A 72,089-nucleotide genomic window follows, 5' to 3' on the forward strand; every position below is an offset into this window, starting at 1 on the left:
GCATACTAGTACACAATTTACACTTACGCATCTTAATACACCCTTGGAAGGAGTATGCATACACAATCTACACTTACGCATCTGAATACACCCCTGGAATGAGTATGTATACGCAATTTACACATACGCATCTGAATACACCCCTGGAAGGAGTATGCATACACAATTTACACTTACGCATCTGAATACACCCCTATGAATATACCCCTACGCATATTTGGTATTAACAAACAGTTCAATTCATTTGTTGAGCTCACTACCTAAGGCGCGTTATTTGTTCTATTGTGGATTTTTTTGTGATTCTACTTATAGTTCATGCGCGTTCTTATGTTCCTATCTTCTACCTGTACTTTATTACCCTTTCCTCTATGCTATCAATAAAGAGCCATTGCTCGAAACGTCTAGCTATTTTTAATAGTTATTTAGGACTACGATTACCAAATATTATCTTCTATATATCATATTTATCAGTCCGAGCAGCGTTTATTTCTTTATAAACTACTATTTTGAATACACCCCTAGAAGGAGTATGCATGCACAATTTACACATACGCATCTGAATACACCCCTGAAAGGGGTAAGCATACACAATTTACACATACGCATCTGAATACACCCCTGGAAGGAGTATGCATACACAATTTACACTTACGCATCTGAATACACCCTTTGAAGGAGTATGCATACTAGTACACAATTTACACTTACGCATCTGAATACACCCCTGTAAGGAGTATGCATACACAATTTACACTTACGCATCTGAATACACCCCTGGAAGGAGTATGCATACACAATTTACACTTACGCATCTGAATACACCCCTGGAAGGAATATGCATACACAATTTACACATACGCATCTGCATACACCCCTGGAAGGAGTATGCATACACAATTTATACATACGCATCTGAATACACCCTTGGAAGGAATATGCATACACAATTTACATTTACGTATCTGAATATACCCCTGGAAGGAGTTTGCATACACAATTTACACTTACGAATGTGAATACACCCTTGGAAGGAGTATGCATACACAATTTACACTTACGCATCTGAATACACCCCTGGAAGGAGTATGCATACACAATTTACACTTACGCATGTGAAATACACCCCTGGAAGGAGTATGCATACACAATTTACACATACACATCTGAATACACCCCTGGAAGGAGTATGCATACACAATTTACACTTACGCATCTGAATACACCCCTGGGAGGAGTATGCATACATAATTTACATTTACGCATCTGAGAATACACCCCAAGAAGGAGTATGCATATACAATTTACACTTACGCATTTGAATACACCCCTGGAAGGAGTATGCATACACAATTTACACTTACGCATCTGAATACACCCTTGGAAGGAGTATGCATACACAATTTACACTTACGCATCTGAATACACCCCTGGAAGGAGTATGCATACATAATTTACACTTACGCATCTGAATACTCCGCTGGAAGAAGTATGCATACACAATTTACACTTACGCATCTGAATACACCCCTGGATGGAGTATGCATACACAATTTACACTTACGCATCTGAATATACCCCTGGAAGGAGTATGCATGACGCAATTTACACTTACGCATCTTAATACTCCCTTGGAAGGAGTATGCATACACAATCTACACTTACACATCTGAATACACCCCTGGAAGGAGTATGCATACACAATTTACACATACGCATCTGAATACACCCCTGGAAGGAGTATGCATACACAATTTACACATACGCATCTGAATACACCGCTGGAAGGAGTATGCATACACAATTTACACTTACGCATCTGAATACACCCTTGGAAGGAGTATGCATACACAATGTACACTTACGCATCTGAATACACCCCTGGAAGGAGTATGCATACACAATTTACACTTACGCATGTGAATACACCCCTGGAAGGAGTATGCATACACAATTTACACATACGCATCTGAATACACCCCTTGGAGGAGTATGCATACACAATTTACACTTACGCATCTGAATACACCCCTGGGAGGAGTATGCATACATAATTTACATTTACGCATCTGAATACACCCCAGGAAGGAGTATGCATATACAATTTACACTTACGCATTTGAATACACCCCTGGAAGGAGTATGCATACACAATTTACACTTACGCATCTGAATACACCCTTGGAAGGAGTATGCATACACAATTTACACTTACGCATCTGAATACACCCCTGGAAGGAGTATGCATACACAATTTACACATACGCATCTGAATACACCCCTGGAAGGAGTATGCATACACAATTTACACATACGCATCTGAATACACCCCTGGAAGGAGTATGCATACACAATGTACACTTACGCATCTGAATACACCCCTGGAAGGAGTATGCATACACAATTTACACTTACGCATCTGAATACACCCCTGGAAGGAGTATGCATACACAATTTACACTTACGCATCTGAATACACCACTGGAAGGAGTATGCATACACAATTTACACTTACGCATCTGAATACACCACTGGAAGAAGTATGCATACACAATTTACACTTACGCATCTGAATACACCCCTATGAATATACCCCTACGCATATTTGGTATTAACAAACAGTTCAACTCATATGTTGAGCTCACTACCTAAGTCGCGTTATTTGTTCTATTGTGGATTTTTTTGTGATTCTACTTATAGTTCATGCGCGTTCTTACGTTCCTATGTTCTACCTGTACGTTATTACACTTTCTTCTATGCTATCGATAAAGAGCCATTGCTCGAAACGTCTAGCTATTTTTAATAGTTATTTAGGACTACGATTACCAAATATTATCTTCTATATATCATATTTATCAGTCCGAGCAGCGTTTATTTCTTTATAAACTACTATTTTGAATACACCGCTAGAAGGAGTATGCATACACAATTTACACATACGCATCTGAATACACCCCTGAAAGGGGTATGCATACACAATTTACACATACGCATCTGAATACACCCCTGGAAGGAGTATGCATACTAGTACACAATTTACACTTACGCATCTGAATACACCCCTGTAAGGAGTATGCATACACAATTTACACTTACCAATCTGAATACACCCCTGGAAGGAGTATGCATACACAATTTACACATACGCATCTGAATACACCCCTGGAAGAAGTATGCATACACAATTTACACATACGCATCTGAATACACCCCTGGAAGGAGTATGCATACACAATTTACACATACGCATCTGAATACACCCTTGGAAGGAGTATGCATACTAGTACACAATTTACACTTACGCATCTGAATACACCCCTGTAAGGAGTATGCATACACAATTTACACTTACGCATCTGAATACACCCCTGGAAGGAGTATGCATACACAATTTACACTTACCATCTGCATACACCCCTGGAAGGAGTATGCATACACAATTTACACTTACGCATCTGAATACACCCCTGGAAGGAGTATGCATACACAATTTACACATACGCATCTGAATACACCCCTGGAAGGAGTATGCATACACAATTTACACATACGCATCTGAATACACCCCTTGGAGGAGTATGCATACACAATGTACACTTACGCATCTGAATACACCCCTGGAAGGAGTATGCATACACAATTTACACTTACGCATCTGAATACACCCCTGGAAGGAGTATGCATACACAATTTACACATACGCATCTGAATACACCCCTGGAAGGAGTATGCATACACAATTTACACTTACGCATCTGAATACACCCCTGGAAGGAGTATGCATACACAATTTACACTTACGCATCTGAATACACCCCTGGAAGGAGTATGCATACACAATTTACACTTACGCATCTGAATACACCACTGGAAGGAGTATGCATACACAATTTACACTTACGCATCTGAATACACCACTGGAAGAAGTATGCATACACAATTTACACTTACGCATCTGAATACACCCCTATGAATATACCCCTACGCATATTTGGTATTAACAAACAGTTCAACTCATATGTTGAGCTCACTACCTAAGTCGCGTTATTTGTTCTATTGTGGATTTTTTTGTGATTCTACTTATAGTTCATGCGCGTTCTTACGTTCCTATGTTCTACCTGTACGTTATTACACTTTCTTCTATGCTATCGATAAAGAGCCATTGCTCGAAACGTCTAGCTATTTTTAATAGTTATTTAGGACTACGATTACCAAATATTATCTTCTATATATCATATTTATCAGTCCGAGCAGCGTTTATTTCTTTATAAACTACTATTTTGAATACACCGCTAGAAGGAGTATGCATACACAATTTACACATACGCATCTGAATACACCCCTGAAAGGGGTATGCATACACAATTTACACATACGCATCTGAATACACCCCTGGAAGGAGTATGCATACTAGTACACAATTTACACTTACGCATCTGAATACACCCCTGTAAGGAGTATGCATACACAATTTACACTTACCAATCTGAATACACCCCTGGAAGGAGTATGCATACACAATTTACACATACGCATCTGAATACACCCCTGGAAGAAGTATGCATACACAATTTACACATACGCATCTGAATACACCCCTGGAAGGAGTATGCATACACAATTTACACATACGCATCTGAATACACCCTTGGAAGGAGTATGCATACTAGTACACAATTTACACTTACGCATCTGAATACACCCCTGTAAGGAGTATGCATACACAATTTACACTTACGCATCTGAATACACCCCTGGAAGGAGTATGCATACACAATTTACACTTACCATCTGCATACACCCCTGGAAGGAGTATGCATACACAATTTACACTTACGCATCTGAATACACCCCTGGAAGGAGTATGCATACACAATTTACACATACGCATCTGAATACACCCCTGGAAGGAGTATGCATACACAATTTACACATACGCATCTGAATACACCCCTTGGAGGAGTATGCATACACAATTTACACTTACGCATCTGAATACACCCCTGGGAGGAGTATGCATACATAATTTACATTTACGCATCTGAATACACCCCAGGAAGGAGTATGCATATACAATTTACACTTACGCATTTGAATACACCCCTGGAAGGAGTATGCATACACAATTTACACTTACGCATCTGAATACACCCTTGGAAGGAGTATGCATACACAATTTACACTTACGCATCTGAATACACCCCTGGAAGGAGTATGCATACACAATTTACACATACGCATCTGAATACACCCCTGGAAGGAGTATGCATACACAATTTACACATACGTATCTGAATACACCCCTGGAAGGAGTATGCATACACAATGTACACTTACGCATCTGAATACACCCCTGGAAGGAGTATGCATACACAATTTACACTTACGCATCTGAATACACCCCTGGAAGGAGTATGCATACACAATTTACACTTACGCATCTGAATACACCCCTATGAATATACCCCTACGCATATTTGGTATTAACAAACAGTTCAACTCATTTGTTGAGCTCACTACCTAAGTCGCGTTATTTGTTCTATTGTGGATTTTTTTTGTGATTCTACTTATAGTTCATGCGCGTTCTTACGTTCCTATGTTCTACCTGTACGTTATTACACTTTCTTCTATGCTATCGATAAAGAGCCATTGCTCGAAACGTCTAGCTATTTTTAATAGTTATTTAGGACTACGATTACCAAATATTATCTTCTATATATCATATTTATCAGTCCGAGCAGCGTTTATTTCTTTATAAACTACTATTTTGAATACACCGCTAGAAGGAGTATGCATACACAATTTACACATACGCATCTGAATACACCCCTGAAAGGGGTATGCATACACAATTTACACATACGCATCTGAATACACCCCTGGAAGGAGTATGCATACTAGTACACAATTTACACTTACGCATCTGAATACACCCCTGTAAGGAGTATGCATACACAATTTACACTTACCAATCTGAATACACCCCTGGAAGGAGTATGCATACACAATTTACACATACGCATCTGAATACACCCCTGGAAGAAGTATGCATACACAATTTACACATACGCATCTGAATACACCCCTGGAAGGAGTATGCATACACAATTTACACATACGCATCTGAATACACCCTTGGAAGGAGTATGCATACTAGTACACAATTTACACTTACGCATCTGAATACACCCCTGTAAGGAGTATGCATACACAATTTACACTTACGCATCTGAATACACCCCTGGAAGGAGTATGCATACACAATTTACACTTACGCATCTGAATACACCCCTGGGAGGAGTATGCATACATAATTTACATTTACGCATCTGAATACACCCCAGGAAGGAGTATGCATATACAATTTACACTTACGCATTTGAATACACCCCTGGAAGGAGTATGCATACACAATTTACACTTACGCATCTGAATACACCCTTGGAAGGAGTATGCATACACAATTTACACTTACGCATCTGAATACACCCCTGGAAGGAGTATGCATACACAATTTACACATACGCATCTGAATACACCCCTGGAAGGAGTATGCATACACAATTTACACATACGTATCTGAATACACCCCTGGAAGGAGTATGCATACACAATGTACACTTACGCATCTGAATACACCCCTGGAAGGAGTATGCATACACAATTTACACTTACGCATCTGAATACACCCCTGGAAGGAGTATGCATACACAATTTACACATACGCATCTGAATACACCCCTGGAAGGAGTATGCATACACAATTTACACATACGTATCTGAATACACCCCTGGAAGGAGTATGCATACACAATGTACACTTACGCATCTGAATACACCCCTGGAAGGAGTATGCATACACAATTTACACTTACGCATCTGAATACACCCCTGGAAGGAGTATGCATACACAATTTACACTTACGCATCTGAATACACCCCTATGAATATACCCCTACGCATATTTGGTATTAACAAACAGTTCAACTCATTTGTTGAGCTCACTACCTAAGTCGCGTTATTTGTTCTATTGTGGATTTTTTTTGTGATTCTACTTATAGTTCATGCGCGTTCTTACGTTCCTATGTTCTACCTGTACGTTATTACACTTTCTTCTATGCTATCGATAAAGAGCCATTGCTCGAAACGTCTAGCTATTTTTAATAGTTATTTAGGACTACGATTACCAAATATTATCTTCTATATATCATATTTATCAGTCCGAGCAGCGTTTATTTCTTTATAAACTACTATTTTGAATACACCGCTAGAAGGAGTATGCATACACAATTTACACATACGCATCTGAATACACCCCTGAAAGGGGTATGCATACACAATTTACACATACGCATCTGAATACACCCCTGGAAGGAGTATGCATACTAGTACACAATTTACACTTACGCATCTGAATACACCCCTGTAAGGAGTATGCATACACAATTTACACTTACCAATCTGAATACACCCCTGGAAGGAGTATGCATACACAATTTACACATACGCATCTGAATACACCCCTGGAAGAAGTATGCATACACAATTTACACATACGCATCTGAATACACCCCTGGAAGGAGTATGCATACACAATTTACACATACGCATCTGAATACACCCTTGGAAGGAGTATGCATACTAGTACACAATTTACACTTACGCATCTGAATACACCCCTGTAAGGAGTATGCATACACAATTTACACTTACGCATCTGAATACACCCCTGGAAGGAGTATGCATACACAATTTACACTTACCATCTGCATACACCCCTGGAAGGAGTATGCATACACAATTTACACTTACGCATCTGAATACACCCCTGGAAGGAGTATGCATACACAATTTACACATACGCATCTGAATACACCCCTGGAAGGAGTATGCATACACAATTTATACATTCGCATCTTAATACACCCTTGGAAGGAATATGCATACACAATTTACACATACGCATCTGAATACACCCCTGGAAGGAGTATGCATACATAATTTACACTTACGCATCTGAATACATTCCTGGAAGGAGTATGCATACACAATTTACACATACGCATCTGAATATACCCCTGTAAGGAGTATGCATACACAATTTACACTTACCAATCTGAATACACCCCTGGAAGGAGTATGCATACACAATTTACACATACGCATCTGAATACACCCCTGGAAGGAGTATGCATACACAATGTACACTTACGCATCTGAATACACCCCTGGAAGGAGTATGCATACACAATTTACACTTACGCATCTGAATACACCCCTGGAAGGAGTATGCATACACAATTTACACTTACGCATCTGAATACACCCCTGGAAGGAGTATGCATACACAATTTACACTTACGCATCTGAATTCACCCCTGGAAGGAGTATGCATACACAATTTACACATACGCATCTGAATACACCCCTGGAAGGAGTATGCATACACAATTTACACATATGCATCTGAATACATTCCCTGTAAGGAGTATGCATACACAATTTATACATACGCATCTTAATACACCCTTGGAAGGAATATGCATACACAATTTACACATACGCATCTGAATACACCCCTGGAAGGAGTATGCATACATAATTTACACTTACGCATCTGAATACATTCCTGGAAGGAGTATGCATACACAATTTACACATACGCATCTGAATACACCCCTGGAAGGCGTATGCATACACAATTTACACTTACGCATCTGAATACACCCTTGGAAGGAGTATGCATACACAATTTACACTTACGCATCTGAATACACCCCTGGAAGGAGTATGCATACACAATTTACACATACGCATCTGAATACACCCCTGGAAGGAGTATGCATACACAATTTACACTTACGCATCTGAATACACCCCTGGGAGGAGTATGCATACATAATTTACATTTACGCATCTGAATACACCCCAGGAAGGAGTATGCATACACAATTTACACTTACGCATTTGAATACACCCCTGGAAGGAGTATGCATACACAATTTACACTTACGCATCTGAATACACCCCTGGAAGGAGTATGCATACATAATTTACACTTACGCATCTGAATACACCCTTGGAAGGAGTATGCATACACAATTTACACTTACGCATCTGAATACACCCCTGGAAGGAGTATGCATACACAATTTACACATACGCATCTGAATGCACCCCTGGAAGGAGTATGCATACACAATTTACACATACGCATCTGAATACACCCCTGGAAGGAGTATGCATACACAATGTACACTTACGCATCTGAATACACCCCTGGAAGGAGTATGCATACACAATTTACACTTACGAATCTGAATTCACCCCTGGAAGGAGTATGCATACACAATTTACACATACGCATCTGAATACACCCCTGGAAGGAGTGTGCATACACAATTTACACTTACGCATATGAATACACCCCTGGAAGGAGTATGCATACACAATTTACACTTACGCATCTGAATACACCCCTGGAAGGAGTATGCATACACAATTTACACTTACGCATCTGAATTCACCCCTGGAAGGAGTATGCATACACAATGTACACTTACGCATCTGAATACACCCCTGGAAGGAGTATGCATACACAATTTACACTTACGCATCTGAATACACCCCTGGAAGGAGTATGCATACACAATTTACACTTACGCATCTGAATACACCCCTGGAAGGAGTATGCATACACAATTTACACTTACGCATCTGAATTCACCCCTGGAAGGAGTATGCATACACAATTTACACTTACGCATCTGAATACACCCCTGGAAGGAGTATGCATACACAATTTACACTTACGCATCTGAATACACCCCTGGAAGGAGTATGCATACACAATTTACACTTACGCATCTGAATTCACCCCTGGAAGGAGTATGCATACACAATTTACACATACGCATCTGAATACACCCCTGGAAGGAGTATGCATACACAATTTACACTTACGCATCTGAATACACCCCTGGAAGGAGTATGCATACACAATTTACACTTACGCATCTGAATTCACCCCTGGAAGTAGTATGCATACACAATTTACACATACGCATCTGAATACACCCCTGGAAGGAGTATGCATACACAATTTACACTTACGCATCTGAATACACCCCTGGAAGGAGTATGCATACACAATTTACACTTACGCATCTGAATACACCCCTGAAAGGAGTATGCATACACAATTTACACTTACGCATCTGAATACACCCCTGGAAGGAGTATGTATACACAATTTACACTTACGCATCTGAATACACCCTTGGAAGGAGTATGCATACACAATTTACACTTATGCATCTGAATACACCCCTGGAAGGAGTATGCATACACAATTTACACTTACGCATCTGAATATACCCCTGGAAGGAGTTTACATACACAATTTACACTTACGCATCTGAATACACCCTTGGAAGGGGTATGCATACACAATTTACACTTACGCATCTGAATACACCCCTGGAAGGAGTATGCATACACAATTTACACATACGCATCTGAATTCACCCCTGGAAGGAGTATGCATACACAATTTACACTTACGCATCTGACTACACCCCTGGAAGGAGTATGCATACACAATTTACACTTACGCATCTGAATACACCCCTGGAAGGAGTATGCATACACAATTTACACTTACGAATCTGAATTCACCCCTGGAAGGAGTATGCATACACAATTTACACATACGCATCTGAATACACCCCTGGAAGGAGTATGCATACACAATTTACACTTACGCATCTGAATACACCCCTGGAAGGAGTATGCATACACAATTTACACTTACGCATCTGAATACACCCCTGGAAGGAGTATGCATACACAATTTACACTTACGCATCTGAATTCACCCCTGGAAGGAGTATGCATACACAATGTACAATTACGCATCTGAATACACCCCTGGAAGGAGTATGCATACACAATTTACACTTACGCATCTGAATACACCCCTGGAAGGAGTATGCATACACAATTTACACTTACGCATCTGAATACACCCCTGGAAGGAGTATGCATACACAATTTACACTTACGCATCTGAATTCACCCCTGGAAGGAGTATGCATACACAATGTACAATTACGCATCTGAATACACCCCTGGAAGGAGTATGCATACACAATTTACACTTACGCATCTGAATACACCCCTGGAAGGAGTATGCATACACAATTTACACTTACGCATCTGAATTCACCCCTGGAAGGAGTATGCATACACAATTTACACTTACGCATCTGAATACACCCCTGGAAGGAGTATGCATACACAATTTACACTTACGCATCTGAATACACCCCTGGAAGGAGTATGCATACACAATTTACACTTACGCATCTGAATTCACCCCTGGAAGGAGTATGCATACACAATTTACACATACGCATCTGAATACACCCCTGGAAGGAGTATGCATACACAATTTACACTTACGCATCTGAATACACCCCTGGAAGGAGTATGCATACACAATTTACACTTACGCATCTGAATTCACCCCTGGAAGTAGTATGCATACACAATTTACACATACGCATCTGAATACACCCCTGGAAGGAGTATGCATACACAATTTACACTTACGCATCTGAATACACCCCTGGAAGGAGTATGCATACACAATTTACACTTACGCATCTGAATACACCTCTGAAAGGAGTATGCATACACAATTTACACTTACGCATCTGAATACACCCCTGGAAGGAGTATGTATACACAATTTACACTTACGCATCTGAATACACCCTTGGAAGGAGTATGCATACACAATTTACACTTACGCATATGAATACACCCCTGGAAGGAGTATGCATACACAATTTACACTTACGCATCTGAATATACCCCTGGAAGGAGTTTACATACACAATTTACACTTACGCATCTGAATACACCCTTGGAAGGAGTATGCATACACAATTTACACTTACGCATCTGAATACACCCCTGGAAGGAGTATGCATACACAATTTACACTTACGCATCTGAATACACCCCTGGAAGGAGTATGCATACACAATTTACACTTACGCATCTGAATATACCCCTGGAAGGAGTATGCATACACAATTTACACTTACGCATCTTAATACACCATTGGAAGTAGGATGCATACACAATCTACACTTACGCATCTGAATACACCCCTGGAAGGAGTATGCATACACAATTTACACATACGCATCTGAATACACCCCTGGAAAGAGTATGCATACATAATTTACACTTACGCATCTGAATACACCCTTGGAAGGAGTATGCATACACAATTTACACATACGCATCTGAGTACACCCCTGGAAGGAGTATGCATACACAATTTACACTTACGCATCTGCATACACCCCTGGAAGGAGTATGCATACACAATTTACACTTACGCATCTGAATACACCCCTGGAAGGAGTATGCATACATAATTTAGACATACTTATACAAACACTGGCATACATTTCGATAGAACAGACGTCATTTATTGTGTAGTCGCTTTTTATTTACAATATAATTATATTACAACGAACTATTTACATGTAATGATATAGTAAATAATATATAAACAGAATAATCTTAAAACCTGAGTGTGTCTTGGTTGATAAATACAAATGGAATGTAGAATTTAGAAGATATCTTAATCGCGGTGCATCAAATAAACATGCACACGGCCATTTAACGTCACCAATACGATTCAGCATGTGCTGCGCCCTCTGCGACGACAATGATTCATTGTTATTTTAACAGACCCTGAGGGCGTCATCCGCGTGGATGTACCGTTGTAGCCTAGTTGTATGGTACTCGTACTTCTAGAATTGACTCCTGTATTGCGTAGTGATTGTTATTGTACGTTACGAAACAAACAGCGCACATCATGCGTATAGAGAAAATCATTGTTTTATCGAACGAGTACTCTGACGTGTACTACAAGAACAGTGTTTTCTGGTCATGGCAGATCCAGTGTAGTCGACTATATGCATGTTCTCGTTCATATTGCATATTTAAACCAGTCAATAGGTTATGTCCCGTTCCCAGCGAGATCTGGGGTAATGTGTGAACGGCGCGAACCGAACGTCTGTCGAAAAAATCGACCGATTTTACTTTGAATTCTAATTATTTTTGATCAATGTCTCAAAATGCCGATTTTTGAGAGAGGAATATCGAGTTAATATATCCTTACTTCATCGAAATTAACCATCATCAAATGTTATAGCACAATAATAATGTTGAAATACAACCAACATATTTTAAGACGTTTGTGGAATCCCATGCGACGTTTTTAGGCTGTCTGTTCGTCTTGTTTCTACGTTCGATTTCACACATATCGCGGGATCTCACTCACTGTGAACGGAAAATGTATTATTTAATAATTAAGAGGGCCATCTTACTTTCTTCTGCATAGTGCGTATGACGTCTCTAAATATTCTCAAAACCTACGATACTGTGAAATGTCCGTCTCAAGAGTACGATGGCGTTGTTTGCTAATCAAATCTCAGTGACTTTTCGGTTCGTTTAAAGATGGAGGGTCGTCACCTGCGCACGCGCGGGAATTGAGTCCCAAGCGACGATAACAACACACGCAAATAACGCAAAGGCTCATGGGTAGACGCTTGTTTGTAAACAATGACACGCTATGGCCATCGGACGCATGCGCAGGTGAAGACACCCCCGCTTTAAAAGATGTGTACAGCGCAATACGTATTGTTTGTTTTGCACATTGAGCTGTAGTTCATAACTTTTCATCAAGTGAAAAAAAAAAAGATCACAAAATTTAGAGCTCAAATAAAAATCGGTGACATCACCTTACGTTTTAGTTTTTTAACGTCAGGGAAACAAGATGTGCTTATTGTTGTTAATGTGTCGTTCCTCGCCATCACATCGTTGAGAGCGCAGTTCATACCACGGGAGTAAGTGTTCTGTTTGACCGTACTCATCCGTGGCGGAGGAGGAGGTTCACTTTGTTGGGGACTTTCAGCGAGATAGTCGTCTTCGGTGAAGAATATTTCCGATGGGGAATCCTTTCTATCGGATAATGTCACAGAGTCAGTGTAGTCTGAAGAACACGTCGAGCATGTTGAACAAGAACAACACGAGCAACAGGAGCACGACGAACAAGTCGACAAAGTACTTCCGGTCCACGAGCTCAGGTCGTCGTCCTCATCATCCTCTACGTCATCGTCGGAGAAAAATCCATCGCTTTCATAATCGTAACATGGAGGCGAGAGGTTAAATGTCACTTTTTTGTTTGTTTCGGTTGAAGTATGGATTTCCGTTTCCTGTACTGTATGACGCAAACTATCCACACAATCACTTCGACCCAGATCGTTTTCAACGCCGTTAGTCCGTGCGTTCTTCTCCGACACTTGGCTTGTTTCAAATGACCTGAAATATCGGTTTAAGTTCTCCTTTCTAATACCTTTCAAAATAGTTTTTTGGTGCGTGTCGACAACCGGCTCTTCTTCTGAAGATTGCCCAGAGGAACGACCGCTATCGTGGTCGCTAGTATGAACCACGTGACATGTATCAGTTATTGATTGTTCAATGACGCACCCGCTATCGTCACTACTGGACACCGCGTGGTCGTCTTTCGTCATTTGATTTTCCGGTGATGCTAGGCGGTTCCTGGTATTTCCCTGCAAAATAGTCTCCACGGCGACTCTGTCTTTTACTGACACGGTAAGGGGCGACAGAACTTTATGCGCCTTTGGTTTCAGTATTGAGGGACTTGTTACTATTTCTCCGTTTGGTCTTTTCCCGTGTGGTTTTGTTGCAGTGTTTATTGGAAAGAATCCCTTGGCAACTGGCGTATTTACAAGGCATCCGGTATGACCATAACGATTTCTGACATGCTTGACCGGAAGTGACGAATCAAATCCATCATCCAAATCTATCAGATATCCCGATTTGAATCTTGTTGCCATAGTACCAAGACGAAAGGCATTTGGTTTAAAAGCACTTGTAATTTCGGCGACTTCCAAATCTAGGTTGAAAGTTCCGTGTGGACAGGGTTTCCTGTTACGCGGTGTGTTGCTGAAGTTAATTCCGTTTTGGTCACGTGAAAATCTACAGTTATGTCTTTGGCTCGGCGACGCAGAACCTCGCTTTCGATTATTTGATGACATCACGTTCTGATCCGACGGTGAGCTCACTGTGTTGTATTGACTCCTGAAATGGAGAGAATAAACATCTTTTAAATTAAGTTTGAACAAAATTCATATTTTCGTTACTGAATATGCAAATGCCACAAGAGCAATGTATTGTGGGAGTTAAATTACAATGGATATAAAGTGAAAGCATTAACTATCACTGGCATTTCATTTCTCGATTTTTTTTAAAATTTTAATTCATTCACGGATTTTCCAATAGAACAACGAGGTTTACTGTAATCTTGCGTGGATTCAATTAAGCGGATTTTACTTTTCAGCGAATGAATTTTAAAGAATGAATTTACCGTATAGTACAAATGCGAGATTAATCGAGCCTTTGTTTTTGTCTCGGGTTTCCCGACATCATGAATCCATAGCAACACATATGTGAAGATTCTGACATACACTGTTTAATTCGGTCACAAATCTTTCATGAAACAAGCTTCATTGGTTCGACCGTCGCTACACTATTAGGACGGTCATGGATGGTCGGGTTCAGTGAAACCGTGCGAATCGGATGATGCTCATAAGAATTTTGACAACAATATGATCACAAGACCAGAGATGGTGTCTCAATGTTCAAACTGACACGATTAAACTATACATTGATCAATGCCACCATAAATTGAATATTAGAATGACTGCATGACTTAACTAGGACACTGTGTAAATTGCCCTCAGTAGACTGCAACCATACCGCTGTTCAAGTAGGTTCCTCTAAATATACCTTTCCCATAAAAAAAAGCTTTTACAAAGTAAATGAGCGACACGTGAACAGATTAACGTGTCGATATCGTTTTAATCTGTTGTCGTCCATCTATGAAGATTATGTTTTTAATGATTTTATATTCTAGAAAACGAACGACTAAACGGACGTGTCTATTTCAAAGCCGTTCCTAATCAGGGAATACAAAAATAATACGTCATCGTTGAAAATAACTAACTATGTTTCTTGGCCTAAATTGGGCCAATATTATCACTTCCGAAAAACGTTGAAGATAATTGTTTTTTCTTAGTTCAAGGTGATATCTGGTGGTTCCTTCATACTCACTCACAAACACACACACACACACACACAAACACACACACACACGCCCAAACACACACACAAAACACTTTGTTTCCTACTGTTGTTCCAATGCTGTCCTTGTTACTTACATTTGTTCAGTTAACAACGCAACTTCTTCATCCAATGCTTCTAGTATGTCACGTGGTAAACCAAGCTGACTTGACGCCATAGTTACTAGTATCTTATTTTTCACTGCAAAAAACAAACAAACAAAGTATGAAGCACATTTGAACAGAAATGAGACCGAAGTTTAAGACAAAGGTGAAAACTTCGAAAGCATTTGGGAGATTGAAACTTGAAGATACACGGCGATAACGCGGACTCTTTTAGATGGTTATAGAAAACATAGTAGTAGTAAAGGTTTTGTCAGTGCTTGGTGTACTTATTGGCACCAAGCCTTGTTTTTATCTCACTGATTTGATAATGCATTTAAATAGGCTGGGTGCATATTTGGTGGTGTTTGTTTGTTGTTTGGCATTGGACGGATAAACATGAATTTGGTATGATGTTATTTTTACTTTCATGCCTCGTACTGAAATTACAACATCGTGAAGTCGAAATCTGGTCCCCAGTTCAATGTTCATCTCATCATAAGACTTGGATCGGGCTTTTTTTTAACTGTTAAAATCGGTCATATTGTGGTCACGATTAGAAACTGTTAGTTGACGAATGATAAAATTTGCAGGTGCAAGGTAATGTTTTGTCTCATCTGCGATTTCAAGATATCGTACACAGCAACGCCAAGTTCTAGAGTAACGCGTCGACATGTTTACGACTCATTATCGCTGTTTTATCGCAGCATATGTTGACAGTTTGACGAAAAAATTCAATTTATCTGGTAAACAAACAAAAACACCACAATATAGCGGCATTCATCGACAAGACATCTGACTGATATGATATGAGTCGTATCAGGTCATGCCGATAGTACTGATTCATTTATGAACCCTGTCAGACTACAGAATATTAAATTCGCATTTGCCAATTAATACAATGGAAGAAGTGTTACTCGCCAAATAGAAAGGAATACAACATACTGTCAATTTTCAACGCAGCATGATCTACCAGAACAACACATTTTCAGACCACCAAAGAAGAAACTACCTCCGCAAAAAATCCTTCAATAGGAAATCCATGTGATTACATCATTTAACTAAATCCGCCTATATACCATCCCCACCCCAACCCCACAAGAAATACGCGAGGGTACACGTGAACCATGTCGTACATTTCATCATGATAACTCGCAGGGTGTACCATACATACCAAGGCTCAGTGTCATTGTGGTTGTTTAACGAGTTCGAAAGCACATGGATATACCTGACACGTTGTTTGTACTGTATTGTACTTTGATTCCTGCAATATGTCGCGTACAGTGTATTGGACAATGCCAACTTTCACGTTGAGCTTTACATAGTGCATCTATAATTATGCTCAAGAAAATTAGTCTGTGTATCGAACGTCTATAAAAGTGTTAATTACTCCCTGGGTTTCACTGATTTACGAAAAAAAGAGAAATCATTCAAATATTCGCAATGTAAAACCAGATGTTCTCTAAATATCAAAATAGTATAAGTAAGTGCTTTTGGGGTTACTCACTGATTTGTGAGCGCACAACTTAGGAAAGCCTCTGTGCACATAACAACTGACCATGCACGGTGTACATGGATGAACAAAACATGAATTATCCCCATTGACCTTCCGCTTCAGTAAGTAAGTGTTATGTCCTTGGTCCTAACCAAAAGGCTTCAATCTCAAACATTGACCAAATAAACCGTGAGCTATTTAATACAAACAACCGCTAGTTAGAAGCCCCCTTCACACTGTGACGTCAGACACTCGAATCAAACGCTCATTAAAAAAAAAAAAAAAAAGCAACAATGATTAATCCTCATCGTTTTAGATCCTTCCGAAAAGCGAAGTGGTGGCCGCAAAAATATTGATGAAAATATAATTAGTAGCCGTGCAATACAATCCTTATCATATCATTAAATACCATCATTGCATACTAGGAGGTGCGTTGGCGTGCGTTGAAAACACGTTGCTGCGTGATGGCGAGTTCTCGAACACGTGTATCATCATTTACATATAGAATGACGTAATGTTCTGTCGTAATATTTGAGATATTTCCGTACATAGTCGAAGCATTGCATTGCCCCAAATCTAACAGTGACGTAGATAAACATATTACTGTAAAATACTTTATTTTAGCTGGAATTAATTTTCGCTGAAAAGGCTTCTTGGGTGTTTTGTATGGAATTTATTTTCACTGATTTTTAATGTGTTGAATGTGAAATATAGGAAAAAAAGTATATTCGCTGGATTTTACTTACACGGAATCATCCGTTCAGCGAAAATATCGGAAATAAATTCCAAGCGAAAATAAAGTATTCTACAGTATTTGGAGTTCTTGGCTGGAAACAACTTGCAAACAGGTTACTGCATAGTTGCTGAATATGTACATGATCGCACAGAGATTGTTTTTTTTTCTTTTCAGCACTGGTAGTAAAATGCGCATGGGTTGATCTGAGCAACATGGTTCATGCACCATTTCTAAAACCAGTCACGCAGCGCCGCACCAATACACCTCTATTACATACCTAACACATTCCGAATTGGTACGGATTGCTCAGTATGTCATCTAAACCAACACTATATGCATATTCTTCACAAATTTCAATCCGTGTGTATCGCATTAACAAACCCACACTCTGCCCGATGCGTGGACTCGCCGTTGTTTACAATCGATATGGCCATGCGCGACAACTATACAACGCATAGACAGACAAGCGTGGTCAAGACAATCTCTACAGGCATATTTTAATATAATAACGAATAAAAACGCTTCAATATCGACCTCCTAACTTGTCACTGGCACAGAAACTCCACCCGAGTTTGTAAACACGAATGAATGACAAAGTACAACTTACCCCGTGGAAAAACCTCGTACCCGAGTACAAGAGCCGTCTCGCAGACCAATGTGGGGTGATCACCGCCGCTAACTGGTATGTCGACTTATTGGTCGTATAAAGCGATAAGGCACACTAGAGTTTGAGTTTGAAAATACCGACGTTAACTAGCAACGCGATTGCGTCGTCATGCCTTGCTTGCGTCCACCCCGTACACGCATTTACCGTATAATTGGCCTGTTCAATGGACTATCATTAAAACACGTCGAAACGTGAGATTTAAAAACGGCCAGTTGCTTGTAGAGATCAAAATATCATTACTTGAATGACGGCGAATGACGTCACGACCCAACGACTTCCCTCAAGTGGGGGTGAATGGTGATGTATAATATACGTAGTCATGGAAACCACCACCGCGTGCAGAAGAATTTGGAAGTGTGCAAAACACCGATAGATCGTTTGATATGATTAGAAGAGGCGACGTTTGGTCCGACATTTGACCTCGCGTACCCGCAATGAAATAGTGGAATCTGTGTTTTTCGACTGCGTGACTAAAAAGCAATTCTCCAATAAGCTATCAGTGGGTTAGCTCCATGGTTAGTCATATGGTTGATTACGTAATGAAATTATTGATTCAATTATAGTGTCGCACAGCGCTCCGGTTCCGTGTAAAGCCATAGTATGATTACCATAGCAACACCGGATACTGATTAACTGCAACAACTCCGACTCATCACGCGAAAAACACGAAATATGTCGTGTAAGTGTGTTATTCTATGGTTGAATTGGTATTATTATGGTCGTCATTTTCAGTCACACACCATTCACCGTTAAGTTGTTGACAAAAGGTCTCATTGATCTTATGTGTGAATTTAATATTGTATGATTCGCTGTGTTTGAACTGCTCAACGACTTCCAAGTGCTTTGCACTATCATGAAATCGTTAGCGCCCCTAGTAACTCCACTGTGCTAAGGGAAGGGCCGATCGGGATATTACGTATTAGGGTTCACCTGGCAAATTTAAAGCCAAATTTGCATAATATTCAGCTGTAAATCTAACATCGTCGCTACTTAGTGGGTTGAGCCATAGCATAGTTACATATCATCTCCCAAAATGCATTGCAAGTTCATTGTAAATCACGTGGTGCAATCATCACACGTAGTCACGCGCCAACCATGACTTCTGGCGATCGTGCCCAGTCAGTACGTGACGGGGAATCACCCTTGCACGCTGTACTAGAAAACGATTAATTTCAGTACGACAACAACAAATATTCAGTAAATCCCATGTCTGGACTAAGCTCATTTAGATGAGACCTAGGGTTAATGTCATCGAATTACTGACAGAGCAACGAGTAACCTGAGCAAATAAACAAAAACAAACGCCTTATATTTCCGGAGTTCCCCGTTATATTGGTTGTCGGGCCAACGAAGCACTTGTTGCCAGCGATAATAACAATACAATCATTACGGCAACTTCAATGACCTTATTCGAATATGCCGTATATCAAAGTATGACATCATATTGAAGTACATCCGGGCAACATACCCAAATAATGTGTAATGTTGGGTGACTGGCCATTATGATAGGGGTAGGAACTTTCATAAACCGTAGCACAATTCCTGAAAATAAAACAAAACCACTAAATCAATTGTTACCCAGATACCCATCATTCAGTTGTAGGCCTCGCACCGTGACGCCACTTCCTGTTATACAGGCATCCCATGACCGGATGCGAGATGCGTCTCTCAGCGAAATGCTGCACGGGAGTTTTGCTCTGCTTTTTTATTAGCTGCCAACGTGACGGGTAAGTTAGCGAAACTCACCAAAGATCAAAGATTACCCTTTTTTTCACCTGGGTGATTTTGGAAACAATTGACGGATTGGAGTCTGTTTCGTGACAGTAGGGAATAGTTGTCACACGTTGTCAGTAGTAAGTTGACAAGTCTCAAATAGGTTCCCACGAAGGACAATACCTTTTGAACGTCAGCTCCAACTTGGTGATGGAATGTATGTGTCACCTGTTCAATGCATGCCCTTCCGGCAGAATGAAACACTATTTATATTCTATTATAATCTCCTCGTTTGCTATGGAATCCCCATGTTCATTCAAAACTACATTTTATTTAAATAAATTTTATGAAATAGTGTTAAGTTCGGAGAAAAACGTGATGAAAACTAGCTTTCGCGCCATGAGGGGGCTGACGACTCGGAGCAGACGATAATCGCTGAGTCGTCTGCGGTCAGATTCACTCCGTGCCATTTGATCGATTCAAGTTAAATATAACGTTTTCCTCAAAGCAGACTGCGTTGTTGACGTCCTAGGCTTGGTGTACACATCGTTAGTTCTGGCCAAGACAAAATACCGTACTACGAAGATGACTGGCACTGTGGTCGGAATATCATTGGGTCATGACATCGTGACAAAACGCGAATGTCACACTTAATGCGAGGACCACATACATCTAAATCAGAACAGATTAAGGATAAAATTGTTCGATAAAATTGAAACTAAATTCTCGTCTGCACATCTAATAATTCGTCTCGTGACGAGACACCAAGGCGCGAAAAATCAGAATCTATTATCGTATCAGGTACTTGAATCCCTAGAACCACGCGTACTTGTATCGTATTGTCCCCGTAGTATTGCACAGTTTGGCCGTGGATTGGATTTACTGAGAGGAACACGAGTCCAATCAGACAAGCGCGGGAAACCCGTAGGATGCATTCCAACCCCAGAAACACGCAATAATACAAATCTTACCTGTTCAATGCATGTGATTGAGGGTAGAACGATGTTCCCAGTTGTAGTCTCGTTCAGGAATGTGTACGTGTGAGTTAGTTCGATGCATGCACCTCAACAGGCGTCAAGGAGGGATTACATATAACGAGTGTCGTCGTACTTAAACACTCAGATATGGGCCAGACACGTGATTCGATGCAAATTAGACAGTAAACACGGCGGTGGTATTTTGTTTACTTTTTTGATAATTGCGAAAGCTGTTAGATTTCTCGGTTTTTAATGAAATATCCATTTTCACCGTAACCCGAATAACCCTCAAATCGTAGAAACTTACTTCCGTCTTTTATGAATTCTTAGAACGGTGTTTTATAAATTAGGTGTGTTTTTTATGAGTCATACGATTCAAGGTACAAGGCTAAGGTGTAGCTTCTCGTTACGTGTCCGCGATAATCGGACCTAGATTTCGTTGATTCGGCAGTACAGAAATAAAACCACACGCCGTACAAATATGTGGTATTTTTACTATGGACTACTACGATTTTAAATATGAATTTAGCAAAATATGACGATGATGCAACTGCTTATATTATCACACTGATTTCCCACAAAGAATTCAACTGATAACACTGTATATCAGCGATTATTTCCAAGGTTTCTGTATTAAAGGCACAACATCGACTTGATAGGGTTGGCGTTGTTTATAAACTTTGTCGGCAGCGCGCTGTGGTAGCAAACACGTCTACTATTATTCATGAGAATAATAAAACAAACCACTATAAGGATACTGTAGGAGAAAAAAACAACAACAATAACTTGTTTGTCGACAGAGGTTGCTTGAACTCGGAATGTTTGTTGAGTTGACTTGCACTTCAACTGACTTTTTTCGTATTCACTTGTCTAAAATATAATCTGTTTTTCTTAGTTTCAAGTGGTCCTCGTGCGGTCGGTAAATATCATAATAACACAAATCTGTGTGTGCGTTTGAGTGTTGTTGACGTAGAATACATGTTCACCGGGACCCGGAGACGCGCGGAGTGCGCTTCTTAGCAACGCAACTCGTTGATGTGAAATAAACAAAGATTACAATCACGCGAATGAGACTTTACTGACGCCATTGCATTCTTCACGGTTCATCAGAGCACGTGACGAAGACCTGGTATATCGTTTGTTTTTATCACTATTCCTATTTCAGGGCTGAATTCCTGTGAGGGTGGATGTTAATGACACATACTTGATTGTCACTTTCGTTCAACTTCTCCAGAACCGCTAGGCAAATAACACCGTGCATACTTTTTAAATTGTATAACGGCGTTTAACGACACAATTCGAGGTAATTTGGTGTTGAAAATAAAGTTTGATGACATCGTCACATTTTTGAAAATGATGTTTTACTCAACAAACTCATTTCGTTTTCTTGATAAATATTCAGACTGAAACGAAAGGTCATAATTGACCAATTGAATAACATTAGAACGTTTTCAAATGAATTGATTGGCTGATTGATCTCAACTACCATTGACATTTAAATATTTACAAAGATGAAGTGAATTCTTTTGTTGCGTGGCTGAGATTATGAGTAAAACGTGATTAATAAAATAATGTTCCATGATGAATGTCTTTGAAACGCTCATACTGTTCGGCTATTGTATTCGTGGTGAAAACACTGTTCGCATTAAATTACTACAAAACCTTACTAAGAACCTGGCCCAAAGCGAAACTTACCCCAATGCCTATGAATGCGTATGTGACTTGAGAGGTTGTCGTATAATCTCCATTGCTTCCAATTTGTATAAATGCCAACTTGAATTACTTTCGAATCAAATCGCGAACTTCACTTTCTGAATCACTTATCCAATTTTCGGATACAGCGCCTAATTTGTACAAGTAAATGGGACGTCGCTTCCAAACACAGACGTCACTTTTCGCAAATAAAGTCTGACGTACGCGTTTGTTGTTCTCAGTGTCCACTTCATATCGTGAGTCATGCATTAATAGAGGGATTAGTGTTGCACTGTTTGGTCTCCAATTCAGTTGCTTTCGCGATCTATTCGGTTTGCATCTTGCATTTCAAATATTCAGTTCTCATTCTGTTACTGTAGATTTGTAGGCACATCACAATCACGTCGTTACAATCGTGTGCGAATTACAAATGCCCGAATCAAAATACAAACTCGTGAACCGGCATTTACAAGAAGCGCGCCCTCACCGTGCAGCTCCGTCCATAGTAAGGATGTTGGGGTTTAACCACGTATATACAAACGTAACATATGGCATGTTTATCAATTAAGCTCAAAATTTAAGGAATAAATAACGATGCATCGCTCATTCTTGTGTGATAAACGGGCACGGATGCGCGAGATATGGGTCTCATATAAACACAGATGGCGACTTTGACTGTTGCGCAGAACCATAGTACAAAACTTGAATGAGACGTTACCAAGCTTTAATTAGGTATTTTTGAGGTGATTGGAAGGTATCGAAGAAGGCACCTGCGGCTGGAAGTCGCGCCCAGGTCAAAACTCGTACTCGTGATTTCATTAGAAGAACGAAATCAGTGTTTATCAACACAAACATTGCACATGCGCGGTGCTACGGACCACCGCCTTTAAAGATGCAACATTTATATTGTTTAATTATGTTGTTCGATACTGTAGACCAAATCGTATTATGATTTATCATACACTAACAATTGCGTTTGCACGACACATAACAATATGCGTTTGATGAAAAATTGAAAACCACTAGTAGGCATCATGTGCAGTGCTTTTTATTGTACGTACCGAGACAACCAGTGCGCATGCGTATTTGGGAGTTTAATCGAACGAATACTCAGAACAAAAATAGCTTTTTCAGGTCATGATAAATCATTGGCCAATTCATTTATCAATAAATAGTTTCAAATATCAATACTCAAAATTAAATGTTCTCGTCCATATTGCAGCATTTAACGAACATTCCCACAGCAATGGACGCAGTAATGGACATTGTGGAGTCATTTATTTCTATTATAATACCCAGAAATATTTGTATTGAAAACTTCAAAGAAAAAAAAAAAGGCGAGTCAAAGAACGTTCACTAATGAACGGCGTCAGGTGCGAAAACACGTGCTTCGTTAAATTTCCCAGGATTTCTTAACATGAAAGAAACATGAACATCGGATATGTCTGATTCAAACCATAGTCCATATATACAGGCGTAGGTTTGTTCGAATATCTGTCTCGTTTGTATGTTTCCGTAAGTTACGTGAACGTAAGAGAAAAACAGATGTGAACAGATAGTTTAACCCCCACCCCTGAAAAGGGATATCAGCACCGGCGTAACTGTGTCGCAATAGTTACGCCGGTGTAAAAACAGGTAAGAACACGTTACGCCGGCGCAAAGAGGCCTAAATAAGGCGGAGACAACCCCGGCGACCATTCGTACAGGGCCGGTGTTTTAAGCGTATTGGCATCCTAAAGTAAATGTGAGTGTCACAGTAAATTTTATTAAAGTTAATTTTAATCTAAATCAGGCTGGCTGGCAATTTGTACATAAAAGGAAAATACATAAAAGGAAGAAATATAAAGTCATCCAAAACATTGCTCATCTACGCGTCGTCATTGCGGGCATTATCCAGTGGCTACCATATTTAGTCTCTTGTAAGAATTGCCGCGTTGTGTGAACTCAAGTTTATGAGATCCTTAACTTTTTAATTACCTGGCACAACTTGTGTACGCTGACGCAACTTTTTTTAGTCAGAACACGGTGAATGGTGCTTCAAGCAATTACGTAGCTGGAAAATCTACTTAATTCCTCATCATCGTGATGTCTGCACACTCGGAGCTATGTTCAAATTTGCAGTGCCCGGATGATTGTCAAAATGGGTGTTACGCTGCACTGCGTACATTTGGTTAACGCGGTCTAGTTGTTTCATATGTATAATTAACAGTCATTTCACACGGGCATTGTGCCACAAACGCGGCACTCTTGTATAACACCCAGGCGAATCTTGATTTATTGGACGCCTTTTTTTCAAAATGCGCGTTTTTATGGTCCGCGTAGTGTGATAATACCCATTCCTTATACGATTGCCCAAGGGGTGTCCGATTCACGTGTTTGTTATTGCCCATGTTTTACCAAGTCTGGTAGAATGCCGAGATTGAATACTCATAATCATTCTTACAAACAACATAAACAAATACAATAACTAGACAAATTCAATTTGAACAGCGAGGATTTCAATTATAAAGTAAGCTTTATGTCATATTGAGTTCGGTGTATGAGTAACAGGAATTCACGCCGTCTTTAGATGATTTTTTATATGGGTGTCATAATCGGGTCAGACTACTCGAACAATTCATTGTACACTGTAAGCTCCAAAAATTTCGAGATTGTATTACCAACAAGTCAAACAGCGTGGTGTATCAAGTACCTTCGTACTTGGAGGACACTGGACAATAGCTGTAACTGAGCAGGTAGTTGACCGGTTTAAAATAATAAAACAAACCTACTTGTTTTACCAGCATCGAAGGGAGTTGGACAGTAGTACGTAACGGATCAGGTGTTTTAGAGGCCAGTTAAAATAATACAACAAAATAAAACGAGAGACAATACACATTAAAATATAAAACCTTACTTTAGATACACGATATGCAGTATCATGGTGTTCCCCGTGGTATTTTGAAGCAAAGTGGACACGGTCTCTTCACATCAATATGACACTAACACCTCCATAATGATTATAACGCGTCGATTTTCGAATTGTTGACTTGATACATAGTCGCCATGGGTAAAAATACCAGTGGATTGATCGCTATTCAAATCTCCGTCCCCCGTGTATTATGCTCGATGTAAGGTGCCTGTGAATACGACCTACTACGCGTATTTGCGTATTGTACTGTTGCTACTTTGAGCCTTCACTCATAGGCGCTCTCTAATTGGCAAGGTTGGAACGGGTCACTGACTACTTCAATTGAACTAGCAGATTGTGGTCGTCTATTGTTATCCACGCATTGCATCCCCTGTGTACAAGCACCGTGTAATAACAGGGAAAATAAAGCGCACGTCTTGATTTTTTGTAATCCACGTGAATGCCTTTTTGTGGCATCACCAATGGATGTTTTCGTGTGGCACAAACTCGAACATTGGTTAATATAAATTGCTGAAAATCAAATTTCCAATATTACGCGTTTTTCCCACCAGTTGATCTTCTCGCTTTGTTGCTTGGCGACAGAGATGGATGACACACGAGAAACACCAAGATTGAAATGCCCCCGGCCTGATTGACCGTCACGGTGTCCAGCGAAAAAAATAATCCGATTATGTGGCCACATACTATTTACTTTGACATAGGAACGATTTACTCGCGTTTTTCTGAAGGCGCTGCTTATAGTGCCCAGAATGTACAAACAAGTGAATTTAAAACGGTGATTGTACATTAAACAAAACAAGGACATACTGGGTATTTGGGGAGTTGCCTTCTAAGACATTTTTATGTATTTATGTACAACAGTTTACGTAACAGCCTAGTTGTATTGTTATGTGCAACCTTGGGCATACTGCTCAAATTGAAAATGAAGCATTTGTTTGATCTGCATCCGTTGCACGGCTTATTTTATTGTACCTGTTCGGTTTATGTTGTGTAATTTACTTGTTGTAATTATTTGTTTGTGTGTTAGGCGTAAGCATAACATTTTCATTCGTTTGTCTGGCGTTGTATCTGAAAGCAATATCGAGTTCAATCACCGTTTCCTCCGTGTTTAAACGAGCGACATGAAAGCACCGATTTAATACAATTTGTAACCGTATATGTTACATTTCCATACCATGAAAGGTTTGTAAAGAGTTTTTTTATTTGAAAATCAAACAATGAATAAATACATTTCATGGTATGTCCTTCCTTTAACAAAACATATCCTCGTTCATTCAACTTTCGATAACAATAGAAAAACTCGGAGTAATTGCGCAATTCGTTGAAAATATGTAATAATATGGTCGATAATTTCAAACACCGAGCATCGGCCGGGTAATAACCGAAACATTCTCGATGGTATGGTTTACTTGAGTGGTCACCAGGATTCGCTTTATGGCGGATCGGAATACTGATTTCCCGTTCAATAGGTGCGGGCCAAACCTGCCAAAAATCTGAAATTTTGTATATTTCAATATCGAAATGCCAAGACATATGTAAATATTCCCATAAAACATATGAGACAAGTGTAAACATGTCTTAGTCAAGCGGTGTATCTTCTGATTTTTCTTTGTATTGCAAGTTCGAGTCTGGTGTTTATCTGCAGTAATTGTACTAATAATATAAGGTTATTACGAAGATACCTCAAAGTATGCACGAAGACAGTACAGCGGCAGTATCGACCGACGCGCAGCGGAGGTCGATGCAACAGCGTACTGTCTGAGTGCATACCTTGAGGTATCTTCGTAATAACCTTATTATTATACATCTTTTCCCTTCAAGGATACTTCATGGAAATGCCGAAATCCAAATAGTTTAGAACAGAATCAGCGAACTTCTTTGTATGGAGTCCGGTCAAATCCTGGTGGCAGCCATGTTTGTTTTTATTATTAGAGGACGCTTACGCGCGTAATCATTCCATATTTGGAATTCGCATTTCCAAATATGGTAGTATGAAAATACCCCGTAAAATACCGCAAAATTACGACACGCTGTAACTTATGGCGTTACGGTGACAGATGTATAATAATATGAAGTTATTACGAGGATACCTCAAAGTACAGGAGGAATATGCGAGGGCGTACTGTCTGAGGGCATACTTTGAGGTATTCTCGTGATAACCTTATTATTATACATCTTTTCCTTCCAAGAATACATCATGGAAATGACGAAATCAAAAATGTTTAGAACAGATTTAGCGAACTTCTTTGTATGGAGTCCGGTCAACCCTTAGGGCTGCCATGTTTTTTTTTTATTATTAGAGGACGTTTACGCGCGTAATTATTCCATATTTTGGAATTCGCATTTCCTAATATGGTAGGATGAAAATACCCAATGAGATACCGCATACTTTGAGGCATCCTCGTAATAACCTCATATTACCATTATTACATGAGAAGACTGTGAATACCTCTACCAACTGGGCTTCCCTGTGCCACCAATTATTGTCGAAGACAATCACTATTATGCAATGTCCTTACATAATAAATAAATGAATCATGGATGTTCCCTAAACTGTGTCTAGAGAGCAATCACTGAGGCCATGGAACTATACAAACCACTGTTGTTGTCCATGACTATGCGTTGAGTTCGACCCTTTCTCGGCGTTCAATCCCAAGAAGCAATTTGAAATGTGGGACCAAGCAATCATTGGGGTTGCACACGCATTGTTTCGGGACATCGGCTGCAACGAGTAACAGCGAGCGATACGAGGAAAAACGAATCATACGAGTAATATGAACACTATAATACTCACACCTCGTATAGAAGGGAATTTAAAGTCCTGTCAAACATAATCCGTACACGTGTCAAACGCCAAAACTATCTCGACAATAGAGAATGAAATCGGTCCTTCGTTCTTTACTGCATCACTTAGTGCACAGGTCAGGGAACAAAACAATCACCGTGGATTATACAACGTGTAATGAACCGTTCCAGAAATAAATATCACCCGCGGGGGGTATTCTTGCAAAAGAAGAAGAAAAAAAAGCGACGATGTAAAGGGCGTATAATAAATGGAGATTTCACAATGAAGGTATACACAATAAACTTGGTGGAAAACGGTGAAGCAAATTAGTGTTAGATATACACGGAATACTAGACCGATGTGTGATGGGTTAACGAACCATTTGTATTGAAATTCGTTCGTATCGTCGTTCGCACTAATACCGTCTTCCACAGAAAGCAAATCTAACCAAGCGCGTCTAGCACTCACCTGACGGAAAACCGAGTAATCATAATTTGATGTTAGCTTCACAGATAGTACACCTATCTGGATTCAGTGGGAACTGCGTGTGTGAGCTCTGCATCGTGTCTTCGTAACAATTGTAATGATTTCTACACATGGTTAATCGTCCATGCTGCCGACTGCTAGTCACGGCACGATAAACGTGCGGGTTTACACCAAGTCTCTCCGATCCACCGTCAACTGAACGACCGCGAAAGACTCCCTAGGCGGCGAATAAGTGTCTCAACGAGGCGCCCCTTTTGATGTTTGTCTATTCAGATATCGGCGTATCGATTAAATACGTTAGTTATAGTATGGGATTATGTACAAAAATAAATATACCTATCACATGTGTAGTCATGGCTTAACAGGGTAATTTATTCTATGGGGGATTTGTTTTTATTTAATTCTTGAAAACTGCACGCAGTAACACTTAGTTGGTAACATAAAATTGGTTTATTCAGTCAGATGCATTGAGTCACTCATACGCGTAGATTGGAACTAATTTGCAGATATCCCCTAAATATATAACATCACACCGAATGTCACGTACTATTTATCACTGACATTGGAGTTTTAGTTTAAGATATAATAAAGACCATACTGTACTTTTAGTAATGACACGTATCAATTTTGTAATAAACCTTGACATCAACGAGTATCCAGTAAAGCACTCTATATCATCGTTTGAATCTTCTTCGCCAGCCAAGGTTTATTTATGGGCATCGCCTCCCTGCGGCCATGGATGGTCAACTGCAGCCAAACCGTGCGAATCGGGCGATGCGTTCAACACTATATCAGACAATCCTTCTTGTAATTCGCTGACTTGATAACACCTTGAAATAAAAGTCTAGGTCTGTGGAAGTGTTAATTCTAAAATTTCGGAAGAAATATTGACGCGGATAAAACCACACGCATATTGCTATCAACAGTTTCAATGAAAGTGTTGCCGGCAACATAAACTGTCAGTGGTTCCGTGCGAATACTAACAAATGTGAAAGGTACGCTATATGAATCTGTCTAGAAGTATAATATGATATTTCAACATAAAAACCGGAATTCAATGAGTCAGCGTTTTTTTCAGACAGTGGTTGGTTGATTGTGCCTTAAGTCATTTGAAAAAATCAGAGTGAACTGGTATCAAGAAACCATGACAACTAATCCCATCATGCACTTCTCTATGCAACACCGACCGACACGATTTTCTATGAATAAATTATTACCTCTTACATAATCTATTATAATGTGACAGTGAATTGCGTTTAAAATACCAAAATGTTTTTTAAGAATACTTGAGCGTTTTCTACTCGGCTAAGAAATAACTTGAATGACACAATGATCGTATTTACTGTTGGTAAAATGAATATACAAGAACTAGATACAAGTTATGATAAATAAATATGATAAATATTTTAGCAACATGAAACTGACACGAACGCGGAACATTACTAAATCTGGTCGGGTCACTAAAATAGTCCAACGTCGTATTCAATGGTGTGCTCACTTTCTATGCAAGAATTATAATATATGTCTGACGCATGGGTACCTATAACATCAAGCGAGTTTATAATTATTCGTCCAGTTTTAAAATATCTCCAGGTTCGACACCTTTTACCGAAACATGGCAACGACCTATCACAATCGGCGACACGGGGTTCGACAAAAGATTGCTTAAACTGTCATTTTACTAAATGTTATGTTACTACTTAAGCGCCAATACCCCAAACGTCTACATCTATTTGAAATAGTTATTAGGACTACGATTGCAAAATTCCGTCTAAAGTAAATATACGAGTACGTGTCAGGCAATGCAACCCAGCTTACTCCGCATGTTTCTATCTATTTTTGATAGCGAAGCGGAAAAACACATGTAGGGTACGGTTAATGCAATGGTTACCTGTGTGTAGGATTCATCACGACATTAGTTAACTGTTTATTGCTGAAGTAATTAACATTTATCGACAGTTTGCGGTGTTGGTCACAGTAGTACAGTACAATATCGTTAAACTTTATATACCTGTAATGGCATTCTTATGCATGACAACATACATCCAATGTAGACTGTACTGTAAAGAAATTAATTATTCACTGGGTTTTAATTTTGCTTATTTCGCTGACTGGAAAATGTGCTAAATTTAAACCCAGTGAATATGTAAAATTTAGCATGGAACACATTATCTAAATGATAAAACCGTGAATTTAAAAACCACTGAATGTGCCTGAAATGGTAAATCGGCGAAATTTAAACCCAGTGAATATGTAAAATTTAGCATAGAACACATTATCTAAATGATAAAACCGTGAATTTAAAACCCACTGAATATGCCTGAAATGGTAAATCGGCGAAATTTAAACCCAGTGAAAATTAGTCATTTTACAGTATATACCATACATACTACAGTAACAGCTTAATTGCAATGTAACTCTCTATGTTACCATATATCAATTACGTCATGGACATTTCAAGCGTGACCATATTACGTTATTTACCTCGTAAATATAAATGTAATGTTTCTTTTCTGTTTTTGTTTTTTTCACTCGTAATTAAACGAGTACCAGACGCTAGAATGCTGGGTTTTTCTCTGTGGCTGAAAAAGTCACACGATTGTAGAATGATTGCCAGTAAACGTTGTTAGGGCAGTTTATCTGTTCATAAGCCACCTGGTAGATCTTTACAAAAGGTCGACTTCATTCCCACCAAATGGGCCGGTACTAAATATTAAAACAGGCCGATAGTTTCTTTAGCGTTCATCCGCAAGGCATTGTGGCGACGGGCAATCGCTTCTTTCTGACCAGCGAAACGTAATTAATCGAGTTAGCTCATCGTTCGCCTGGGCCTGTACAACCATTGTAGTTCACATACGCCGATTAAAAGGCAGTCCATTGACTTACTCGGTGTGAGCTGTTCATCGTATCGCTATAGCCATTGTCAGCCATTATATTCAGTTCTACGCGAATTGACACAGGTGCGCGAAGCAAGGTATGCGGCGTACTTTAAAAATGGCGAGCAAACACTTGAAAATACGACTATTAATTCACCGTTATGCGTTTCAATTGTTTGCACAAATATGTTGTATTGGGGCCCACTTCACCTGGCAAAACCTCCGCAAATAGAGTCGAAGAGTTGTGTACAATTGACCCTTAACGTTGTGACTTGCACACGCCTAGGGAGTCAGTATTTTATCGTCATTTGTGTGAAAAGTATAGGATAAAGTACGAGCGGGAGTGCAATCGTTCAGATATTGAACGACATGAGGGCAATAAACCCGAGTTGAGGTCAATATCTGAACGATTGCACGACAACGAATACATTATTCGACTTACAACATGTTAATTAGGGGTGAATACAATAGTTTCGCAACATGTTAATTTTTTAGTTTGTTTATTTTTTTTACGTAGCAACGAGCCGGGAAAATAACACTGTCCGCAGCATGTACACCGCACCTGGAATTTGTACTGACCAATCATGTTCGAATGATTGTGTTGGTTTCAGTGTTTATCCATTTTTAGGGCTGTATTTCAAATTTCAACAATTAACATAATAAGGTATTACAGGTGGACGAGTTACACTGCATAATCAGCTATTAATACAGAGTGAGTAAATGATTGGATATTTTCTGAAATAATGTAATGAAAGTGAAGACTCAAGAGATCAAGAGGTCAGAGTGTTGTAATAAACTAAAACAAACTTAACTCAACATTAACGATATACTACTATAATAAAGTCTAAATGCGTTCAGTGAAGTCATACCCCATTCTGGCACTTGATAACATTGTATCCTATTTAAAAGAAGAAACGATTGTTTTGTAATCGAGTTACTTCTCATTAATCGGCTCTGCGAGGTGCTATTGTTATGGACACGTCCATTGCACCCTCAAACGACAGGCGCAGACTCAAACAACTGTCGGTAGAGGGCGCATACGAATGACCTAACTCGTCGAAATGTATTCATGACTGTGCCGTAGTTTTGTTTACATTCTCGTTCTCGTCACAGCCCTGGAAATGCAGGACATTAGCTCACTGCTTTATTCTAGTTCACGGCTTCTTGTTGAGGTCGTCGTACAGACTGGCCTTTCCTTCCAGTACCCCACCCCATATAGTTTATTTGCACGTACATTCCAGACTTTTTGCATAACATTGCAGCTAAAGAGTTTATTTTTCAATTCAATAATTGAAGCAGCATAACCTTTGACCCATATATGAAACGCATTAAGCCACTTACTGGTCAACGATTATACATTTGTCCCTTAAAAATTAAGCAGAAATATTATATCTGTTCGGGCATTGTACATATCTCCCAGCTTCTCCCGTTTTATGTCATCTGTAACATACTATTATATGAATCACGAGTTTAACTATTTGCAAGTTCAGAAAAATGCAAACAGTTACAAGACAAACAGGGAAGTAAAAATAGGCTCTATAATAATTGTATCCATGATCTGGTCCAAGTTCTGCTTCACCCCCAGTAACATTGCTGTGACAGAGACCATCAATTGAAACACTTCAAAAATGATATTGAAGATCCTCGTCTTCATTCCCGGCCGAACACGTCCCCAGATTATAACAGGTCATCGTTCAAGCATACTTGAGAAATGTACACCTCATCCCATTTTATAATTGGTCAATGACCCAAATGAAATTGATGTTTGATACAAACTTGAATGGTACAGAATTTTGACCCTTGATTTTGATCTCTCTCGCCATCGTGTTCACAGTTACAAATAAATGGATCAGATTAACGGTGGACAGGTGGCGAGAGATAATAGAACACGATTTTAGAGGCAAAGACACGTCTCGTAGCTCGCTCGCTATCAATAAGATCTAGGCAGCCATTACGATGAATAAAATAAATACGTATTGGCTCCCATTGTTTTTCAAATATCCCCTTTTTTGGTGTATGATTTTACTGTATTTTTTCAATCATTTCCCTAATTTTAATTTCTTGCAACTGTCTGATCGCGTAAGCGCAAAGACAGCTTCAATAACCAAGAAGCCCACAGCAATGGTAGGATTTTTTTTCTATGGGAGTTGTTTAGATCTCTGGGTGTTTGCAGTTCAAATATAAACAAAAATAAAATGGAGAAAATAAAATAAAAATAAACATATGACTTGAATAAAACAAAATGAACAAAGATGGAAAAAAAAATGTGTAAGGTTTATTATTGCGAGATCGTTTTCACATTCGGTATAAAATCTATTATAGACTTGAATATCATATGAATATCAACTTCGGTGTCCTCATCGGCGGCCGGGCAACTTGAATAATACAGAATGGGTCACAGAGACTGGCTTCTAAATTCACTGTGATTGTACGGTAATGCGGTGTGTACGTAAACATCAGACTGTTAAAATTATACACGAACGCCATTCAATCACATCATCGGTGTCAGCCATTGAGTAGACGTCAACAAGCACTCCAAACGAGTTCGTCGATGAGGGCGTGACAGACACAAGTACGTACAGTAAGTGAATCCACAGACCATATCGCAATTCCAGATTTGAGCCGCGTCAGTAGACGCGCGTTATTATAGGCTGAGTTGTATTACGGTTTGATTTGGTCAAGATTTTTCAACAATTCGCTATGGATTTGCGATAAGTAAAATATTAAAGGACGGTGGTCGTCTCGCCGCGCCCTTTTCGATATGGGACTCATAGCAACGTATACAACGCGTGTAAAATACATTGTTTATACATTGTATTTTTAAATGAAATTCGAACACGCGCTGCGCGACGATCACCGCGCTTTAACTATGATAAGACACGGAGGCATGTTGTCATGGCCGAAATGATGGATTCTCAAGTTACTATGAGACATGTTTACATTGGAGTACAAATGACTAGTAAGGAATTCTGGCTAAATCTTATACAGATATTCATGCATGTGGAATGAGTGTAAGGCAGCAACGAACACACTGTCACATTCACTCAAATTGTGATAGTGTTCTTCCCTGAATCATGATTTCTAGTCCATGCTACAAACTGTAAAGTATTTTCGAAAGAAAATTCTAGTCGAATAATCTATACGCCATTCCGCAATGGCCTATTACATCCAAGACTGAGAAACATTTTACAGCATTCATGATGGTAAATCCTAACCACTAGCTAGAACAATATGGTTTAATCTTTATTCATCAAGTTTTTGACATTTCCATTTCCCGCATTGTATTACGCTAATTATTGTATGTAAAATAAATAAATAAATAAATAAATAAATAAATAAATAAATAAATAAATAAATAAATAAATAAATAAATAAATAAATAAATAAAATCATATCTTGTTGTGAATGTTTGTACTGCCGCCTCCATTACCTCAATTCACTGAATGTAGCCTGCACATCCCGAAACGTGTGTTTGCACACTGGCTGATAACTCATATGACTGATGTCCATATTTATATATGTTCCCCTCGTTGTTGTCCCACAAAAAAATAATAATCTATATCTCATTTATCTCATTATCGCAAAATCACTTGAGTTGAAGGAATGACCTGCCTTGAACATGACCTTTCTATAATGAGACATACGTTACGTAACCTAATATGCACAGACCAGGTGTCCGAAGCAAGATTACCGATGTGGTTTGATCGACGTGTCCATGCCGAGTGTCCGACACGTTATACTCAATCGCAATTGTTTGATAAAATACTCTACATTATTCTGTCAGTCAGGTAAGAACGGTTATCTCATGTTATTTGTGAACGTGATGTATTGACTAGATGTTCTATCTGTCCCGTCTCGCCATGGGAAAGCTCACCCACGTTTATATGCAATCAACTCGCTGGATACACATAATAGACACACTGACGCTATGATAATCTATTTAATTCTATCAAATCTGATTTAAATTGAAAAAGGCACATGTATTCCCCAACCACGTAAATCATAACTGCATGTGACAATTACTCAGAACGTGACGTCAACATGGATATCGACATCACACTGAGCTATACATCCGGGGTATTCTAACAAAGCGATCAGTCTAATTTTAATCACTGCCCGTATATTTACTACGATTGCCACTTTATTGGGGGATGATGACGAAGGAGATGACGTAACGTCTATAAGTAAAATGAATACGCGTACGGTTGTTCTCATAAGCATGGCATCACGAGATTTGACAATAAAGTCATATCATGAACGTCGCGCGGCCCTCTGTTGAACACGCCGACTTTTGACATTACAACAGCAAAACTCAAGTTATGTTCAAGATGCAATGTTTTATCTCGGCTCTAACAGAAATAATAATAATAATAATAATAATAATAATAATAATAATAAAGGTTTACTGTTGTTCCTTATACTATATCGTCTTCTATCCTGAGTTGCTGTCATCATATCAGTTATATCAACTGTAAAATCTTAATATTGTTAAAACTGTCCTGGTTTAATCATGCATCGTTCTACAGTAATATTTAGTGGATTCATCCAAGACACAATTCTTAGGACGTCACAACTTTAAATTATACAAAGATAATGCAAATCAATTAAATTCTTTGGAACAAAAATCACAAAGTCTGTCCTTATGGGGTTTCAAAATGAAAAGTGCCAACCTAATGTAAAAACAATATAAAAATGTCAAGACAATGCCAACCTAATGCAAAGACCGTGAAAATATAAGAATGTCAACTTAAGGATAATATACAAAGAAAAACACTAAAATTAAGTAAATAAAAATAATTTTGGCACTGATCTCACCTCATATGTCCTCGACTGAGGGCGCAATGTTCACGAAATGAAAATGGTCTGGTATATATCAAGATTGTAACACTTAAAAACACTAAAACTGGACACAAAGAGATCATGACATCAATACTTTAACTTTTTCTGCTACATGACTCTTTCTGTATTTTTCTCTTTGGTATCTTCAATCAAAGTCACGTAATATCATTTTCCTGTTGAGTTGCGCCATCTAGCAAGAATTGCTTCAACAAAAAAACAAACGTACACAAATGTGTGCAACCCAACACCGAGTACATGGGTCTAATATGCAAATGTTGGCTTAGGCCCAGCTGGCTTAAAACCCGACCAGTTACACGTGAAAACAATTGTCGTTCGATTATTCATTGGAAGTTTAGCCGTTCGTCACATGGAATATAGTAAATCTCTCTTAAAATGTAATTTGTTTTAACGGACGACTACCTTTTATCGAAACTTTCACCTGACTCGTATAGTTGTACGTCACAGAAAAACTCGTGTTTGTCTTCAATTGAATTGCTTTCTAGAGTGCACTGTGCTCAATTATTCAGTGTTTCAACAGCTACGACTGAGCTAGTGAAGGAGTACTCGTTTTCGAAAAAAAATACAGTTTTCATGCTATCTTTAGTGTAATGAATACAGATTTTTGTGCGATTCAATAAAATGGTCCTCGTAAAAGGAGTCGAAATAAGAACTCGTAGTAGTTCTGGAATATTGAAATGTTCTCGTACAGATATCAGACTGGTGTGCTGTAATGTATTTCAGTGTATGGAGCTATATTTTACAACATTTTATCGACTCGTATTATCATCATGGTACAGGATGTCGGAGGGAAAAGTATGATAGATGAACGAGAACTTAAAATAGTTTCATGTATCTGATCTATACGTTCGTTTGAATTCCGCTAAATCCAGGATATTTCTGTCCATGCCAGTTAAACATTTCAAGTTATTTTTATACACAGAGTACAATAGTCGGTCGTAATAGTGAAAATTATCGTTTTCGTTTTGGCGGTATTCTTCATATTTCTCGCTGTTCTTCGAGCGGTCAAAGAAATGGCGCACCGTGACGTCATCGCAGCTAGCAACAGCGAGCCTCCCTAAGCCATCCCAGAAGAATTCGTAATGGGCGACTCTAGCAAACTCGGGATCAAATCCAACCTCCCGTACAGACAGTGTCTTTGCCATAAAGAAATTAGTCACTTCGTCGGTTACGTTGCATTGTGGGAAGCCCTCTACTTTCCCATAATTGCCCTTGCGTCGTGACACGCAGTAACTTCCATCGGCATTGCGTTTACGTTCAATAATTCGATCGTAGTTCCGGGACATTAATTTCCCGTTCTTATCCTCGTATCGCCCAGCAATTAAATCGAATTTAAAATTCGGATTTTCAAATTTGTGCACAAAAGTCTCTAATTTGGTGTTTTGTGAGAAAGTAAAATCGTCGTCTACCCACAATAGGTACTTCGTAAGAACTTGGCTGATTACAAGATTTCTGCCAGCGAACCATCCGGCCGCGAACGGCATCCGGAAATGACGTACATATTTTCCTTTCACCGGCTCGATATTTTCCGAATCGTCTGCAACTAAGATCGTGACGTTTGTATAAAATTTTCTTACGCTCGCAATGAGCTCCCTTATGGCATCGTATCGCTCAAACGTCTTCGTTACTATGGTTACTTTCTTGCTAATGTGGTCATTAGTTGATATGTTATATAAACGGGGGTATGGTCGACGAAATATTCGTACGTGAACTTTGAGCACAAAATCTAATATACGGAGTTCCACTACTTCGCGTAAATCGATATCATATTTGATACATTGATATATTAATGTTCCAAATAACTGATTTATATCTCTGATATCGCTGTCTTTGTCGATTGTTATTCCTAATTTTGGACTTCCATTCCCGTGCAATTTTATTTTGTTCTCTGCTTTTTCGGGGACGACAGCGTCAATCGCGCCATAAGACAGCGATGATGTGAGGCTCACGTTGAACTGTCGATAGCGTAGAAACAATTTCCAAAACTTTTTATCAAGCGAAATCCCGACTAGTCTCGCGCTTTGTAGTGGTTCCACTGCTATGCCGCCTCCGACGTAGGTGATTGGAGACATTGCACGACACATAACAAGCGGCTCAGTGGTGTCCAAGCTTGTCGCTTCTTCCATCTGGTGAGTCCTTCTCTTTATCGTCCGCTCGTTTGTGATTGGTCCGTAGACGTATTCTCCTTCACATTCACAGACGTCCTCGGTATATTTTCTTTCGCCTTTCTTTTCGGAGTCAGCCCGCTCTTTATTATCGCCCATCGCGCTTACTAAGAACTTGTCCAAAATCTCATCTTGCGTTAGACGACCTGAAACTTCCATGTCCTTGGTTTCCATGGATATGTCGAAACGTAGAGATGAAATTTCACTATATATACAGAAAATAACACACAAGGCAAGAATAAGAAGGAGAGCGATCACGTAGCTACGAAATCCACCCTTCATAATGTCGACGGTCAGTTCACCTGATGTGACGTCACATTCCCGATAACCTGTAATAATTGTACATAATTATTAGTTTACTTTCTTAATCTATATGCAAACATAACAGTATATTGTGTTCATTTCAATATTATTATAAAAAAATCACGGACACTGGCCACCTCTTTTTTTTTAACTGTAATATAAACACGACTCATTGAGGTTTGTAAGTATATTTAATTATTTTTTAATTATTTCAATATTTTGAGCATATTTCATGTATTAACCAATAGAAATATGTCTGAGAAATAGTTTTATAATTTTAATTCAAAATACATTTAGTCAGCCAAATTAGTATTATTTTTCTATCTATTCGCTTATCAATGTGTTTTTTTCCGTGGAAGTATTTTTCAGTCCTCACTTTTCTAAATGTAGATTTAGATACCTCAAAAACCCTTGTGAATGAATTTGACATGTTTTTATATTGGAAATTTTACATGGTTGACCAAAACATACAATCTCCCTGTTATATCACCGTAATACCCTGGGAGAAACCACGTCAGTTACATATACACTCTCAGTTGACGTCCGATTGTCGACCACACCTCAGCATCCTACGTGTACGTTAATTGCAAAGTGTAGGTCAAAGGTCTAACAGCAATTATTTGAAAATACCATGTACACTACATGTCATTCGTTGCCACTATAGATATGGAAAGCCCTTTTACAATGTCCCAGCTGTTACTGCGCACTAGTGTTAATCTGTATTGAACGACAAATATTATGAAACGCGAAATTGTGATTTCATGTCTGGCCTGTCTAAATCGAGCCAAATAAAAACTGGATTATGTATTTATAATACATAGAAATTGGTTATTTTAATGACATCACGCTTTAGGCTCGAACAGGAAAATGGGTTGATGGCGGGCGCCACTACAGGAATCCTTCAAAATATAAAATAATCGCCCTTTTCTTCAATTATTGTTGGTTCCAAGATATATATTCGCGCGTGATATGGATATGTCATCAAGTGTGATCCTCATATTTCGATATTCTAATATAAGATTGCCCTACCTTGTATTCAACGACATCTACAACCAATGTTGTTGTATCACCATAAAGAGATTTACAGCTAACACCGCCCATGTCCCGGCATCATCGCCGTGCTTAGTAATACCGATATTGATAACGTACAGTATAAATGTCTATTACATTCACATTCACCACAGTAATGAATACACGTTCTCGTCAGAATCACACGTGTGAATGGCATTATAACCCATAATGCCGAGCGCCGTATGTTGTCACTTCCTGCATAGCAAGCTGTTACATGAATGTGTGTCGTGTGTATTCATCAGCGTGCTGTGATCTTTCTTTCAATAGACCATTTTCCGTTCACTGCGAGAATCACGCGTTATGCGTGAAATCGAACGTAAAAACAGGATAAACAAAGGTCATAGCGTCGTAGCGGCGTCAAACATCGCGTGGGATTCGACATACGCGAAGTATTTTGGGGGACATTTCCATGCATAATAATGTGCTGTCCACATTTCATGATAGGCAATTTCGATTAAGTAAGGGTATTCGGAAGCAATATTCCTCTGTCATAGATCGGCCGGTCGATGTGAGTTACGAAATATAGAAATTCTAGCTCAAAATCAAATCGTTCGACTTTTGCGGCAGACGTTCGACGCGCGTCTTTCATACATCTCGCGAGATCTCGCAATTGTACGAAAAATCACCTATTGTAAGAGATTTGATGATGTTAATATACAGTTTCAGTCTCAATTTCAGATTGTGTACAATTGTGTTCTGATACCACTAAGAATGGAACACAATATACTAGTATATAATTCCACATAATAAAATACACTAATGGTTGCGACATTAACGGTATTGCGCCCTCTATCATTTCACTCGCGACCACCCGAGCATTTTATTTTTATTGAACGATCAGTTTTTTTTGTTTGCCTTACCCTAAAACCAAATTTCAGGGAAAGGTATAGTTGACAAAGTGTCTGTCGTCTGTCATACGTCATTATGCACTCAATTATGCATAAAGTTTGAATTCGATCTATAATAAACTGATACATGTTTTTTGTTAAACACTGCGGCAAAGACTATCCGTTATCGACATTGTTAAGTTGTTTTTTTGTTTTATGGTGAAAAAAATGAAAATATCTGATTTTGACAAAAGAAAGTCCAAAATATATTGAGAATAAATCATGACGATATGTATTCCAATGCAAATTAGTGATATTTTTCATAATTAACGATTACACAAAAATAACAATATAATTGTCAATATTTTTGCAATTTTGTTTTTTGAATTATGACTGAAAACAGCTGAATACAATTACAAACTATGTAAATTTTATGTACATTTTTCCGCATAAAATTCATTACTAGTAACGCACAAACACGTGTGTATATTTGTGAACTGTATGTTATCTATATGTACAAAATAATAATAATATATTAATAAAATACCATCCTCGCTTAAATATTAAAGCGGGGGAGAGGGGAGCCGTCACCTGCGCATGCGTCAGATAGCCATAGCGTGTCATTATTTACCAACAAGCGTCTACCCGTGAGCCTTTGCGTTTTATCGTGTGTTGTTATTGTAGCTTTGGATTCAAGTTCCGCGCGTGCGCATGTGATGACCTTCGAGCTTTAAGTATTGTGCTAGCATGATACGACTTGTCTTGGAACACATTCACGTGGTGCGAAGTGACTTGGAACGAATTGTGCCCGTGACGTGTAGTACAACGTGACCTGCGTTTGAGCGAGCTGTAAAGAAGTGTTTTTCGTGCGAAGTGACGATGTCCAATAACACAACCTGTACCTGGGTTCCATAAATTCACGACAAAAATATATTATTGCGAAAAAGTGTGTCAATGTGATTGCATTATTCGCGTAACTGATATTGAGTTAGAAATCCTCGTATAGCTGCAGTAATTGTAGCACTAATACACGATTTTATTTACCGCATACAGTTCCATTACGCATACGATGATGACGTTTACCGTACTCTATCGTACTCAACTATAAATGGTATGCACCGTTGTCACGTGATAACTAGTGCCATCTCGCATTCGACACTGACAGATTAATTCACATAGCTTTCTAGTGCTTGATGGCCTAAGCGTTAGCAAAAAGAATAAGGGAAGATTTCTCGTCATCGCAATTTTGTATTTTGACGAAAACGTACATTTCGAAATGCAAGTCAGTCTCAGTAAAGATAATCTAATTTTATAACCTGGCCGTAATAATGCGGGCTTAGTGTTCAACAGTTGCTAATTATACACCCACCATCCGCTAGTTATGATTGGTACCCGTATGCGTTCGCGTGTCTTCTACCCACAACCCTCTGCACGCATGCGCATTATCAGTTTATCTCGCTGAAGACGAATACAATGAAATAGATTACCTACTAAAAAAGCATTCGACATAATAGTGCGTTTTTCGGATGCATTTATGCTGTATGGTTTATTCTGTCTTTTCAGACTTACATATATCAATTCTTATAACCTTCACGTACAGAAGAAAGTCTAACAGGAGTCTTCTGTGGAGTATTTGGTGAGTATGAGATATGTTTCGTTTATGTATGCACTGTATCAACGCAGTCAGAAACTGTCACGCAATGATGAAATTATATATGCATCCTGATTAAATATTCACGAAAACACAAACTAGACCCGTATGAAAATCATGTCCACCGCTGAAAATTAATTATCGTCTAATGCTCGAAGCTGTGGTTTGTAATCCTGGCCCGTTTCCTTTTAAATTTGGGAAACATTGACTCGCATGTACAACTTTTGTGATGGACCAGTACATGCCCACACAGCATTTATTTTACGTCATTTAATTAGTTTCCTCTCTATTCAATTCCCGTGTTTTGCCTTTGTATTTTAGTTATTCATTTATTTTTTATTTTACTTTATTCAATTTTAATTATTTTTTTTTTAATATTTTTTTATATATATATTTTTTTTAATTTAAAATCTGCGTTTATTAAATTGAAGTTGTTGTAATTGTTATATTGATTAAATTACTTTATTGCTTTGGCTTTATTGTTCAGGATAACAACAAGAAGTAGAACATAATTTAAATTTGTATTCAGATATCACTTACTAACAAACTGTACTGTGACAGGGAAATACCCGGACACCCCCAACGTTTCGAATTATAGCGGAAAATTTCTTTATGTGCTGGGGGACACACAATTATTGACAACGTATAAATCACGTGATTTGTCTAATAGTGAGCACGAGTGGGAATAGACCATTTTCCGTTCACCGCGAGATCCCGCGTTATACGTGAAATCGAGTGTTAAAACAGGACAAGCAAAAGTCAAGCGTCGTAGTAGCAACAAACATCGTCTGGGATTCGACAAACACGAAAGTATTTCGGGGAATATTCCCATGCTTAATAATATACTGTACATATTTGATGATGGTCAATCTCGATGAAGTAAGGGTATCTAAACGCTATATTACCCTGTCAAAGATCGGCCTTTCGATGTGAGCTACGAAATTAGTAAATTCGAGTTCAAAATCAAATCGTTCGATTTTTGCAGCAGCGTTCGGCGCGCGTCTTTCAAGTAACTCGCGAGATCTCGCAGTATCATTATATTGCGTATATCATCTTGTTTATAAATTGCGCAATTCTTGTGTTCGATGTGCATCGCTTTTGGACGAAGCGAAATGGATTTTTTTCTCCGTCAATAAATCGTTGGTTGATACGTTCCAGTGACCGCATTCAGCACCCTAATCAAACTATATATTCTATCGTATGTATTGGATGTGTGAGTTTCCTGGAGTCATAACGCTGTGTATCTCAAACTTAATTTTTCATTAAACAGGACCAAAATATACATTATATTATATACGTTACAAGACTATGTAGTGACTCATAAACCCGATGATCTAGGTATAACAGCACAAAGTTACAATTCCTCATCAATAGCTTAGTAACAAACCAATAGTATCGTTACCAACATCTAAAAAGAAATGAATTACTAGTATATTATTTACTATTACCACCACAGAGGGCGCATTCACATCCGAAGTACTGTAAAGGGGGTAATTATTCACTGGGTTTTAATTTAGCTTATTTCGCTGACTGGAAAATGCGCTAATTTAAAACCCAGTGAATATGTAAAATTTAGCATAGAACACATTATCTAAATGACAAAACCGTGAATTTAAAACCCACTGAATATGCCTGAAATGGTAAATCAGTGAAATTTAAACCCAGTGAAAATTAGTCATTTTACAGTAATTCCATTGACTGCCATCTCTCTATAATGCGTTATCGACGGACCATACCGACTTTACATGGTAACTATAGTGAAAATTGATTGAGTGATTAAGTTATCATCAGAACTTGAAATACCTAATCTTTGCGACACTTTGCAAGAGCAATATATTATTCAGCGGTATTTTAATCCTAAACTCATAGCATCTGATTTATTGACTAATTTACTCTGTTTGGCCGGCTGATTACTAATAATCCCACGATATTTTCTGTTAGGTTAACGTCAGTAGACACGAGTGGTTACCGGTGGATTTGTGTAACAATTCGAGTCCCAGGCGAGAATTATTACTACTATGGTGGTAATAAAGTGCGCTCACGTTGATCAAAGAACAAATATGAGAATATATAATTTGACAGTCCGAGAATTTGAAACGGTGGAATGTTGAAAGTGGAACTACTAGTATTGCAGTAATAACACTGAATACAAATGTATCATTGCGATCATCTTGTATGCTAATTTGTTGCCGCCATTGTGGTTTATTTCACGCAAACTCTGTGTGTGACTCGTTCGTGATGTTTAAATCCAATTCAGGTGGATTTTCAATAATTCTTAAAATACAGACATAAGCATGTTAAAGTGAATCATTCGTTTTACGACAATCACCGGACACTATATAAGCCTACAGAAGCTTTGGACAAACTTCAGGCTGCGCTTACAATGACAAAATATCAGCACGATATTACTATGTAATACGCATTTTTTATTTTGTGTGTGTAATACATGGTAGTGTTTTGGATGTTTATTCAATAATTTTGGCGACATTAAAATGTTGTTGATTACACTTTTCAGGATATATACCCCATCCCTCATTTGACGTCACGACCACTATGCCTAGTATGTCAAAGAAATTGCCACTCTATATACCCCATCCCTCATTTGACGTCACGACCACTATGCCTAGTATGTCAAAGAAATTGCCACTCTATATACCCCATCCCTCATTTGACGACACGATCACTATGCCTAGTATGTCAAAGAAATTGCCACTCTATATACCCCATCCCTCATTTGACGTCACGACCACTATGCCTAGTATGTCAAAGAAATTGCCACTCTATATACCCCAACCCTCATTTGACGTCACGACCACTATGCCTAGTATGTCAAAAAAATTGCCACTCTATATACTCCATCCCTCATGATGACACGGCCACTATGCCTAGTATGTCAAAGAAATTGCCACTCTATATACCCCATCCCTCATATGACGTCACGACCACTATGCTTAGTATGTCAAAGAAATTGCCACTCTATATACCCCATCCCTCATTTGATGACACGACCACTATGCCTAGTATGTCAAAGAAATTGCCACTCTATATCCCCATCCCTCATTTGACGTCACGACAACTATGCCTAGTATGTCAAAGAAATTGCCACTCTATATACCCCATCCCTCATATGACGTCACGACCATTATGCTTAGTATGTCAAAGAAATTGCCACTCCATATACCCCATCCCTCATTTGACGTCACGACCACTATGCTTAGTATGTCAAAGAAATTGCCACTCTATATACCCCATCCCTCATTTGACGTCACGACCACTATGCTTAGTATGTCAAAAAAATTGCCACTCTATATCCCCATCCCTCATTTGATGACACGACCACTATGCCTAGTATGTCAAAGAAATTGCCACTCTATATACCCCATCCCTCATTTGACGTCACGACCACTATGCCTAGTATGTCAAAGAAATTGCCACTCTATATACCCCATCCCTCATTTGACGTCACGACCACTATGCCTAGTATGTCAAAGAAATTGCCACTCTATATACCCCATCCCTCATTTGACGTTACGACCACTATGCCTAGTATGTCAAAGAAATTGCCACTCTATATACCCCATCCCTCATTTGACGTCACGACCACTATGCCTAGTATGTCAAAGAAATTGCCACTCTATATACCCCATCCCTCATTTGACGTCACGACCACTATGCCTAGTATGTCAAAGAAATTGCCACTCTATATACCCCATCCCTCATTTGACGTCACGACCACTATGCCTAGTATGTCAAAGAAATTGCCACTCTATATACCCCATCCCTCATTTGACGTTACGACCACTATGCCTAGTATGTCAAAGAAATTGCCACTCTATATACCCCATCCCTCATTTGACGTCACGACCACTATGCCTAGTATGTCAAAGAAATTGCCACTCTATATACCCCATCCCTCATTTGATGACACGACCACTATCCCTAGTATGTCAAACAAAATAATGCCTCTCTATATACCCCATCCCTCATTTGACGACACGACCACTATGCCTAGTATGTCAAAAAAATTGCCACTCTATATACCCCATCCCTCATTTGACGTCACGACCACTATGCCTAGTATGTCAAAGAAATTGCCACTCTATATACCCCATCCCTCATTTGACGACACGACCACTATGCTTAGTATGTCAAAGAAATTGCCACTCTATATACCCCATCCCTCATTTGACGTCACGACCACTATGCCTAGTATGTCAAAGAAATTGCCACTCTATATACCCCATCCCTCATTTGACGTCACGACCACTATGCCTAGTATGTCAAAGAAATTGCCACTCTATATACCCCATCCCTCATTTGACGTCACGACCACTATGCCTAGTATGTCAAAGAAATTGCCACTCTATATACCCCATCCCTCATTTGATGACACGACCACTATCCCTAGTATGTCAAAAAAATAATGCCACTCTATATACCCCATCCCTCATTTGACGACACGACCACTATGCCTAGTATGTCAAAAAAATTGCCACTCTATATACCCCATCCCTCATTTGACGTCACGACCACTATGCCTAGTATGTCAAAGAAATTGCCACTCTATATACCCCATCCCTCATTTGACGACACGACCACTATGCTTAGTATGTCAAAGAAATTGCCACTCTATATACCCCATCCCTCATTTGACGTCACGACCACTATGCCTAGTATGTCAAAGAAATTGCCACTCTATATACCCCATCCCTCATTTGACGACACGACCACTATGCTTAGTATGTCAAAGAAATTGCCACTCTATATACCCCATCCCTCATTTGACGTCACAACCACTATGCTTAGTATGTCAAAGAAATTGCCACTCGATATACTCCATCCCTCATTTGACGTCACGACCACTATGCCTAGTATGTCAAAACAATTGCCACTCTATATACTCCATCCCTCATTTGACGTCACGACCACTATGCCTAGTATGTCAAAAAAATTGCCACTCTATATCCCCATGCTTGCTTGCTTTTTTAACAGCAACCCCAAAATCCGCCATCTGAACTCTACATTCAAACCACCACCAACCTTTGTTTTCAACATCTCAACATTTTTGTTTATCTTTCAGTTGGAAGGATAGCACAGCTATACACGTGACTCAAATATTTACAGACGATTGTGTTTCAACATGGCTAAAGGACTTATTCACATATTCCGGCGGTATTCCAGGATTTTGCTAGCATTCACAGTTTTCAACTCTCTCATATTATTTTACTCAACCAATACAAGCACAGAAGTAAGGTCACATGACCAAGCCCGTTACGCACGACATTATCAGTTTGATTCCACCAATTACAAGACACCACGGAGGGAGACCAGATTATTGAGTTTACCAATCGCAGTACCGGATGAGATCGATTACTTCACGAAACCTGAGTATGTACGCAAGGAAAATAGCAGCAATCTTGTCGTTGCTGTGACGTCATTTCCTGAGAACTATGACCGTCGAACAATGATTCGCGAGACTTGGGCCAATGCCCTGAACGATCGTAATCCCACAGTAGTTGTAATTTTCTTTTTGTCATATGACATCATCCTTGCCCATGACGTCAAACGTGAAAGTGTGACGTACAATGATATTGCGCAATTGGATTTACTTGACAGTATTGGTAATACTACCTTAAAAATAATTTCCATGTTTCAGTGGATATCAAAGTATTGCAGGAATACACAGTATATACTTAAAGTTGACGACTCCACTCTAGTACTGCCGGACAATCTATGGTCGTACTTGGCACAACTACCATCCAATAACGTGGCAGCTGGTAGGGCATTGATCAACAGTAAACCTATCAGACAAACTGCAAGTAAATGGTTTGTTACCTACGAACAATGGAATAAAACTACATATCCACCCTACATGGAAGGACCGTCTTATGTTATGTCAATCGATGTCGCTGTTCGTGTCGCCGACGAGGCTTTAAAAGTTGAGCCATTTCCGTTTGAAGACGTTTTTATCGGCATTGTGTTAGAACGATTGAACATTACCATAATCAACGATGATGTTTTTCACTCTCGCACGCGCCAGCCGCCGATATGTGACTCCAATGTAGCGGTGTTGTCTGCTCCGCTCACGGTACTCGAAATGTACTCATGTTGGCGAATACTAAGCTCAGCGTATGGCGCTAAAACTGGCAGCATTATAGCGGTGAACAACTTTAATTACGATTTCACAACCAATCATTTTGATAAATGCGGTGTTGGTAAACCATTCATCGCACTGATTACGCCCTCAGCGGCGGCGAACATGAAAGCGAGGAAGCTTCTTAGAAACACTAGAATGCAAGACGACCATGTTCTTGGAAAATTAATAGTGCATATTTTCATTATAGGGAAGACCGCTTCATCCACTGTTAATCAAAATATTGTTGAAGAAAATTACAAATTTCGGGATATTGTGATTGTTGAATTTGAAGACAGCCATTATAACCAGACTCTGAAAACTGTGCTAATGCTGAAATGGGCGACCTACTTTTGTCCTGGTGCGGATTACATCATGAAAGTCGACGATGACGTATTAGTCAATTTGCATAACCTCGTTGAAACTCTCATCGCCGCTCCGAGATCGCGTTACGTCCTAGCTGATATTCATGAGAACACACAACCTGTACGCCAAGAGAACACTACGTGGTATGTGAGCTATGACGAATGGCCTTACGACTTTTACCCACCTTACCCAAACAGACCAGCTTACGTCATGTCACGTGATGTAGTACACGACCTTTTCTTGTCTGCACGTCAGACAAAAACGATTCGATTTGAAGACGTCTACATGGGCATATTGTTGCAGAGAATTGGCGTCGTACCAACGCACGATAACAGATTTGACAGTCTTGGTAAAAGTCGCACTATTTGCGCGATAAAAAATGTCTTGACCTCTCACTTCATTCATCAAAAACAAATGATGTATTTTTTAAGGTTCCTTCATAAGTGGGGAGAGTTTATAGTCTGCGACAACTCTACGTCTCCCGAAGTGGAAAACGCAAGCTCAATTATTATCAATAGAGGGCGTGTTATGGGTATTGAAAGTGACGCCTCTATTGATGGGCGTTTTTCTTTTATAAATATCGATCATCCTAACATTTGTAAGTTTAGAAACATGTCTGATTTGTTCATTATTGTTGGTGTTTTATCGTATCCCGACAATTTTGAGATCAGAAAAGCTATTCGTGAGACATGGGGAATGTATACGAAAAACGGTAGTCGTGTGAAAACCTTGTTCTTCATGGGCCAGGCACGTGACCTCTCTATACAAAAAGAACTAAACGGCGAGAACGAGAAATACGGGGATGTAATCCAATATAATTTTATAGAATCTTATGAACATTTAGTCATAAAAACGCTAACGATTTTACATTGGGTTTCTAAGCGTTGTCAACAAGCTGACTACGTCATCAAAGTAGATGATGACGTTTTCTTGAACTATGAAAACATCGTCGATTTTTTGAAATTGTCTCCCAGACACAACTTGTACTTGGGAGACGTGAGGATGGGTACTTATCCGATACAAAGCCTATCTCAAAAATGGTATACGCCGTCTAAGATCTGGCCTCAATTGAAGTACCCTCCGTACGCAACGGGGCCCTCGTATATCTTATCAACTGACGTGGCGCTTAAATTATTTAAACTGTTTTCCGAGCAACGCCACGTTTTCAAATGGGAGGACGTTTACATAGGCATCTTGGCGGAACAATTGGATATTGCGCCGTATTCGCATTTGCATTACGACATGTATGGGTTTTATAGATCAGCTTGTACTCTGCGGCATGCTCTTGCTTCACACCATTTTACGGCATATATGCACAGAAAATATTGGAATATACTACAGAAAAATGTAACGCATTGCCAAGGAATTAGCATAAGTAAATTGCTACCGACATTCGGAAATATGTCGTTCGCTGGGAATAATTTTACTAAAAAAGACACGAGTTCAAGAAGTGCCAATAATTTCTGGACAAGCCATTCGAATTGCGAGTATCGCGAACGAAACGAATTGCCCGTATATCTAACGATTCTGATTTTTACCGCACCGACACATTATGACTACAGAAAGTTTTCTCGTCTCGTCTGGGCTCGGGAAAAGACTGTGTTCGGGCGGCGTGTTACGTATTGGTTTGTTACGGGTGACCCAGGAAGTAGAAGCGAACGTCAAACAATTCTGCACGAGAATGAACTCCATCGAGACATGTTGATTGGAAAAGACGGCCATAGTAGCAATGTTACACACCAGCGTGTAAATGCATATCAATGGGTTTCCAGCAACTGTCAATCTTCTCAATACGTCATGCAAATTACAAGTAACGTATTTGTAAATGTCAGAAATATAGTGGCACATCTCATCAATGCCCCTCAATCTAATTATGTCACCGGACACGTCTTTTTTGACAATAAGCCGATTCGAAAACCAAACAATCAATGGTATGTATCTATGCGCGAGTGGCCAAACGACTTCTATCCGCCATATTGCAGTGACGCGTTTTACGTCATGTCAGTCGACGTTCTACAGAAACTGGTACAATTTTCTCTAACCGGAAATAAAATGTTCAGCCTTCCAGATGTGCATGTAGGAATTGCTCTACATAGAATTGGAATTGCGCCAACACACGACGAGAGATTTAACTTTCAAAAAATAAGTAGAAATTTCGAAGGAATTTGCAAGCTTCACTCAGTCTTAGCTAATCAGGGGTTCGAGGGTGCAAATATGCTCTACATTAGTCGTGGCGTTTTTAATGGCGAGTTTCAGAAGTGCAACAATTACATTGAATATCAGTATCATCCAACTCCATTTTCTCATACGTGGAATGACAGTTCATTTTGCACTGAGAAGAACGCTGTCATGAATCCAACATGCGACATAGACTTTGTAAAGTACCCTCAAAATAAATGTACGCAATACGAGAAAGGTTTGTTTTTGCTTATCATGATCATTACCACTGCAAGTGAAGAAAGTTATCGCAACTCAATACGTTCTACGTGGGGAAAAGATCACGTAGTTGCAGGTCAATACGTTGATTATGTTTTCGTTTTAGGAAAACCTACCAGTATCGAAGCGCAATACCATCTCGACGAAGAGAATAATCGCTATAAAGATATTCTAATGGGCAGTTTCGGGGATTCCTTTAGAAATCAGACACTGAAAACTTTACTCGCCATAAAATTTGTGGCCAAGTACTGCCAACACACAAAATATGTAATGATGAGTAAAACGTTTTCGTATGTCCACACTAGCAACATAGTAGAGTTCTTAAGAAATACATTCACCAAAAAGACAAATTTGGTAATCGGTCACGTAATAGAAGAATCCTCACCGTCAAGGAATCCCAATGACACGTACTACACACCATATGAGGTTTACCCCGAAGAGACCTACCCACCTTATCCGGATAATTTTGGATACATTATGTCAGTCGATGTTGCGTTTAAAGCATTTGGTGCGTCTTCACGTGTACGTCTGTTTATCTGGGACGATGTATATTTCGGCATGATACTGAAGGAATTGTCTATTGTACCTCACCAACATTCACATTTTCTCTCGCGGTTTTTACCCGGCATTCCAGATATATGCTACATGCGCGATTCGTTTACTTGGAATGTACATAGTCCGAAAGCTATGATACAAACTTACGATCAATTGCAACAAAGTGGCAACATGTCGTGTATGGACGATGAGTTGATTCACCCAGAATTATTCGATTTTAAAATAACAAATGAAAATGCTTGCAAGAAGAATGGCAAACAAATCGACCTACTGATCATAGTAGTATCTTTAGTGGAAAATTTTGAGCATCGGAGAGCGATAAGAGAGACGTGGCTTCCGAATACCTTGTATCAGAATTTCCATTTTGTCGCCATGTTTTTGTTGGGAAATACACAAAATACCAAGATACAAAAGAAAGTATCTTTTGAAAATGCCCAATTCAATGACATAATTCAAACCAGCATCCATGACAATTATAGAAACTTGACTCTGAAAACTGTTGTTATGTTGAAATGGATATGGACATACTGTACGCAGGCTACCTACCTCATGAAAGTAGACGATGACGTATTTGTTAACATTGGTAACGTCCTTTCAACACTTCGTTATGCGCCTACCACAGAATTTTCTTGGGGTCGAACCTATCGTTGGCAGATGCCTGTACGTGACCCGAGACACAAGAACTACACTCCCATTGAAAGATGGCCAGATCGTTTTTTCCCTTCCTACAACGCTGGTCCCTGTTATATCATGTCAATGGACGTTGTTGGGATGCTATACACTGTCACATTTAAAGCGAAATGGATCGTTAACGAAGATGTGTTCATTGGTATGATGTTGCAGAAGGTGGGTGTGTATCCACGTCGTGACGTCAGATTTGACATAGCAGGAGCTGCTAGAACACTTTGCGATATCCGTGACGTCATAGCTAGTCATAAAATGCACCCACGTGATCTTTATCGATGTTGGTATCAATTGAATTCAGCCCACGATATCGTCTGCACTAGTGATGGTTTACAGAAACGAGATTTCGCGCCTTTTCTGTATTCTAAGATAACTATTGATGTTTCATTCCGGGAATTGCAGTTTCCCCCTGACAAATGTACCAATTTCAATTCAAGAGTCTTGCTTCTCGTTATGATCGCAAGTCTTCCTGGAAACTTTAGAGCAAGGAATGCTATCAGAAGCACATGGGGGAAAGCGCACGGAGGGCGGGGTGTTGAGGTTGTATCTGTATTTGTTCTGGGCATGACTAGGAACTTTACTGAACAAGATCTAATTAGACAAGAAGCTAATTTACATAACGATATCGTTATCTACAATTTCCAAGATCATTTATATAACGACACTTTAAAAACCATCGCTATGTTGCATTGGGCAGCTGTATATTGTAAAGATGCTGATTACGTAATCAGAACTAATGACGGAACATATTTGTACTACCATCATATCATCATGTACATAAAGATTGCCTCTGTATCCAACCTTTATGGCGGTTACGTTATTCAATCAAGTGAGCCAGATAGGCGAGTCAAAAGTGATTACTACACCCCTGTGGAGGTCTGGCCTCGTAACGTCTTTCCTTCTTATGTGGAGGGACATACATATATTATGTCTATCGATGTAGTCCAAAGATTATGGGGAGCTGCTCAAGAGACACCTCTTTTATTGTGGGAAGATGTCCACATGGGTGTACTCTCTGAAAAAGTAGAACTCGTGCCGACTGTTGTGAACGGTTTTGGCATTGATAGACAATGTAACTATACGATCAGTTGTTTTGCAATTAACTATTTCACACCAGATCAGATGTACAAGTTTCATCAAGACCGGAAAAAACGCAATCTTTGCTGATATATAACACCTTAATTAAATAAAGTCTTCTTTCTTTTTTATTGATAATTTATATTGCATTCAATTTTCTGAACACGTAACGGCAACCATGGAGCGGTACTCATTCATTTACCTTTATTAGTGTTTTTGAATTAAAATATCAGATTAGATATATTAGATTAAACGTTTAAGTGACTGTCTGCCCTGTATCAATGTTGGCCAACCTATAGACCCCATTCATAAGTCGAGCGCCCTCAAACATTTCCAGTTTGAGAATGACTGAAAGTGGTGTCAGCAGCTATCCAGGATGTACTGGTTTAAAGGTCAGAAACGCTGGGAATTTTGACTTTATTTCTACTTCCTGGATATCTGAGACAGTGAAGTTCTACACCAACTGAGGGCGCTCGACTTATGAAATTTGTCTACTTGTTTATCAATTTGGTTTTGCAGACGAATTTCATTTGAAGACAATTTTATATCTTTTTGTGTGTCCTTATTCACATTTTGACGTCATAGCCTCAAGTTTTAAGATCTCAATAGAGCTTTATGATTGTCATCAGTGAATGTTCTCATCAACTGAGATGACACACTTGATATTGTCACGTGATGATGTTTTTATCTGGCATAACAATGAATTAATTTCAAAACAACGTATTGGTTTGAACAGCAGTATATTGGTCAACAATATCAATTTATGATTGTGATGTGTAAAACAAGTGTTCGACTAAGTTTCGAATAGGTTATAAAATTGGCCTTTGATACTACACATTTAGATAACTACTGGGTCTAGAATTAAATGAAACAAATGAAACAAGGTTATAGATAGAATAAATCTGAATCCCGCGTAGAGATTTTTTGACCAGTGCAGTCAATACTGCTCTAAACAGCTGTTCTAAACAGATTTATATAAATAAAATTTTGTAGGCGATTCAACCAAGATATTTTCATTAATTAGCTAACTTTTCCCAGAATGACTTAAGTTCCAATTCGAGAGAAATTAATGGGATGGCGGATACCAAAACTAGTTCTACCCACTGTTATTTACCCACTGATAGCAACCAGCTATAAGGGTAATCTTAAAACCGAGCCAGACTTTCCCAAATTTCCCAGACCTTTCTTTTCAATGTTTTTTGTGCCAAATTCTACAGCTGCAAAAACACTAAACATCATGGCGTGTCTACCTGCCGGTGCCGAATGTCTGATTTGTGTTACTGCATCACCTGCTTAATGTGATTGTGCTGCACATCTTATAATTGAGGGCGTTGTCCACTACCGTCTGCTACTTCAGTGTCTTTTCAAGCAGGTTTGTTTTCATCGTCAGTAAGTTCACATGTCATTAGCATTCTATGAATAACCCGCCTGAGCCTTCTTGTATTGCCACCATCTTATTAATTTCTCCATATACATTTGCCAGCATTGTCAAAGCTGCTCTGAATAAATATGGTGTAAATGGTGATGTTTTTGTACCAGACATAATGACGATTTACTATTGACGACGACGAGATTCGCATTTGTTCATGTGATCCGCAAATATGCATACTAAAGCTATGATTTCTATGGTATTGGGTCCGAATCCTGAGCTAATCATGATTGACTAGCATGACTTTGACTTGTTTGCTTGGCTTCCAAGATTCTACTATGACCTGTTTTTCACCTTGACATTGCTGCCTTCACTGAATGTGTGTGGTTTATGGGAGTAACTGAAATAGAGCTGTATGAACTCTATTCATAGCCAAGGATATTTTATGTGCCAATAAATGCCATAGTTTAGGTACTTTGGGTCTTGCTTGCTACCTGATTGCTCTGCCACCTCCAACAAATGTACAACTCAACGAAGCAACTCTCGCCTCACCAAAATGCTTTCTATTGGCCTACGTGAGACACCAATGCAACAGTCCCTAATGATCCAAGATAACCTTTGGTAATGTTCTGACCTTCTTGTCTAGGGGATCACTCATTCACTATAGTGGCCCCTCTCTCGTCATGTGACTTGAATATATTTAATTTCACCATGCAGTGGTTCTGCAGTTTTATTTCTCATCACTGGTTGCATATCATAAATGTTTTGATACTGTTTTTGAATTGTGATATCATCTTTGTGACCAAATACATGTATTTACTACTAGTCATTTGTTCTTGGCTCATGGTGTGGCCTTGTCTGGCATTTATACACAAGGAATGTCATGTTATGCATATATCACTAACTTTAATCAGGCCCATGTTTTTTAGGGGGAGGGGGGTCGTGTGATTCAGTCGAACCACGGACTGCCCAAGGATCTTGGGTCAAAGAGCACACACGCTCTGAGTTGAAACAGGCATTTTAACACTGTTACCATCATCTGATGGAAGGCTACCATGCTTAGGTGAATGTGCTCTTCATGATCGAATAGGTCGTATTTATACAGCACATTCTTTGTGTACTGTTGAATTAATTGTATACAGTCCATTATATTGTCCTGTGTTTCCGTTGTTTTAACAATTGCCTAGTTAATGCCCTAATTAATCATGTTGACTCTCTAAAGGCGATATGTGTATTTAATTGGCATTTACAACACAGTAAATTGGTTTTAATTGTTTTAATTGGTCCCAAGATTAATATATATATATATATATATATATATATATATATATATATATATATATATATATATATATATATATATATATATATATATATATATATATATATATATATATATATATATATATATAAGGCCAATCATCGGAACATAACGGAACACTGTGTCAAAATGAATGTACTGAGGCACGCTGTTTAGGAACCTGGTGGGTAGACGATTACTTTATGTAGAAGAAAAAAATCGTCCACATTTGAATTACAAATGTGAGTGAATATTCCCGCTATTAAAAGAACATATCTACAACCAATTTTAGGGATATCAATTATGAGGATTTCTATTTTCATCGTAGAAATTTATCAACAACGATAGGATCGATCGTTTTAAATACAATTGCTAAAATCCCTTTTAGTCTATTCTGAAATATAAACTACGATTCATCTAATAAATATAATAATGCCTTACGCTAATATAGAAATGGACAATAAACGTTCACACGCCACGCATAAAATATATTATTATTATTATTATTTATTTCACAACTTGTATACAACAAGATACAATATAATGAACAAATACATAATTATTAAAACACAATGTTTGAGTTGTAAGGAGAGCACAGGCACGGTTGACCATGAGTTATGTCTTGGTTTGTGACACGCCATGAGAATCTAATCTTATATCTTTAATGAATAATATAATTCGCGCAATACATATGTAGAAGTGAGATCATTTTCAGAAAAGCTTGAATGCGATGACGTATAGGTTATGTAATGACATCTCGAATAATCATATTATTAGATAGCATAACTCATTTTCAAAACAGAAAATAGGATTGTTTAAGAAAACATGTCATGATAAAAGTATTAATACATTAATTATATGAATTGTAAGCATTGCTCACATAGTCACAGTAAAATTTCTTGTCAGCAGTCATCATAATCATATCGATGACTCTGAAATGATGACAACATTTGATTGGGAGTAAGATATGTTACTGCGAATAAGTTACTATATTTGCAGTGACTTGCATCGCTAAACGCTTGTAAGTTTGTTGGCACTATATTTGCTTTTTGTAAGAGATGACCAACGTGGACATCTTCCCACAGAAAAGGAGAAGTCTCTTGAGCAGCATTCCATAGCCTCCTTACTACATCAATAGACATGATATAGGTTGGTCCTTCTACATACGTGGGAAATACCTTATGTGGCCAAACGTCGTACGGAGTGTATGAATCACTTTTTACATTTCTATCTGGTTCTTTTAATTGGAGAACATTGCCAGCTATCAGGTTAGATTTTGGAGCTGAATTTCGTAAGTATGGTAATATATTATTATAAAGCAAATATGTCGCATCATTTGTTCTGATTACGTAATTAGCTTCTGTACAATAAACAGCTACCCAACGTAACATAGCGATGGATTTAATAGTCTCGTTATATGAATGGTCCAGAAAATGAGCAATGATGATATCGTTATGTAAACTAGCTTCCAGTGTCACTAAGTTCTGTTCAGTCACATTATGAGTCTCACCAACAAAAAACAGACATACAATGCTAAATCCAAGTCCATCATAAAACTGTCCCCATGTGTTTCGTATCGCATTTCGTGCTTTTACATTTCCACCGGAACTTGCAATAACAACTAGTATTACGTCATCGACTGAGTCTTGTTTAGCACACCGATCAGGTAACGGATAACAGTTTAAAACTGATGAAATGACGGGTTTTCCCGAGTGCAGAAAATTTGAATAATCCCGTTTTTGAGACCCGTTTGTTTCGCAGACAATATCTTTAAAATAATGCAACTTGTGCCAATAGCGATAAAGGTCACTTGGTTGTGTTTTATGAATAGCAATGACGTCACGAATGCCACACAACTGATTTGTTGTGCCTTTTATATCGAATCGTTCGTCTCGTCGTGGAGTAACACCCACATTCTGTGCCATTGTACCAATAAACACGTCCTCCTTCACATTAAACTTTTCATTAAATGAAGCATTATATACTTTGTTAACAACATCCATTGACATAATATAACAGGGACCAGCGTTGTAAGGGGGGAACACATGGTGAGGCCACATATCATACGGGGTATAATTCTTATGTTTTGGATTCCGTTCGACTGATTGCCTGAAATAAGTTCGGCCGTAATAAACATCCGTCATTGGGGAATCCCTAATCATCGCTATCAAGTTTTCAAAATTAACAAAAACATCGTCATCAACTTTCATGACGTAGGTTGCTTTGGAGCAATATTTTGTTGTCCACTTCAATAACATGACAGTTTTTAATGTTAAGTTTCCATATGTATCTCGGTGTGAGGTTTGAATTAGATCGTTGTAGCGAAAATTTTCAGTCAAAAGTCGCCTCTGTATAGTATTATCATCTGTGTTTCCTACCAAAAACATAGCAATTATTTCAAAATGACGGAATGCCCCTTTATATGCATACCATGTATCTCTTATCGCATGTCTTCTCACGAAGTTACCAGGTGAGCTTATGACGACAACAATCATATCGATTCTACGACGAGAGTTGCGACAAACGTTCTCATTTGTAACCAGAAACTTTAAATTATCCGGATGGATCAAATTGTCACCAAAGCACGAATTATTTCTGATTTGCAGCGTTTGTTTATAACTGATCGTGATATTTTGAGGACTTGCTACATTCCAGGTAAAAGAGTTCGCCATGTAGCACATTTTCGGAATAATAGCTGTGGTGTGTGTGGGAAAAAATAAATGTCGTTGTGGTTTGACACCTATTTCATTAAGCAACATGCCGAAATATACATCCGCCCAAATGAATTGACGTACACGTGATGATGCGGAATAAGCTTTATAAGCAACGTCTGCCGAGAAAATGTAACCATATAAACTATTTGCATATGGTGGATATGTATCATAGGGATACATATCACGAGGGATGTAGTACGTGTTTCGGGGGTCCCTGGATGGATGCGTTCCTTCAGCGATATTTCCAATTACAAAATTATCTCTTTTAGTTACACTTTTTTTTAAAAAGTTCACAATAATTCGAGTGTGTACATATGTGAACGTATGGGCCATTGTCACATATTTCAAACGCTGACAGTGGTGAGTTATAAACTCTAACGCTAATAATGTTTTCAACGTTTGATTGTTATAAGAATCAATGAAATTTCCAACTAGCATATCACCATGTTGGTTATTCTCTTCTTTGGTGTGATACTGCTCTTCAGACGATGACGGATTTCCTAAAACAAATATATAGTCGACAGGTAGACCTGATACAATGTGATCACCACCCCACGTAGAGCGTATTGCGTTGCGGTACATTAGTTCTTCAGGAGTTGTTATCACCACAACTAGCAAAAACAGTTCTTGGTCATATCGACTAATAATATTATTTGGGCTGGAAGCTTTGTTGGTGAGATCGGAAATTAGCACTGATGCTTTTGTGTCATGGATGTTACACTCGTTTGGAGATTGCATGAGCATTTTTCGAACAATCGATATTAAGTAACTTGCAGCAGGCAAGCGATACGTGAGAGCCAAAGGAAATTTGCACACATCGTCAAATCTACTAATACTTATATCTTGTCCGAACGATTCATTGTGGCTTGGCGTCATTCCGTGTTTCTTCAATACAATTCCTAAATACACATCTGGAAACTTAAACACTTTGCCTCCAGAAATGGAAAACTGTATCACTTTCTTTACAACATCCGTTGACATGATGTGGACCATGATACTGCAATATGGCGGGTAACTACTTTCCGGCCACTCACGCGTCGATACGTACCACTGGCTGTTTTCATCGCGGATTGGTTTCTGGCTAGACAACACAGGACAAGTGATGTAACCCAGTCTTGGAGCATTAATTAGGTGTTTGACAACATTGGTAATATTAACAAAAACGTGATCTTGTATTTTCATGACATAATTCAAAGCATTGCATTTGTTTATTGCCCAATGATATGCATATATGTTTTGAAGTGTAACATTGAGGCCGTCGTGAAGTTTTCCGAGTAGAATGTCGTGGTAAAGTGCATCTTCGTTCAGCATCGTTTGGTGCTCACTTCTTCTAACAGAATCCCCCATAACAAAACGGTATGTAATACGCTGTCCAAACACGTTGTCATTTGAAGCGAAAATGTAACGTAGCGCCCTTCTATATTCATAATTTTGTGGGGAGGTAAAAATCAAAATAACTAGAAAAAACGAGGTCCTTTGTGGTTGATAAAAGTCACATTGCGAATGAACTGTCCAATAGTTTTGACTTGTATGTCTAGTACCATCCTCTATACGTGGTCCATTAAGTCTTCGTGGTTGGTCTTCTTTGCATTGTTTTGCATCGTTTTGCAGCAAACGCCTGTATTTTACGTGCATATCTGCCGTAAAAAAGTGCGATGTTAATGCATATCGGATCGTACACGCGGAGCGATACAACCGATGCATGTCAAATTGCATATGTGGATAGGGCGTGATATGCAGTTGCTCAGCTAACATTCCAATATAAACATCTTCCCATTTGAAAACTTTGCGTTCATCAGAAAAAAGTTTAAACATGGCGACCGCCACATCGGTGGATAACAAATAACAAAATCCACCAATATATGGCGGAAATGTGGATTCAGACCAGATCTCTCGTGGAGTGTAAAATTTGTCTTTTTCGTCACGTTGCGGACCAGTTCCAATCCTGATATCACCCATGTACAACTGTTTTCTTGGCGCAAATTTCAAATAGTCCAACATTTTTTCAGGATTCAGAAACACGTCATCATCAATTTTGATGACGTAGTCAGCATTTTGACATCGATTATACACCCAATGTAATATCGATACAGTTTTTAAAATTAAATTGTCATAGGATTCGACAAAATTGTACTGAATTATATCGCCATGTGTTTTGTTTTCATTGTTTAGTTTCTCTTGAGTGACGCCGTCATGTACCACGCCAACAAAATAAACAGTTTTGACGTGTCTTCCAAGAGATACATTTCCAGTGTACGATCCCCAAGATTGACGAATTGCATTTCTGCGTTCAAAGTTTGTTGCCGCAGAAACAACACACTGTATTATAAATAAATCGGGCTTAATAGACATATGGCACGTGTTAGGATTATTCATATTAAATTCTGAAATGTTGTATTCTGGGAATTTGTGAACTTCAAGACCGATTACGCGTCCGTTTTTGATTGTAATCATATTAGTGTCATTGACAATATGGGTATTATCGTCACATTCTAAGTACTTTTCCCATTCTTCTAAATTACGTGTTAGTCGTAACATTTCATCGCCATGTACCCAGTGTGACGTCACTACTTGTCTTAATTCACAGATAGAACGCTTTTTACCCATGCTGTCGAACCGTGAGTCATGAGTTAATACAACACCGAGCGACTGCAACTGAATTCCTACGTAGACGTCTTCGAATCGAAATAGTTCCTGACGTGCTGATAAGTAAATAGCTTGTGCAACATCACGTGACATAACATAGGCAGGTCCGTTAGGGTAAGGTGGATACACATTATGGGGCCACTCTTCGAAGCTTATATACCATTTCATTGTTTTGTCTCTAAAGGGCTTCGTGTTCATGTGAACATCGGCAAGGACATAGCGAGATCTCGGAGCAGTGATAAGTGTTCCCACGAGATTCTTGAAATTCACTAATACGTCATCGTCAACTTTCATGACGTATGTTGTATCAACACAAAAGTAGGTTGCCCATTTCAAAATCATTATTGTTTTTAATGTAATTTTTAAGTATGTATCATTGAAATCAACAATGATAATGTCATCGTATTTTTCGTTTTCTTTGATTACATTTGCATTGACTTCTGTAGAATCAGACTTCCCAATCAGAAATACGTGCACAATCTTTTTTCCTAGCACTTTTTTATTCCGCATTCTAGTTTGTCTAAGGATTCCTCTTTCTTTGTTTTTTTCGGTCGACGATGGTGTTATGAGAACAAGGAATGGTTGGTGTTCACTACATTTCGATGAATGAGTAGTTATAAATGTATAGTTGAAGTGAAGATTCACAGAATGATTGTTGGCATCACACACGGTGTCACGCAGCTTGTGCCACAATAGTGTCATTTGATCTGCTGCATGTTGCCCAGACAACACACTATGCTTCAATTCACAAGGAATTCTCTTGTAGCCACGAGTGTCAAACAACTTAGCATCAGTAATGTTCACTTTCAATCTTTGTAAGACAATCCCGATGAAGACATCTTCAAATTGAAATGGTTCAATTTTAACTGCCTCTTCAGCAATACGAATAACGACATCGGAAGAGAACAGATATGCCGGCCTTTCCATGTAAGGTGGATATGTAGTTTTATTCCATTGTTCAGAGGAAACAAACCTTTCGCTTGCAGTTTGCCTATTAGGTTTTGTATTGATTAATACCCTACCAGCTGCCACGTTATTGGATGGTAGTTGTGCCAAGTATAGCCATAGGTTGTTCGGCAGTACTAGTGTGGAGTCGTCAACTTTAAGTATATACTTTGCATTCCTGCAATACTGTGATATCCACTGAAACATGGACATTAAGGTAGTATTGTCAACACTGTCAAGCAAATTCAAGTGTACGATATCATGGTATGTCACACTTTCACGTATGATGTCATCATTATTATTATGGTCACGTGAATGTTCAATCATAAATATAACTATACTACTTTCTCCCATGGCCTGTCCCCATGTTTTACGGATTGCTGATCGCTGCTCAATGTTTTGGAGAGAAGATGATACTACTACGAGTAAATACATTCTTCCTCCTTGATTACATAACGACGTGCTCGTCATGAGAAAATCAAACACGTGTCGAGATATTACAGGACGAGGTTGATCCAATTCTTGCTGGAGCCTTTGCTGTGAATATGATGCCATGTTTATTGTGTAGAATAACATGAATGCAACACAGACGACAGCAGCTATGAGAATAATGAAACATTCATATACTTGGTGAATACGTCGTCCTGCCATAGCGATGAAGTGACACTCAGATCTGAAAGAAACAATCATAATAACCCCAAATTAGCTTATCCACTTTTCGACTAAACTGAATTGTGTTATAGGAATAGATTACCAACAATACGTATTATAACATTGAAAAAGTCTCGTGAGAAGTGATCTTACAAGCAATGCATTGTTACAGGCTTGTACACACTGACATTTGTAGCAGGCGAATCACAATCTTTTATAAGAAAACATCACTAAATACCCGCATTATTGTCAGGCAAACACATGGGTTTTAGTAATAAATACGCCACATAACTGTAGGTTCTAAATTTCATGAGATTGTCAATCAGATTATGAATCTGTTGTTTACAATCTGAATATGAATATCAAATAATCAGCATGTGAAGATAATTGTAGCACATACATTCTGAATATAAATACAACTGTAATGGTCTACATATGAATACAACCATATCAGTTTACACTCTGCATATGCATAGAACCACATTGGTTTACAATCTGCATATAAATACAATCATGTTGGTTTACAATCTCCATATGAATACTACCCTGTTGGTTTACAATCTGTATCTGAATACAACCATATTGGTTTACAATCTGCTTATGAATACAACCATATTAGTTAACAATCTCCATAAGAACACAATCATATTGGTTTCAATCTGCGTATGAATATATTCATATGGGTTTACAATCTGCATATGAATACAACCACATATGTTTTCAATCTGCATATGAGTACAATTATTTTGGTTTACAATCTGTATATGAATACAGATACAGTTGTATGTATAGAACCCAAATTAGTCTCAGATTTATTTTTAATAATTCCTATAAGATTACTGGGAGTACTATGAGAGATGTTAGGTGAATTTCCTTTGATAATACCGATCAAACAAGGCACACTGCTATTGGAGACAACATTGATGTGGGATTCATGCTCCTAGATAACCAGTGGTCTGCCCAGTAATGGCAGGAGTAACCCCTAAAGCATATGACTTGGTATCATTTGAAATATCTAGCTCTTTAATGGGAGATTGCGTTTCCCCAAAGTGGCAGGATGTTACACAGGCTTTTAGTTTCCCAGTTCAAATGACAGGACGAAATATCATAAATGATACATCATCTACATTGCAAACAATTCATACTGACTTAAGCAAGGCTTATACTGCTTCTGACTGATTGGGCCTTCAGTCTTAACAGTTGCCTTGAATCAGAACATGGTAGTGTACTTCTTTACCCGCTTTCACTTCATTTCAGCCTTCACAAGCATCCATGTGTCAGATCAGTAGTAAAACACAGTTACAAGATCTAGTTAGGTTAGCCAGTTATTCCCAGTCGATGATTCCTACCATTCAGGTGTTAATGAACTTGCTGGTAAGACTAAGCATTAATCTACAGGAAGTGAGAACTTGTTTATGGAGAATGCATCCAAAAGAGTGACCAACTGTCCACCGTCTCATTGTTGCAATTACTGTTTCTGGTGAACAAAGGAATGCGGCCAACAATAGGCCTAGAAAAACTTAATTAGTACATTTCAAGAAGCAAAGTATTTTAGAATGGGAAACGTCTGCCTGTGTACACCACTGTGTACACCAGTTGATTTTTTGACATCCTTGAATCTCAAGAACGCATATCTGCATTTAGCGATTCACCCAAATTAGGCTCAATATAGCACCATGCATTTTCACAATGCTAAAAATGAAAATTCATAAAAGAACAGCAGAAGCAGATGTTATTGGCACACATCCCAAGACAATTAATATAGTGCAGTTTTTGGGTATCACAGTAATCAATCTCTATTCCGAACCTGATGTTTCTAAGTATGTATTTTGGAAAATAACTTAGTTCAGTAAAACATTACCGATTCGTATCATTGCTGACCGTTATTTAGCCTCAGTACCCTGGGCAGCACTCAGAGTGCATCTCACTCAGGAGATAGTACTCAAAACCCAGTGATGCAATGTCTAATCAACCTCATTTACTTATAACTGACTTATCTAACATAAGACGGGGAATGCAGATCAACCCCAGATGGAACACGAGTCACAGATTCCCGTGTGTCGGACTGGAAGACAGGGAGTAAACTCCACATGAAGCAAAACAATTCATAAATATTTTAGTAGACACTGGTTTACTTCCTTGACGAGGTTTATAACACAAAGACTTTTGTTCGATGTGACAGCTCAACTGTATTGATGTATGTAACAAAACAGGTGGGGGAGATTTTGCTCCAATGCAATGAGCTGGGAACGAGTCATTGTTAATGTTGGAGTTAGGGTAAATGTTATACATGCCCAAAAATGAAGTAATATGCACCAACAAACGTAGTTAATAATTTTGAGTGAATAATTGGCTGGTCTAAATTAGATGTATTGAATAACTCTTCCAAAATCGTAATATACGGCCAGCAATTAAACAGAATATGCTATTCATGCATTTTTGTATCCAAACTAAATTTATTTGTCCTGGCTCATGTACAGATTTACGAAACATGAAAGGAATCATCATTGACATGTATGTCAACAAGTATAATGTTTGTATCAAATTTGAAAACCGGCAAATGATACCACAATTTAAGAAAACCCCGCAATGAATGCCAATCGACCATCTTTGATCTGATTATGGAACAAAATGACATAAACATGTATTTCTATATGTATGGTGTATGTGCCAAATATGAATGACAATTTACCATAAGCCTTAGAGATATAGTATTATGGTCAAAAAGCAAGATGGTCGCCAGTTAGCTATCTTTGATCTGATTGTAAAACAAATTGTCATAGACATGTAATCTAAAATGTACAATGTGTGTATAAAACATTGAACAACAACTCACAAAGCATGCCTAAGATATCACATGTTCAAAAAAAAAAATGGCTGACAGTCGGCCATCTTTGATCCGATCGCGAAACGAATAGTCATAGACATGTATCCAAACATGTATAATGTATGTATCAAATTTGAAGAAAAAACTAACAAAGCATTTGTATTATAAGTCCCCGTTTCGAACTTCGATCGAACGGGAACTAATAAAAGGTTACGAAGCTGTGAGAATAAACAAAATGGCCGCTGTACAGCGAATCTATAGAAGGTTCGTGCAAAAGAGACATGGGAGAGTGAAAAAAAACACACAAGAAAACAAAAAGTTGATTTAGAAGGGTCATATTTTAGTCGTTTTTTTAAGAGTTCGTTTTGAATCTCTGAAATTGAACGTAAACTCACTTCCTGGAGTATTATTATTTAAAGTATAATTACAACATATAAATATTCCTCCCCAATTTCTTCCCAATAAAGGGATCTAGGGGCGAGATGAAGAAACCAACCTTTACCAGTAAGTAAATTTCTCATTGCTATAATATGTTATGTCCTCCTTTCATGCCGACCGTTATTGGCTGAGAACTCCGGCATATCACCCACCTCCTGGGAATGTTTTTTGTAACCCGCCATGTGAGTCATTTGTAGAGTCTATGCTAGGTATTTGAGAGTTGTGACCCATTGGGTTTATATATCGAATGATGGAGAGGTTTCACTGTACGATAATTTACTGTACGACAGATCCCAACTATAAATTGCAATATTGCAAAACGTGAATAATGTGAGAACTTTTGAGTTGTTCTATTTCATGGTAGATTCCAAAATATTTTTCTCAATTCTGCAATTGTTTACTAGGAAACATTCAAAATAATTGAATATTTCCCCGTAAAAGTTGTTAACACATTACAATTCCAATATGCCGACCAATAAAACACACCTATAGTTTATGTTAGTAGTTTATTGACGGTGTGCAAATGCCAACACTAAAGAACAAACTAGCCTATTGTTGTAGGTATGAAATGGATATTACGCTGGTAGGATGCTGACATTGTTGATAGTTTATTGACACACGCATTTACCTGCTTCGCTTTATTTTGTAATGTCATTCTAGTGCCTAACTTGCATCAGATCTAGCCGGAAATGAATTCTCTGAGTTTTGACCTTTCAATCGTCATCGTTTCTATTCAAATCGGTAATTGTTTTGTAGACAATGTGTCACCATTCGCTTGTCCACACACCACACAAGACCTGGCTAGCGACCATAAAGTGACTGACAAGAGGAGGGGGTCAACAGAATTTTTTAAACCGTTTAATCTCAGGGGTGTCCGTATATGTGTCGTTGTTGGTTTCTAATGATATCCAGACAGACCAGACCAAGGTGATATGCACAGACATATAGTTAAAAAAGATGATCATCAGTCAACTTCCCCAAACAATTAATTACATAAATGGTTATCTGCATATACCAACGTTACATGACATAGAAGTAAAACATTAACAAGTATGTTGCTATATGACCTTAGTCTATAAACTCAATATAATTTGCATAAAAATATAAAATCCAGCATAAACACTCACTAACAGTAAATCTGCACTACCAACAATAACGGGATTATAATTAGTGAATGGTTCGTTTTGATAATTATAAAAAAAAAGTTTTATGAAGTTTTACACACGACTGAAAGGTAAATTAAAATACTGCTCAAGTTTCGTCGGATAGTTGTGATTATTGTACCTGTAAGACCCTTCTTTCGCCGCGTGATTGCAGATTTCCAATTAACTTTAATTAGCGAAACGAACCGTTTACTAATTAAAATCCCGTTGTTTTCGGCAAATGTTTTAGGGTGTTAAATAAACGACTGAAAGGTAAATATATTGATTGAATTGTGAAAAGATTTCTTATTGATGTCATGGGTTAAAAAAGAGATTATGTAGGTAAGATTTATTTCCTGTATAAGTTCCTATGTAAGTTCAAAAGTTTCTTTTTTTCATTTATATAGTATGTGCTTTTTCCAATAATTCTATTGCAGCTTCTAATACAAATACTGGTCAAGTTTCTTCTCCGGCTGCGGCGGTGGCTTATTGCTTAAATATTATTTTCAGCAACATTTTGTAAATATTGTGCGTATAAAACCCATTTTCACTGAATACAGTTTAATTTATATTATGTGTATTATCCCGTTTCGTTTCTTTGATTACAATAAGCCTCCGTATGCTCGTGTTAGAAGTGGCGGGAATGTCCCGGTGGGAAAGTTCAGGTGGACGTTTGCGGCCTGGTCGGGGCTATGGGTACGCCAATTCGGGGCCAAGGGCGGTGTATGGGAGTGGTTGTTGCAAGAGGGGGCCTACAGCGGGCGCAGCAGCCCTGTAAGTTTATTTCTGGGGGCCTATTGCAGACATTAGCATTTTAAAGGTGGCCTATTTGCTTCCCACGCGGGCCCGCTTTAGAAGGTGAAAACACCCCGCTTTCCCGCTAAATTTGGAACGCATATGGGGTAGTAACAGCATTTAGAGTGACCCCCCGGGACACAATCATGAAAACAAATAGTATTATTAAAATGGAAAAAACATGAACATCGCATCACAATATTTGTAGACGTATATTTATGGTCAAATTAATATCTAAAAACTGTAAGTTTGGTATTCTAACGACAAATTCGTAAATCTAGTTAAAGCACAAATTCCGTGGTAACGCTCTTAAAAAAGCCGTCAATTGTGTCGCAACAGAGTATCCAAATTTACAGGACACAAATCGTCCTATCAATAATAAAATGACAAGTACAGACGAAATACTCTGTGCGGGATCCTATACTGACTAGTCTACGTCGTAAAGTATAGAAAACACTCTGATAAATGTCATATGCTTACCAGACTTTCAATGAAACTGGCACAATCCGACGTACCCGCGAATGTCTAGTAGCCTTGCTGTTTGCAATTGATGCAAACATTCATTGCAGACGGTATCTTACCTACCTGTCGACAATTCCACTTTAATTTTGACACACGTCACGAAGACGATTCTACTCAAACGTTGTCGACATCAGCAATACCACACTTTCCGACGATGATTATTAAAGTCTGGTCCCACACACTATTATAAATCAGTGTTCAGACGATAGCATACAGAGTATGTTTTCGAGAGATTTCCAGTTACGTCCAATACGTCTTCATTTTCCAGTGGTACTCTCTCTTGTTATTAGTCCCCAATCAGGAATCGTCACTGCTGACCTATGGCCCCTATTTACCATGAGCTTAGTTTGTGTGTGTTTCCTTTAACACTCGTTCTTTGTACCTACCGTCTCTAGTTCCCGTCTATTGGCTGTCGTTATGCAAAGGTCAATGAACGGACAACTAGGTTGTTAACGTAATTGTGTCATTGCATTAATTAGACAGGTGTATTGCATACTGCACTCATACAGTATTCACTCTCTCGCGACATCTCATATTGACAAAATACAGATGCAATTATTTCTGTTCAAACTACTTTTTGTCACTAAACTTTAGGTGTGACAAATGCATATTAAAACTTGAAATGCCACGTAACTGAGCTACTGACTTCATTTAATATTCTGTAAGAAACGACTATTTTAATATTTTCATTTTCATTTTGCGTTTTGTTTTGAAGTTTGCGACCCAGATGGCCGACTTAGTTGTCCACACAGTTAAATTTCCGGCTTCCATTGCTGAAGTAAGTTTAATATCCACATTCTGATTGATTGACCCTGCAAATAAACGCTAGCATCCCCAGCTACAAAATGGTCTCGCCCGGTGGTTCATTGGCGTTCCATACTATGCTGAGCACAGCTGATAATTTGAGCTTTTTTCCTTTAACGTGATCATAACAAGTTACACAATTCGCGGCGAATGAAAAGGTACGTTCATATTTCACTCGGGTAGTATTACTCGAAATGTTTTCAGCAACTTTAACCAGTGACAATAAATCATGCGTAAAACGCACACAAGCGTGAAACCAGTTGACCCAGACTGATTGTCGCTGACTTGTTTTGCAATAGACACACTTCTGAAGTCTGAATAGTTATGTGCTTGTATTGCATCAGTGCGCATTCATCTATCTCACTGATCATGCAGATCGGATAACGACCTGTTGTGTCACCGCTCCCCTTCATGATTTGTAGAAAGACGGCAACAGAGAGTTAAACAAGTTCTTCTGCTGATTATTGAAACAAGATTTCCAGTACTGTTGCTTGGTGCGATGACGGAAGTGTCCCACTAAAAGCTTGAAACACATTTAAGTGTTCTATTTAAAAGTGTTCTATTTATATTACGAGACGTCAGAAACGTGTCAATGTTCCCCGACAACTTACAAGGAATGGCATCCGTCGACATTTTTGTTACCAACTCTTTTGGTTGTAGGGTTAGGTGCACTGCAACGACCCGAAACGTCGGATTTAAATCTGGTAGACTTTCCACTTTCCATCGTGTACCAGTGTGTATTACTTAATTTTGTTAACCACAGGTGACGACCCATTGGGAATATGAAAATATGAATTTTACTAACTATAATAGGCTATGCAGTGTATTTTATTTTTATTGAAACCCTCGTATCTTAAAATAAAAATATGCTCCTCCAGTGCTACTTGATCTACCAGTTTGTTCTTTTGCCTACACTAAATGTACACTAATTGTTAGGTTCCCAGGCTGATTCGTTCTCCCAAGTCTAATCGCTTCATTCGCATTAAGCGTTCTAGATTTGTTATATTATAAACATTCTGAAACATTTATGCGCCTTTATTCTCATAAAGTGCTAGGCCCTTTGACAAAGTTTAACACATAGACGTGGAATGATGCTGATATACAGGTAAACACATACTTCTTCAATAACTTTTGAACCAAGATGT

General features: G+C 38.7%; 4 protein-coding genes across 5 annotated transcripts; 1 reads left to right on the top strand and 3 right to left on the bottom strand.

Annotated features, from left to right (window-relative positions):
• Positions 1-12,511: 12,511 nt before the first annotated feature.
• On the bottom strand, positions 12,512-23,691 carry LOC144345229 (uncharacterized). Its single transcript, XM_078006800.2, has 3 exons — positions 23,612-23,691; positions 16,326-16,428; positions 12,512-15,186 (listed from the first exon to the last, which is right to left on the bottom strand). Exons 2-3 carry the CDS (start codon positions 16,403-16,405, stop codon positions 13,800-13,802), a joined length of 1,467 nt encoding a protein of 488 aa, XP_077862926.2. The 5' UTR covers positions 16,406-16,428; positions 23,612-23,691; the 3' UTR covers positions 12,512-13,799.
• A 12,896-nt stretch (positions 23,692-36,587) lies between these two features.
• Positions 36,588-41,222, bottom strand: LOC100377910 (beta-1,4 N-acetylgalactosaminyltransferase 1-like). Its single transcript, XM_002731915.3, has 2 exons — positions 41,021-41,222; positions 36,588-40,017 (listed from the first exon to the last, which is right to left on the bottom strand). Exon 2 carries the CDS (start codon positions 39,968-39,970, stop codon positions 38,351-38,353), a length of 1,620 nt encoding a protein of 539 aa, XP_002731961.2. The 5' UTR covers positions 39,971-40,017; positions 41,021-41,222; the 3' UTR covers positions 36,588-38,350.
• Positions 41,223-48,680: 7,458 nt separating this feature from the next.
• On the top strand, positions 48,681-55,044 carry LOC146746075 (uncharacterized). The gene has a single exon (XM_085498941.1). The coding sequence runs from the start codon at positions 48,681-48,683 to the stop codon at positions 54,879-54,881; it is 6,201 nt and encodes a 2,066-aa protein (XP_085355067.1). The 3' UTR covers positions 54,882-55,044.
• Positions 55,045-57,949: 2,905 nt separating this feature from the next.
• LOC146746076 (uncharacterized) lies at positions 57,950-70,491 on the bottom strand. 2 transcript variants are annotated; one of them, XM_085499337.1, is made up of 2 exons: positions 70,204-70,491; positions 57,950-64,438 (listed from the first exon to the last, which is right to left on the bottom strand). In XM_085499337.1, the coding sequence occupies exon 2, from the start codon at positions 64,414-64,416 to the stop codon at positions 58,363-58,365; it is 6,054 nt and encodes a 2,017-aa protein (XP_085355463.1). In that variant the 5' UTR covers positions 64,417-64,438; positions 70,204-70,491; the 3' UTR covers positions 57,950-58,362. The 2 variants fall into 2 exon arrangements, 1 of the variants encoding a protein (XP_085355463.1); XR_014929442.1 differs by lacking the exon at positions 57,950-64,438 and adding an exon at positions 65,822-65,926.
• Positions 70,492-72,089: the final 1,598 nt, after the last annotated feature.

Source organism: Saccoglossus kowalevskii, chromosome 5 (genome assembly GCF_978046115.1).
Source record: "Saccoglossus kowalevskii chromosome 5, keSacKowa6.1, whole genome shotgun sequence".
In the NCBI taxonomy this organism is placed as follows: domain Eukaryota; kingdom Metazoa; phylum Hemichordata; class Enteropneusta; family Harrimaniidae; genus Saccoglossus; species Saccoglossus kowalevskii.

Excerpts from the sequence above, each read along its gene's own strand:
- LOC144345229 (XM_078006800.2), bottom strand. The coding sequence starts at position 16,405 with ATGGCGTCAAGTCAGCTTGGTTTACCACGTGACATACTAGAAGCATTG. Across the intron at positions 15,187-16,325 it reads GCGTTGTTAACTGAACAAAT|GAGTCAATACAACACAGTGA; the intron begins GTAAGTAACAAG and ends TCTCCATTTCAG.
- LOC100377910 (XM_002731915.3), bottom strand. The coding sequence starts at position 39,970 with ATGAAGGGTGGATTTCGTAGCTACGTGATCGCTCTCCTTCTTATTCTT.
- LOC146746075 (XM_085498941.1), top strand. The coding sequence starts at position 48,681 with ATGGCTAAAGGACTTATTCACATATTCCGGCGGTATTCCAGGATTTTG.
- LOC146746076 (XM_085499337.1), bottom strand. The coding sequence starts at position 64,416 with ATGGCAGGACGACGTATTCACCAAGTATATGAATGTTTCATTATTCTC.